The sequence below is a fragment of the Coenobita brevimanus genome, chromosome 29 (assembly GCF_032717465.1).
Source record: "Coenobita brevimanus isolate Jiangsu-jjx chromosome 29, ASM3271746v2, whole genome shotgun sequence".
In the NCBI taxonomy this organism is placed as follows: domain Eukaryota; kingdom Metazoa; phylum Arthropoda; class Malacostraca; order Decapoda; family Coenobitidae; genus Coenobita; species Coenobita brevimanus.
This window is the reverse complement of record NC_136982.1, coordinates 39,973,460-40,045,548: the sequence shown is the minus strand read 5'-3', so window position 1 is coordinate 40,045,548 and position 72,089 is coordinate 39,973,460. Positions and strand designations below refer to the sequence as shown.

At 42.9% G+C, this 72,089-nt stretch overlaps 1 protein-coding gene and 1 long non-coding RNA gene across 2 annotated transcripts in view; one reads left to right on the top strand and one right to left on the bottom strand.

Annotated features, from left to right (window-relative positions):
* LOC145394942 (uncharacterized) overlaps positions 1–6,368 on the bottom strand; it is a 41,057-nt gene extending 34,689 nt beyond the window's left edge. The window contains exons 1-3 of the long non-coding RNA XR_013896521.1: positions 6,270–6,368; positions 1,202–1,279; positions 249–333 (exon numbers count right to left, since the gene is read on the bottom strand). This is a non-coding gene — a long non-coding RNA (uncharacterized LOC145394942). The remainder of the gene's footprint in view (positions 1–248; positions 334–1,201; positions 1,280–6,269) is intronic.
* Positions 6,369–36,539: 30,171 nt separating this feature from the next.
* LOC145395018 (sialin-like) lies at positions 36,540–50,289 on the top strand. The gene is made up of 11 exons (XM_080268762.1): positions 36,540–36,576; positions 37,605–37,766; positions 39,299–39,420; positions 39,910–40,065; positions 40,703–40,790; positions 41,100–41,256; positions 43,448–43,664; positions 43,947–44,079; positions 45,837–45,992; positions 48,686–48,771; positions 49,453–50,289. Exons 1-11 carry the CDS (start codon positions 36,540–36,542, stop codon positions 49,735–49,737), a joined length of 1,599 nt encoding a protein of 532 aa, XP_080124888.1. The 3' UTR covers positions 49,738–50,289.
* The last annotated feature ends 21,800 nt before the right edge of the window (positions 50,290–72,089 follow it).

Here is a 72,089-nt window from a genome sequence, read left to right as displayed (position 1 = left end):
AAGGCAGGAAGGAACTCAAAAACTGAAGGAAAAAAGCAGTAACCGCCGTAGGAAGGAAGGCTAAAACAAAAAATAACTTGCAGAATGAAAAACAAAAAAAATCTAGAGTGTAAGAAGAAAGGCCAGTGCTTAAAAAAAAAAAAGATACGTAATATCTGAATGCGCCAGAACAAAAATTAATTCAGAAAAAATACGTGAAGGTGCAAGAAAATTAAAACATAATACTTGAGAGTGGGAGATTCACTGACCACATGAGGTAGACGGAGATGACGACGAAGACGAGGAAGGCTGACCCGATGGCTACGATGGCGTACATCCATATGTTGATTTCCTCTGACACGGACATAAAGCATAGCAAAGTTAGATTACGTGTAATCACAGGGATAAGTAAGGGATTTTAAAGATTTTGGGGTTTTACTGAGATAGAATATTATGTTCTACTGAAGACAGGACAGAAACTAAACATATTAAAGTTAGCTCACGTATAGTGACAGTGATAAGTATAGGAATTTTTAAATGCTACAGAATTATAATATTATGTATTTATAGAAGACAGACTTTTTAAAATACGTCATGACGTTAGGGATTCGCTTACTGATAGTCATAATTTAGTTTTGACTCAGTTCCTTTCATAACTTTTGTTTTTTGGCTTATAATTTATTTGTTACAGGTAGTTATTGTATATTTCTACTTTTTACATAATGATAACTGTATTTTGGAATTCCTAGTGAGAGCCATTGTAATTTTTTTTTTTCACTTAATGCATCTGTGTGAAATAGTTTTGATGTTTCCCTTTTTTTTTTTTTTTACACATTAGCCCCTCCAGTCATAGGTCTCGAAGGTGAATTAAGTCGCCGGGCAAGAATAAAACTGTAAAAAAAAAAAAAAGGCCTTAGACTGAAGGTGCAAAGCTCAGATAAATGAAATGCTGATGAGGTGTGTTGTCTTTAGTGCCTTATATGTTACGTTTTCAGTAAAGGCACCAGGATATTACAAGTGTGTGTGTGTGTGTGTGTGTGTGTGTGTGTGTGTGTGTGTGTGTGTGTGTGTGTGTGTGTGTGTGTGTGTGTGTGTGTGTGTGTGTGTGTGTGTGTGTGTGTGTGTGTGTGTGTGTGTGTGTGTGTGTGTGTGTGTGTGTGTGTGTGTGTGTGTGTGTTTAAAATTAGACAGCATAGGGTACCTGCCTAAAAAATCAACTCACCTGGCAGATACTTGACCTCCCTCAGGCTGATAGGTTCCGGCAGTGCCATGGTGGTGGTGGCTGTGAGGCGGTGTGGGGCTGTGAGGGGGGGGTACAGTGGGTTAGTTTACTGCACACACACACACACACACACACACACACACACACACACACACTTTGGCTGGGAGGCGGTGTGGGGCTGTGAGGGGGGGTACAGTGGGTTAGTTTACTGCACACACACACACACACACACACACACACACACACACACTAATTCGACAGCATTTCCATAATCCCAACCGGTAGACGGGGCGAGCAGAGTCCACAGTCGGGAAGAGAAAACCACACAAAAAACGAGAAGCCCCAACAGTGACCAGCAAAATAGGCCTCTGTATATTAATCCTCTGTCTCATCCCTTAACTTTTACAATCACCAGACGATTTGCTACCAGACGATTTTATTAATTCAGGGAGACACCTGGATAAGTTTTCGAAATCTCTTGCTTCTCTCACAGGCAAATGTATCCTAATAATGCAAGTCCTTTATGTAAAAGTTTGTCTCCGCTTTGAAATTCTGGCATGTAAAAGAAACAGAAGAGCAGGTAATAAAAGTGAATGAACTGAAACTTAAAGAACTGTAACAAATAGCTTCTGTATCGACCTGAAGACAAATGGTTGGGTGGTGACAAGAATGACACCCATAACTGTCTTGTAAGTCAGGAGAGTGTGTGTGTGTGTGTGTGTGTGTGTGTGTGTGTGTGTGTGTGTGTGTCATCCATGCATTCAGAGACGCCCTTAAAAAGTTCAGTAAAATCGTTCAAGGGTGTCCGGAATCAACAAAGAAGGCAGTCATCATAAGGAAGGGATTCAAGCTGATGGAGTAAGAAAATACAGAAAATCAGTATAAGAATGAGGACTAGCTTTGTGACTAGTAAGAATCCGTGTGTGAAAGGTTAAGGTGCGACCAACCAGAATCATCATTTGCGTTTCCTTGCTGGTGAATGTGTAAAAAATTCAGTCTGATATTACTCTGTTTGGTGTGGGGGTTCTGTAAGTCTTGTCCATTATTAGGTACATTCGCCTCCACTTCCAAGTAGTACAGGAGGTGGTGGGTTGGGTCTGATGTGGCACCAGTATTATTTGCGTATCTCACTTTCTTACTTTTTTTTTTTTTTGTAAGGAAGAAGAACCAAAGGCTAGAGACCTGCAAAATTGTCCCCTACAAGAAAACTAAAAAAATCAATCGGACTTGTTCCAACACAGTAAACGTGGGTCTTAAATACACAAGGCTCGCAAAAGACGTCCCAACACGCCATCCCTCCTGTCCTACGTGGAAGTGGAGGCGGTTGTACATGAGCTCCCTGTTAGCTTAAAGGGCAGATGGCCGGACAGTTCCCCTTGGTGTCCGAAAAGCAGCGATGGTGGAACGCTGGATCATATTTTTAAAGGCACTACAGAGATGATTATGCTTCCGGAATTCCTCGTTTAAATAATGTGAAGGACTAGAGCCTGTTTTATCAGCTCAATTTTCTCTCCATATTAGAATTCTTGGATCCGCGCAATATTCTCTCTCTCTCTCTCTCTCTCTCTCTCTCACTCTCTCTCATTTACTCTTCCTGCCGCCTGTCCATTTTATTAAACTTAGAAAAAGAACTTTTGTAATGAAGGTTATTTTTATTATTATTATTCTGCTTATACAACAACAACAACAATTACTACTACTACTACGGTACTACTGCTACTACTACGGTACTGCTACTACTACTACTACTAGTACTACTACTATTATTATTTTTATTATTATTATTATTATTATTATTATTATTAAGGCTGTATCAAACCCCAGCAGCTCGAAGTCAATCCTTAATGTGGATAAAACCGTCAGGAGATAATTAGAGTGAAAAAGATATCCCCGGGCTATATAAAGATATCCCCGGGCTATACAAAAGATATCCCCGGGCTATAAAAAGATATCCCCGGGCTATATAAAGATATCCCCGGGCTATATAAAGATATCCCCGGGCTATAAAAAGATATCCCCGGGCCGAAAAAGATATCCCCGGGCTATAAAAACATATCCCCAGGCTGTAAAAAGATATCCCCGGGCTGATAAAGATATCCCCGGGCCGAAAAAGATATCCCCGGGCCGAAAAAGATATCCCCGGGCTGAAAAAGTAATGAACAGAGGAACTAGATGCACTAACACGCCCCTCCACCCGATCTCTTATTTCCTTGTTGTGTTCTATCCATCTTCTACGCTGGTTAGGAAGGGCCTCTCGTACTGCAGGGGTTAGGAAGGCAGGTTCTAACCCCTCCAGTGTCTCTAATGCTGAACAAAATCGTCTGGTCATAGGAAGAACAAAACAACATCTCGTGGGCTTGAGGGAGTTTATTGCTGCCTGACACCTCTTCCAAAGCGATTTATTTTGCTTAATACGAGTACAACTTGCCTTCCTCTTCTGTGTCACCTAAATCATTCTAATATCATCATTCTCTATATAAATAACGTACAAAAAGATAATAACCAGCCTTATCCAAAAATAAATTGGTAAGAAAGAGGTGTTACTGACGAGAATACAGATATCCCATCTTACCGTAACTAATAATTCTTTTTGGCAGGTGAGGACTGAGAGACTACGGAAATTCCCCGCGCCTCTTAATTCTCCTGCAAAAACTAAAAATAAATCCTAGCTACGAAAAAACAATTGATGGCTGTACTCTTAACTCTGATGACCTTTATTTCAGTCTTTCTTTCTTTCTCTCTTTAAATATTTACACGCCTTTCCGCTCGATGTCAAAAGGCCAGAAATGAGTCATAACTCGGGAACAGGTGGCCCGAATGGACTGTAAATTGTTTTATTCTTCAGCTTTGAGCATTTTAACGGTACCTTCCTATGACAAAAATTGCCTTACGTTCTGTACTTTCGGCTGTGTTACGGTAACCACAGTGCCCATAAAGACAGTGATTCGCCTAAAAGCCGCCGAGTAAAAGGCCAGAATTGAGTCATAACTCAGGAACCGGTGGCCCGATTGGACAGGAAATTGTTTTATTTTTCAAGTTAGAACATTTTAGCGGTACCTTGCTCAAACAAAAATTGCGCTACAGTCCGCCGTTGTTGCTGTGTTACGGTCACATATGGACAAACCAACAAATCAACAAACATACAGAAATCGGATCATTATCATATTTACAAGTCCTGCGAAACAGAATAATACCACTTTCGGCAAAGCGCCCCATACCGTTGTGCTGGACTTAGTCACTCAGGTTGTATGTGTGTGTGTGTGTGTGTGTGTGTGTGTGTGTGTGTGTGTGTGTGTGTGTGTGTGTGTGTGTGTGTGTGTGTGTGTGTGTGCTTTTGCCCTCCTAGGCTACTTGATGGACATGAATGAAACTTCCCAGGTGAGTTGGGCTGCTTACTGGGAAAGCTTTCCATTATATACAATTTTGCAACCATGGTTTTTAGGGGGTCAGCCCCCCTCATCAATTGAAAAATGCTTAGAAACACTGAAAGGAGGACATATATGGCTTTGGAATCTTAGCACAAATTGTACAATGATCTCATCCTAATTCAGTATTTAGGAAGCATGACCCCTTTAATGATTCTTGGGGGGGTCAGCCCCCCTCCCCAAAATAAAATATAGGGGAAAGTGAGCCCATGGTCGTCAACGAAACTTCTTAGGTCAGCTTGTTTGTTTCCTTTATACCGTCTTCCATTATGTAAAGTTTTCCACCATTATATTTAGAGGGGGGGGGGTCAGCCCCCCTCATCAAATAAAAAATTATCAGTAGTGAAAGAAGGCAAGGTATGGCTTTGATATCTTAGTACAAGTTGTACTGTAGCTCAAAAAAGTATCCTTACTAAGATAACGCGAGTCATTTTGACATTACGGACGACGAAATATGGAATACCAACTCTGTTCAAATCGCTCTACTCAATGTGGAGTCCTGCGCTCACGTGAGTAAGGATACTTTTTTGAACGATAATACAATGGACTGTCATCCGTAGTGCGATATTTGGGGAGCGTGATCCTCCCCAGTGCTTCTTGGAGAGGGGTCAGCCCCCATACAAAAATAAAAACTATCCGAAATAGAAAGATTTGAATACAACTTCCCAGGTGAATTCGGTTACTCCGAAGGTCCTCCACTATATATAATTATCAAACCATGATTTAAGGGGGATCAGCCCCCATCCCCACTGTTTTTAACATTTTAAGAAATAGTGAAAGGAGGCCAGATATGGCTTTGATGTCTTAATACACGTTGTACAGTGGATTCTTATCCGTAATGCAGTATTTAGGGAGCGTGATCCCCAGTGATTCGCGGGGGATCAGCCCCCCAAAATAAAAATGATCAGAAATGGGGTATTGTGAGCACGTGGATTTACACGAAATCGGCATACATATCGTTGGACTGGTATGCAGTTTCCATGTTCTCTCCGAATGCACAGGAAGAAACTGCACATCTGCTTTATTTTACCTGCCCTCAGATAATTTTACCCAGCCTGGGAGACATTCCGAACTGGAGGTGTTAGTACAGCCTTCATTTCCCCTCCACGGCGAGAGCTTTGTCTTAACTTGTGTCAGATCATGTGAAAGTAACAAGAATAAAATATAAAATACTTCATCGTAGTAAAGGCAATCAACCAACTTACACCCTGAATATTGATTTACAGATTTACCTCCATTTTAAAGTCGTAACAGGAACATTTCTCTCTTTTTTTTTTTTTCAATAGGAACGCCAAGGAAAGTGCAAAATCTTCCAAGGTCTGGTTATTCGTGCAAGATACAAATAATTTACCGAAGATGAATAATGAGATAAAAATCCCAAGTTACGTCGTGTGTCTCAGACTTAGGAACTTGAATCACGCAAGTCGGTTTGTTTTCGCCTGATGGGACCGGGTCACTTCCAGGACCTGAATGTTAGGTCGTGGTTGTGTGAAAGTCGATGAGCCAGGTTTATAACTCCGTGGCTACTAGCTTTATATTTCCGTGGCTTCTAGTTAAATCAACCCTCCATCTGACTAACCATCAACCGAGCTGAAGGGGGTTAGGGATCATTGTGAGGGGAAAGTAAAAGTCTAAAGTGTTACCAGATAAGACTGAAGGCCACTGTAGCACCAGGCGAGTGTCCCAGACGAGGTCACCTTCCGTCTGACCAAGCAGTGACTCCTGTGGTGGCGGCGATGATACCACACCCTAGCGGCCACAACACCAACTGCTTCCTGCCCCGCCGCGCCGCCTCCCCCATAGAGGTGCCAGAGTTCAGATGTCGCTAAACTGGCACTCAAAAGGCATTAATCGCTAACCAGAAGAATCTTTAGAAAATTGCCAAAGATTGAGTTATAATTGCTAGAACATTGCTAAAATTTGGGAGATACGCGTGAATGCATTTTGGTTAATGGAAATAAACATCAGAGCAGGCTTTGAAAGAGATGAAAAAATCGCTAAGCCCAAAACATCTTTAAAAAACGCCAAGAAATGTGATGCAATTACTCGAAAACTGCTAAAATTTCGTAAATATAATTAAAAATTGTCGTTGATTGGAAATAAATATCTTCTGTGTGTTTCCCCCAGCGATTTAGGATGGCACCAAGTTACATCTCACTGGTGCCAAGTTTTGATGATTACAGGTACTAGTATGAAAGGTTTTGATATTCTGGAGATCGTATCAGTATTTCAGCGATAACCTAGAGATTTTAGCGTTTTTTCTAGCGATTTCTATACTGATTTGTATTTAGTGACATTTTATCGGCTTTTGATGTGGCAACTCTACGGCTGGTCTCCCCTCACTTCACACACACCGCCGCCAGGATTATATGCCAACACCACTTTGTCACCTCATTCCAGTTTCCAGATACCCTCAGTGCACCCAAAATTCCCCAATATAATGGTAATCCCTCTTTAAATCACCCCAGACACCGATTTTCCCCAAAGATAAATCGCTAAATGAGGGTTAGAGATGGACGTATGGCGAGAGGTGGCAGTGCGTGGGGTGGATCGTGTTGCTCCAGTTCCAGCCCCTACGTAGAAACCCACCTTTAAACCCACATATTCCTCCCTCGTGGCTTTGCGGGCTTGATTTTTGGCTTCCCAGAATAATCGTCTTGTCCCCTTACGAGAGGCTTCATGAGCTTAAGGAAATCGTCTGATGGATGCTGCGAGAAAATAAAGGATATACTAGAGGATTGGAGGCTTTTATACACCTCATCTTCACCTCTTTTCTAAGCTGAGGAAAATCGTCTGACTAGTGAGAATGAGATAGAGCTGGAAAATTATTGTAGGTGTTAGAGAGAGAGAGAGAGAGAGAGAGAGCGCCACGATGAGGGAGTAGGGTGGTGTTTACGGTACGAGGAGCAAGAGCGCTAGGGAGGGGGGGGGGAGCGTAGTCTTAAAGGTGATCTGGTCCTTCTGCCCGACTCCACTCCACCACCACTACCTGTACTGTGTGTGTGTGTGTGTGTGTGTGTGTGTGTGTGTGTGTGTGTGTGTGTGTGTGTGGCGATACAGCTAAACATACATTACACCACTACAAAATACTACTCCATATCTGCTGTATAATCTGTGTATCCATCTACCTGCGTGTGTGTGTGTGTGTGTGTGTGTGTGTGTGTGTGTGTGTGTGTGTGTGTGTGTGTGTGTGTGTGTGTGTGTACTACAGCTGAATAGCCCTAGAGGATAAATGATATCTCTTGGCACCGCGTTTTTTCAGTCCTCATTTCCTATTCATATATCCGAAGGGAGGTTTTTTGTCAGTATTTTTTCCCCAAAGAATAACACCAGCGAGAAAGACTGTTATAGTTAGGATTCTCTCTCTCTCATAATTTTTTGTTGTAAAATATGGTGCTCGGATCCCGTAGACCTTCATTTCCCGCCATGATTATTTGTCGAAGCTGGATTTTTTTATTTTACGATTCGAATTAGAAGGAATTTTGCGGAGGTAATTTTGCGGGTGATGCAGAGACCCTGGGTACACACGGCGTGGGAGGTTAGGTAGCATCTTGAGTACTCGTTTGGCAAAGTTCTCCATGGCGGGGTGGAGTGGGAGAGGGAATTCTGGATCTCCTATACTCGCCTCTTTAACCCCATCAGTTCCAGGACGCCATTTTTTCCCTTTTGCTCCCTGCATTTTTTTTTTTTTTTTTTTTTAAAGTAAGGAGAGATTATTCGAACGGGGGGGGGGGCTGTGTTCTGCGTGGCCCGTTAGTAGCAGTCCAACGAAAACTGGCCTGATGGATCTCGTGTGTTGCGGGGACGACTGAATATGCTTGTGTGTGCGTGTGTGTTGGGGTGGGAGTTGGATATGAAAAAATGATACACAGGGGCACTGATAACGCTGAACGAGCCGTCCCCACAACACACCAGAAATTACCCGGCGGTTTGGAAGAGGTGCGTTATGTGTCGACCACCACTTTAGCCTTCAATGTACTGTTTTTACGTTAAGTTGGCCTCAAATTGCCATCTCCATCTTGAAATCTAAACTGCAGCAATAGATTTAAATTTATGGTGCTATTAAAAAAAAAAAAGCGCTATGGCAAGGACGTAGGGCAGTAGCAGCGTCTTTACCACTGAGTTTCGCGAAATAAGTTGCAAAAGGGACCAAAATCTGGACCAAGTTTAAGTAAAAGCAATGTAATTCCTTCAAAACCTGGGTGAGTAATTAACCTTTCGTCCCCGGGTTGGAAGGGTTAATGACCTTTTACGACTCGAAGTGCATAGCCACCAGAGGAAGGAAGGGAGAGGCTGCTGAGGGAGTGCATGTAGATGCGTAATACCCTTTTTACTCTAACTTGTCCCAGTTTTTCATTTTTTCCTAGCTTATTTCACGTAGCTTATTGGCACAAAAGGATAAGGCTGTGGCGCTCTTTAAATAGCACTTCTTCGTGACTGGCACCCTATTTTAGGGCTAGTCTCTTGTAACAGAACTGAAGATGGGGAGACGGCAATTTTAGACCAGGTACGAGTGAAAGGGGTATAGTGTCCTCTTTAAGGTAACAGAGGCGTCTCATTCTTCGTCGCCAAGGTATGGGTGTGAGACGAGAATGGCAGGAGTGAGAAAAGTGTCAGTGTGGGAGAGGTGGAAATGGGAGCAGACTCGGATCTCTCTCTCTCTCTCTCATTTCCTATTCATATATCCGAAAGGAGGTTGTTTGTCAGTAATTTTTCCCCAGATAATAACACCGGCACAGAAGAATATTATGGTCAGGATTCTCTGTCTCTGTCTGTCTGTCTGTCTGTCTGTCTGTCTCTCTCTCTCTCTCTCTCAATTCTTGCTACCACCAGACGATTTCCTTCAAATTAGGAAATGACCTCTAATAAGCAAGGGATTAAGCACTATATCTAATCCCTCGAGTTCAAAACGTCTCTCCTAAGCTTAATAAAATCGTCTGAAAATAGCGACAAGTAAATAAATAAATAAATGAATAAACCCCCAAAAAATCCTAGTAAAAGGGATTAAGGAATGTGTGTGGATTATTTTGAGAGGATAGGATAAGAAACACAATGATCCTTGAAAGATGTTTAATAAGGAAGACTTGAGAGTTGTGTAGGCTAGAAGAGTATGTGTTTATTTGGTGGCTGTGGTCATATAGAGAGAATGGGTGGAGGATAGGGTGGCGAAAAGGGTGAACAGTATGTGAGCTTTACGGTGAGAGGATGCGTGGTAGGAAAAGAATAAGATAAGATTAAGATGGGTGAATATGGTGTGTGTGTGTGCAGGTGAACTCAGTATTATCTTTTGTCCTGCGATAGAAGACATCCAACCAGATCAACATTTGCTAGGTAAGTGTTTGTTCAGATGTGTACAGTAGCCTAAAGTCCATTGCTTCAGAGAGGCGGGTGTGTTGCTGCACCACCCAACACAATGTCACCCTGGATCAGAAGAATGCTAGTAACGAGTTCATAGACCAGTTATTATATTTTTTTGGGGTAAAACCATATCTTTAACTAACTTCGATATTTCCGTCAGATCAAGTGTGATGTGGAAGTCGGGATAGCAGAGACAAAGGTGGGGGTAGTGTGACGGACGTGATGCCTTGCGAAGTGTGTATGATTGTATATTTTATCCACATACTTGGATCTTGTGAATAACGTATACCGTATTAATTCAGTATTGGTGATGACTGAAATGCGGGAAAACACTTGCACTGTCAAGGACGCAAACCTACACGGAAAAGTCGGGTAAATGTAAGTTAATATCCAGTGTGTGGTTCTGCTTGCTGGGATTTATCAGGTTGTTGGTGGCTGATGAGGTGACAGGAGACAGTTGTACAGTGTGTCGGAGGAGCAAATCTCTCACTTTGCCAGGGATGACCAGAAATGTCGCTAGAACGCCAGAGCTCCGACTTCAAAAAGCAAAGGTGGCGTCTTATTCTGTATACGGTAGATGTTTGGCTATGTCTGCCACTGCCATACGGCACCAGATATTGTTAGGATAAAAGATGTTTCATGTGGAGTTTGTGGCTAGTTTAGTTCTTGAGCCGTTCTCACTCACAACTGGAACCGTGAGGCGTAAATATAATCAACATGTGCTGACGGCCATTTGCATATTGGTCACTGAAGATCGAGACGAGGTAAATGAGAATTAGCTGTTTAAACCAACATGCCACAGCAATACAAATGAGCACGGATGCACAGTTCAGCTAAGAATCCTTTGCACAGATTTATTGGAAAAAGAACCGCCCTCGTGTACACGGTACCGTATCTGCTGCGTCAGACCCTTTGGAGTCAGTTATGTCTGACTTCTAATAACCTGGATACGGACAGAAAACGTATTTACGATGAGTCTAAGAAAACGCCAGATATAAAAGCAACAACTGAACTGAACGGCATGACATGATAAGATGGCCACTTTTACTACTGTGCAATTTCCCTGGTATGTAGTATGCGGTTATTTCATGTTTATAGCACTATTGATATCTGTAGCTGTTGGCTTATGAACGTATATATTATCCAGTTTTTAGTCACTGTTGTTTGACTCTCCGCAGCATGTGTCCCCAGAGTAATGATGCTGGTACTCAGGGATTAAAATATATAGATGGTAAAAATAACTGGTAATTACGAGGATATATTTCACCCTCAGACGCCTCCTGCATAATGGTAGTCGTTCAGTCATCAGAAATTATCACCGGCTGTGAAATAAGTGTAAATTTTCTTCTTTTCCACATCGGAGAGAGAGAGAGAGAGAGAGAGAGAGAGAGAGAGAGAGAGAGAATACCGCAAAACTACCATTCATAGTTTTCCTCGTAACTAATATTATTTGATGCAGGAAAAACAAAAGGCATGTGAAGACTCTGGACTCTCCTTTCCTTGACCATCCTCCAAAAATCAATCCATAGTTACGTCAACAGAGCCGCTCCCCTTCCTCATAATTTTGGTCTTTATCGTATTATAGCTGTTTATGTTTGATACGTATTCTGACATTTTGAAAGGTCTATATTTCTTTTATAAGGTGGTGTACATGACGAATTGTTGATTTTACAATAACATTACTAGTGCGCAAAAAGAAAAAAAGTGCCTGGCGACATTTGAAATACTGCAAATTAATGATGCAAAGGATCGTATGTACCGTATATAATGAAAATACGACCAAAATAGATTTAATCATTGCCTAATCCTCACGTAACTATAACATGTCGAACTGTTTAAGTACCAAAGGCCTGTTTAAAACCGTAACTTAAAAATGACGGTTGATAAGAAACAGTAAAATATACCTTAAGTATCATGAATTACGTGGACACCTGGTAATTGAGTAGTATGTGGTTGATAACTTATATTTGTAACATCAGGAAATAGGATGGCTTCTTTATAACTATAGAAATAACATGAAGAAACATGAATATCCACGAAACAAGCACATTCTATGATAGCATGGTTATTGCTTTACGTATAATAACCTAGTTGTTTACAGTACTAACAATAATAATAATAATAATAATAACTGGTGAGTGGTAGCGTTTCAGTGATATTTATTATAGGCACACACATCATGGTTCAGGTATAGCATATGCATAAAGATGTACTGTATCCTATAAACCGTACAAGAGTAACCCGCCAACCACTAAAAAGTTGACCAAGACCATGAAAACACAACATTTATAAACATACTGTCGCCATCACTAATTCTTATATATCCTTTTGGAGCCCAGTGTCCACAGAACTGGGAATTTTCAAACCTTAATAAAGTAGGGAACCCCCGAGTAGGGACCTATGAGCTTCGCGACTATGAGCCGATAGGCGGAGGGCGGTATGCTAGAGGACCCTCCCGGAACAGTGCCTCGCCCAGCAACTCTGGGATCCAGTGGGATATATCGCCGTATACAGGGAGGTGAAGAATGCTCGTCTACTACTGGCAAGACCTAAGCAGTGACTAGAGCTCTCAGAAAATCCATAGCAAAACAATGGCATGAAAAAAATATAATGGTAAGATTTGTGTGAACCATTACGGTTCGGTTCTGGTACTTTCCTTGGCACGCATTCTCGTCGGTTAAGATGCTCCCTAACACCTTTTCCTAAACGATTTATTTTGTTTATTACACTTTACTATCCTCCTGTGTTACATAAGTCCTTCCAGTATCGCCATATTCTTCAAAAATAACGCACAAAGGGATGATAACCAGCCATATCCAAAAATACATCGCTACGGAAGAAGTATTCGGGAGCAAAGGGATATTAACCAGCCATATCCAAAAATAAATCGCTAAGGAAGAGGTATTAGGGAGCAAAAGGATATCAACGAGCCATATCCAAAAATAAATCACTGAGGAAGAGGTATTAGCGAGCAAAAGGATGTTAGCCAGCCATATCCAAAAATAAAGCGCTAAGGAAGAAGTATTAAGGAGCACAGGGATATTAACCAGCCATATCCAAAAACAAATCACTGACGAAGGTGTTTTGGGTATTAATCAACCATATCCGAAAATAAATCGCTAAGGAAGAGGTATTTGGGAGCCTGTTTAAGCGACGCGAATACAAGCCCTCTCTGTGCAAAAACAAAGTAAGTGTCAGAAGGCGTTGATTAGCAAGCCTTGGCCTGTTTTCTGAAGGTCGCCGTCTTACATAAGCCTTGTTGCATCCTTCCCACCCATACAAAGCTTCCTGAGAGAACAATGAACTACTTGCCACCACTTACTTCACCCCCACCCCTGCTGCACTTCCCCTCCCCACTCTCCCCTCACTATTTATCCCCTCCCCTAGCCCCCCCACCTTTCCCCTACCTTTTCCCTCCTACCTCTCTTTCTTTGAGCCATCCCTACATCCTCCCTCCTTACACCTTCCCCCCCCTCATACCCTCAGCCCCCCTCTTGTTACCCCCCCTCCCTCCCTTCCTCCCTCCCTGCACCCCTTCCCATACAGGGGTTTGAAGGAAGTTGAGGAGTAAGGGGAGGGGAGGGGGGATGTTGAAGGGCATGGGTGGGGATGGATTTGAGAGAGAGAGAGAGAGAGAGAGAGAGAGAGAGAGAGAGAGAGAGAGAGAGAGAGAGAGTGACATGCCTCCACATCTTATTCACAAACTCACTAATTCCTTCATTCAACACCTCACCACTTTTCCCTTAGTCATCTCGCATCGCCCGTGCTGCAAGAAACACACTACAGGGTGAGACAAGAGTAGGGGAAAACGGGGGAAAAAGGCACATCAACGGAAGCTCTCAGTGTACGCCCATCCTGTTTAGTTATTCTTTCTCTCTCTCTCTCTCTCTCTCTCTCTCTCTCTCTCTCTCTCTCTCTCGTTGATTCTCGAAGTCTACATGTTTAAAGGGACCAGAAGTGGCTTTATTTATTTATTTATTTATTTATTTATTTTTTTGCCAGTACAGGTCCTTTATTTATGCCTCGCGGGCAGTGACGGCACCTCTAGGCCAGGCTCTTTTCGCCACAATATCACGTTTTATTTAGGCACCATGGCCTGTGACGTCTCTTAGCCAGCCATGACGTCACTTTCTGGTGCTGACGTCATTAGCTGAAGGCGTGTGACCTTGAGTTTTTTCCTCTCTCTCTCTCTCTCTCTCTCTCTCTTAGGTAGTGCACGAATTCCGGACATAAATATTGAGTCTCTTCATTACCGAACGATACATAATGAGGCAGTGAACGATGAATTTTGAGACCAGTTATTTGCATCTTCGGATGTTCTCAGAATATTGCGTTGTGGTTTCATAATTTTTCGGCTTATTGTGGATCGATATTGCCCTTCGGGTTTTGGAGGGGGAGATCAAGGATGAGATGGAGAGATGGAGTGGTGAGATATACAAGAGAGATTTGTGAATTGGAGGGAGGGCAGTCAAATGACAGAGGACGAAGCGACGTGGAGGCGATTTGTTTGTGGCCACCCCTAACGGGATTAAGGCGCCTGGGAATAGATAGATAGATGGATGAATAGATGGATGCAGACGGGCAGACAGACAGAAATTATCCTCTTCCCAGCCCAACACCTGGACATGGGTTTATATTAGTGGATGATGAAAGCGTTTTAATTATAGAGCTGTCTTGTTTATACACACACACACACACACACACACACACACACACACACACACACACACACACACACACACACACTGGCTTCACCTTTCACATGCTTGCTCCTCCTGCAGACGCCCCTTCCCCATTCTCACTTAGCCAGCATGGGAAAGGATTCATTCTAGCCATCACTACCCCTCCGAGGAAGAGGTCCAGTCCTAAAGTGCCAGATTTCTTTTTCTTCCTTCATTCCTTTCTTTCATTCTTTCTTTTTTTTTATATATATATATTTCTTTCGTTCTTTTTCTTTCTTTCTTTCTCTTTGCTGCCTCCAGACGATTTTGCCTCGCTTGGGAGAAGATAAAGTCTGCATCATCCAACCATCAGCTCGAAAATCGTCTCTTGAGATGAATAAAAATCGTCTGTATGAAGCAGGAATAAACAGACGTAATCGAGGTGAAGGCATAAAAAAAATAATAAAATAAAAAACGTCCAAAAGGAATGACATGAAGACACTGAATGGGATTAGAATTTTGCCTATCAACACCACGTGAACCATTAACCCCTTCAGCATAGACGATTTGGTTCAGCTTGGCAATATCACTCGTATGGAACCCGTATGGAACAGGTTGACGAGGGCTGTGTGACCCCGTGGAGTATGAAAAGGTCTGTCCTGGTGTGAATATAATCGTCTCGAGGTATCAGAGAGAGAGAGAGAGAGAGAGAGAGAGAGAGAGAGAGAGAGAGAGAGAGAGAGAGAGAGAGAGAGAGAGAGAGAGAGAGAGAGGAGAAGGAAAAGAAAAAGAAGAAAATGGGGAAGTGGAGGAGGAGGAGGAGGAGGAGGAGAAGGGGAAGGGGAGAAGAAGAAGGAGGAGGAGGAGGGGGAAGAGGAGAAAAAGAAGATGAAGATGAAGAAATAGGAGAATCAGAAAAAGAAGAAGAATGCAATCAGTATTATTTTCTAAGTCTCAGTCTTCCCCTGGCATAGCAGTGAGGAGAGGGAGGGAAGATGAGGGGGAGGGAGTGGAAGGCGTGAAACTATTGGTACTGTAGTGGGTTGGTTTTTATCTGACGGAACTGGCCATCAACTGGGCTGAAAGGGGGCCAGGAATCTTTGTCAGGTGGGAAAAAACAAACTGTAGAGAGAGGTTGTTGGAACGTGTGTGGAGCGAGATTTTAATATTAATAGAGTTGAAAGGAGGGTTGAGGGGAAGAGGAGGATGTAGGAAGTTACCTGTACTAGGGCGAAGTTACCTGCATGGGTCAGGAGGGATCCAATACATGAAAGATACAGTAATTACTAGTACAGGTACCGGGGAAAGGAGTGAGGGGGAAGGTGCAGAGTTACTAGTGAGGGGAAAACCTGGAGGTATGGGAAGATATGAAATGATGAGGATGATGCTGTAAAAAAAAATGTTAGTGTGAGAAAGGAAATGGGGTATGAGTGGCAGGGTGAGATGGTGGTGTATGTTACCTAATGAAATTACTAGTGCTGTGGCGAAATTGCTTGCGTGTATGAAGACCTGGATTGAACTGGGTAATTGAGAGAAAATGACTTGTCTAATGGACGCGAGAGAGAGAGAGAGAGAGAGAGAGAGAGAGAGAGAGAGAGAGAGAGAGAGAGAGAGAGAGAGAGAGAGAGAGAGAGAGAGAGAGTATCTTAATATTATCTGTTTTCATTTGAGGGAACTGGGCCACTCCCAAACTTGAGTAAGGAGTCGTGATCGCGTGAAATTCAGTGAGCCCTAGTTATGAGGCAGGCTTGAATCTCCTTGGTTACTAGTCACATCAGCCTTCCAATCTGACTAGTGTGGGCCATCAACCAAGCTGAAAGGGGTTCAGGATCTTCGTTAGGTCACAGCAAACGCGCCATGCCCTTTTTAAACTTGACCCACATTATCGTCCTTTTGCAGCTTATTTTACACAGCCCAGTGACAGAAAACAGAGAGTACTGAGAGAAAATAGATAGTACTGAGGCTGGACATACTCTTTATTACACTTCTTCATGACTATCACCATATTGTTATTCCGTTATCATAACTCAGCATTGAAGACGAAGATGTGGAAAATGTAGGCCAAGTGAGAGTAAAAGCGGTATAACTGGTGCTAGAGCAATGCTTCTTAAACTATTTCAGTGTCATGCATCCTACAGTCTCTGTCACCTACAACTAAATTTCTTTATTTTTGGTAATTTCCGTCTTACCCTGTCTGGTATATAGATTTATGTAGCATTCATTTTGTCACGGGAAAAAAAATACATTTCTTGTGTTTGTTTAAGTTTTGATCGCCTTAGATATACGTAAAGAAAACTAAGTGCCAGAATTTTAAACACAAAACTATTTTTTCTAGTTTACATATACAATAGTCCAAGGATTTACATTCTTTGAAACAATGTTTTCTTTTTGTGAATGTATAGCTGCTACAAACGAAAATGACGAGCAGAATACTTTTACATTTTCATGCATGTTTTTGATGATCAGTGACAAGAATGTTCCTGTACTCCTGTGACAAGCTTATCAAATCGAGGTTCACTTCCCTTCCCCAAAGCACAACCCGCATTACAGAATCAACACACTGAAATTTCTGGTTCCACTGCCATTAAGTACAGAAAAGAAAGTCCAAATATCTGACAAATTAAGTCATTCACCCTTCATGCTTCATTCACCCTTCATTCATCCCTCTAATTTTATTCACCCCCAAAATAATTTCATTCAACACTTGGATGACCCATTCGTCAGTTTAGGAAGCACTGTACTAGAGGGCAGTTACTTGCACGTGTGAGGAGATGTAGTTAATAAGAAATGAAAGAAAATAACTAGCAAGGGACCCACAGGAAGCAGCTAGTTGAGTGTGGAGGTTGGGAGGGAGAGGAGAGAGACTGGGTGTTGTCGTGGAGGGGGAGGGAGTGGAGAGAATTTGAGTGTTGTCGTGGAAGGGGAGTGAGTGAGTGAGCGAGAGTGGAGCAGTGCTGGACTCCGCACTTACACACACACTCCCACGCCTCATCAACTCCTCTCACATCCCGGATTCTGCCCCAAGGTACACAGTGGCGGAGTTTAATTTTGCATTTCATTCATTATTTATTTAGTTACTTTTTTATTTATAAGGCGTGTTGATAGGTGCTAGGTAAAGTCACCCACCATCCACTCGCTTCATGTAGTGCTCCCTTCAGGTGACTCTACACTGAATGACGAAGGATTTGGTTTCATGTAGTCCAGGAAACTCTTTAGCACGTTGATGTGTAGTTACAGAGCGAGAGGGAGTTAAGACGCTTGTACCGGATGTAGCCCATAAGGATTAAAAGCAGAGACGTGATTCGGGTTTATTGCTCACGAATGCCGCTCAGGGATTAACGACCGGTCACCCTCGTCTTACATTTTGGGAATAGCCTAGCCCCGGCCCCCTACTCTTCTTATGAGGCAGTAAGAGATTAGAATATTAGTTGATGAAGTTGATGGTGGGTTAGGTGACAGATACAGTGGGTTAGATGATGGATAGATACAGTGGGTTAGATGATAGATACAGTGGGTTTGATGATAGATACAGTGGGTTAGGTGATAGATACAGTGGGTTAGGTGATAGATACAGTGGGTTAGATGATAGATACAGTGGGTTAGATGATAGATACAGTGGGTTAGGTGACAGATACAGTGGGTTGGATGATAGATACAGTGGGTTAGATGATAGATACAGTGGGTTAGGTGATAGATACAGTGGGTTGGATGATAGATACAGTGGGTTAGGTGATAGATACAGTGGGTTTGATGATAGATACAGTGGGTTAGGTGATAGATACAGTGGGTTAGGTGATAGATACAGTGGGTTGGATGATAGATACAGTGGGTTAGATGATAGATACAGTGGGTTGGATGATAGATACAGTGGGTTAGATGATAGATACAGTGGGTTAGGTGACAGATACAGTGGGTTAGGTGATAGCTTTTTTTGTGCAAGGAAGAAGGAACCAAAAGCCGGAAGCCCGAAAACCGTTCCTTCCAAGAAAAAAAAAAAAAAAAGAGAGAACCAAATTCAAGATCCGTTCATTTCGAGATGCCTGGACACACTGCGTTTGAAAGACTGGAGATCATAGGAAGTAGGAAATACAGACAGAGGGAAACTGTTCCAGAGATGACCTGTTGCATAAATGAAAGACTGGGAGTAACGGTTAACTCTTGCATTAGAGTTGGACAGAAAAAGGATGAGAGTTTGCTGCTAGACGGGTGCTACGCACCCGTCGTAGAGGTGGAGGGATGCAAGCAGACAGTTCAGAGGAAATGACCACTGAAGTAGCGATAGAAAAGTGATAAAGATGCAACAATGCGGCGAAGAGACAGAGGTTGAAGGAAGCCAGTAAGAGGAGGAGAGTTAATGAGACGAAAAGCCTTTGATTCCACCCTATTGAGAAGAGCTGTAGGTGGGGAGCCTCCCCACACATGAGAGTTGTACTGTACACAGGGGCGAATAAAACCCGTGTGACTGCTGGGCTTTGATAGCAGGCTGTGAAGCCTATGCCCAGAGTCGGATACATTAAAAAAAAAAAAAAAAAAAAAAAAAAAAAAAAAAAAAAATGGTGCAGAGGTAAAGAAGATACGGAGTCGGCTTAGCACACCGAATCTCTTGGAAGCAGGTTTTACAAGAGATGTAATATGATCCTTCCAAGATAAGTCCCCAGTGAACGAAACCCCAAGCATGTTCAAGGATGATGCAGGATTGAGCTGGATATTATTAAACATTAGTGGGTACTCCTGTGGAAGATTTTGTCGGGTTGATAGGTATAAGAACTGAGTCTTTCATGCATTAAAAACAATAAGATTATTTTTATCCTAGTCAGGGATACGAGCTAAGTCAGCCATTAGGTATGCCATAGCCTCATCCCTTGTTTGTTGAAGTAACTGCTAAGATGGACGTTGTGGGAACCGAATGGAAGGGTGAAGGATGGAATCATCACATCAACATACGAGTGGATAGGGTTAGATGTACAGCTTAGGTCACTGATGAATAAAAGGAAGAGTTGGTGATAGGACAGAGCCCTGAGGGACACCACTGTTGATAGATCTAGGAGAAGAACGATGGCCGTCTACAACAACGGCTATAGAACGACCAGAAAAGAAGCTAGAGATGAAGACACAGATGGAAGGATAGAAACCGTAAGAGGGCAGTTTGGAAATTAAAGATTTATGCCAGACTCGATCGAAAGCCTTTGAGATGTTAGGTGCAATGGCAAAGCTTTCGCCAAAGTCCCGAAAGGAGGATGACCAGGAGTCTGAAAGGTAGGTGAGAAGATCGCCAGTGGAGCGTCCCTGACGGAAACCATACTGACGACCAGAAAGAAGGTTGTGACAGGATAGATGTTTTAAAGTTTTTAGTTAAGAATAGACTCGAAAACTTTTCCGACACATGATGTTAAAGTAATTGGACGTTAGTTAGAGGGTTGGGAATGGTCACCCTTCTTTGGGACTGGCTGAATGTGAGCAAACTTCCAGCAAGAAGGAAAGGTACAAGTTGATAGACAGAGGCGAAAGAGTTTACCTAGGAAGGGTGTAAGCACAGTTCTTGGGGACAACCTGAGGGACTCCATCAGGCCCATATGCCTTGTTGGTACTGAGGCCTGTGATGGCAGAAAATACATCAGTGGGTTGGATGGTAGATACAGTGGGTTAGATGATAGATACAGTGGGTTAGATGATAGATACAGTGGGTTCGATGATAGATACAGTGGGTTCGATGATACAGTGGGTTAGATGATACATACAGTGGGTTAGATGATAGATGAAGAGACGTTATTGGACCTCAGTAATTTTGTATCATATATGCCCAAGTGTTCTGTGTCTTTCCTGACTACACGCTTATTATTTATATACGTATTTATTTATTAATTCATTTATTTATTTTTTTATGGGCTGTACGGATCCCACCAACCAGTGACGAGTGTTCCATAAATGATAGTCGAAAAAAAGAGGGATGTGCTTGGACATCCGCTCGCTCTGTTCCTCACGGCCGTTACTTTCCCTCCCACACTCAACCACATCCCTTGGCGGAGTCTGCCCTAAGGTACACACTAGTCACACTGCTTTATTTCATTCAGTGTTGAACCTCTCTCTGCCACACTTACACACTATTTTACCATGACAAACATGCCTCCCGGAGTCTGAATCACTTTAACACACTACTGCTTCACCTTGACACACTTATACATCATCTAACATATTATGCTTCTACCTCATCACCTTCACACACTACTGCTGAACACACTACTCTTCACCTTAACATCCTGCTTTCTGGAGTCTGCCTTAACTAGCCCCTTGGATATGAGGACCTCTTTTAATATCTTCAATTCTGCGAAGCATGGGGGTATCATTTTCGACACCTCGCCTTATACCACTGCGCAAGATTCAGCCTGCGTGTGTGTGTGTGTGTGTGTGTGTGTGTGTGTGTGTGTGTGTGTGTGTGTGTGTGTGTGTGTGTGTGTGTGTGTGCGGGCGGGCTGGCGGGCGGGCGGGCTTTATTTCCTCCTAGGCTACTTCTATCTATCTATCTATCTATTACCAGACGCCATAATCCCGTAAGGGGTGGCCATTTGACTTTGAGTTATTTGTTTTACGGGGAGGGACACTAACCCTCCACCACCCCACTTGTCGACACGTTGGAAGCACGTATGGTTTGGTTATATGGTTACCACCCAGCGATGTAAATGGTTTCTCGGCTCACAGGAAACCATTTGGCTTGTCACTCAATGTAAAGCCATCTGTAAAGGAAGGAAAAGCAATAAGAAGTGTTGCTGGATTTAAATGAAACGTCCCAAGTGAGTTCTGGTTGCTGGGAAGGTCTTCCACTACATACAGTTTTCCAAGCAGGAATTTTTATAAGGGTCAGCCCCCTCACACAAATTAAGAATTTCCGGAAGTAATGCAAGGAGGACTGATATGGCTTTGATATCTTAGTAAAGGTTGCATAATGGGCTCTCATCCGTAATGCGATATTTGGGGAGCGTGACCCCCCCCCCAGTGATTATTGGAATGGTTAAGCCAGACACATGGGAACGTGAACACATGGATTTCAACGTAATTGGCATATACCGGTACGAGTATATCGCAGGATAGGGTCTGCAGTTTTTGTTTCCTCTTAATTCACAGCCAGAAACTCCACATCTACATTATTGTCACCCCGAAACGAGTAGCCTTCAAAAGACCTTCATTAACCAGGGAGTTAATGATGGCTCTATCTAACCCCCCAGTTTGAAAAGCAATCCCTAATATCCTTAAAATCGTCTGGGGATAGCGAGGATAAGATGAAAAAATACGCCATCTGATTGTGGGAGTCAGGAGGTGCTGAACACAAGTCACGGAGCATTTCTTCTTTCTCGCACTGCCTCACGTTAGCTCAGCACATCACCTCAGCATATTCCCTTTGTTTCTGGTGTCTGCCTTAAGTTTCACAGTAGTCTGGGTGATTTTCTTTGTAGGAGGAAGATTGGACTTCACTTGTAGATTATTCTGACATCCCCATCACCTTTTACGACGTCTTGGGTCTTTGGTTCCTGGAATGGCTTCCTTGAGAGAGACCGTTTTTTATCAAGGTACTCTGACTTCTTAATTACGTCCAGTGGCGTCACCAGGGGTCAGATTTTTGGGGGGCTGTGGCCCTGGTGTAGGTAGAAGGGGGAGGGGCAAGCGAAGCGAGCCTATGCAGCTGGGGGGTACGGGGGGACGATGTAAGCCGCCCCGGAAAATTTTTCGGAAATTGAGCAGTTTTAGGGGAATTTTTGAGGCCTATAGATGAAGAAAAAGTAAAATAAGGTCTCACAGGCTATTAATAAGAAACTTATAGGACACATGGATATTGATGGACCTAATACTAGGTATCAGTAAACCTTATGATATAATGTGTACAAGGTACCGGTAATTGTATAAAGCTTTTTGCAGATAAGTTTTTCTTAAACTGCTAGTATTATGTGGTATCATAACGGTTTCTTAGACTTACCATATTAAATTTGATAATTCAAAGAAGTTCAATGTATATAGATATAATTGCCAAGATTTATCTTCCATTACCGGTACTGTGATAGGAAAACAAAGCCATTCACTTTCCCACTCTGTACGTTTAGGACAATATATTTGCAACACTGAGAAATAGCCTAGGCCTAGCCAATTTGAAAATAAATCAATTAAAAAAATCCTGGCCTTAGCTTCATAAATGACTACTGAAAAAGTTTGATATAGGGCTACTTACATGTCTGAATGGGTTCAGCTTTGGGGTTATCTGGGGTTGCTTCTGGCACTCATTCCCAATAACAGCCACTTCTTGGCACTCATCTGAGTCATCTTTGGAGGTGCAGGTGCGAAAGAATTTCCTTATGTCACCCTGTCCCTGAGGATTTTTAGATGACCTTTTCATCACATGAGTGGCTATTGGCTGATATCCGCAAATGTATTATTGTAGAATAGCCTATAAAAGGGAAATGACATTCAGTTCTGACAGTCGAGTGTCGACTGAACCAACTAAGTACTGCCGACTCTTTGTATAAAGTATAGGCTAGATCTCATATCCGTAAAAACAAAAATGAACAGGTAAAGTGAGGTGGCTAGCAATATGGCGGAACGTAGTAACGTCTATACAGCCACTGAAACCAATACATTCAAATAAAGCCGAAAACAACACAGGATTTAGCCACAGTTCACCGACACTTCTCAATGTAAACAAACATTCAAGTGTTGCCAGGTGCTGGCCCTAAAATATCTGTAGAATCATCTATAAAATTTCTTGAATTTGAAAAAAAATTCTGTAGATCACAATTTCACGCATATATTGACAAAAGGTATGCAAATATAAGACTTAGAAGTTATATGTGCCTTTATTTAAAAGAAAAAAAAATATGATTAATTCCATATAATCTAAAATTAATAGTTTTATTAAATTAAGAATATGGTATGAATTTTCATATTTCAAATTCATAAAATGCGGGTTAACACACAGTTACTATGGGTCAAGTTAGACACGAACCTAACTGAAAACTTAATACTGAAAACAAGGGCTAAAAGAGCGAGCCCCTTTTTCACTTTTCATTTTGCTCATAACTTTCTAGGCCAAATAACTATAACCTTGTTATATTAGATAACCGTAGGAACAGTTGCTAACACCACTAATATATTCCAAATATGTCCAAACTTCCGAAACTAACTCTGACATACCTGCTTCTGACTCCCTCAGAATGTAAACAAAAATGGCAGTACACCTGCGCATTCGATAGTAGAAAAATGTATATATTTAATATTGAAATTTTCGTATTAGTTCACAGATTAAGCAGTTTATAAGTATATTAATTGTTATACTGCAAGTACTAGTCTAATATAGCTTAAGCGACATAATTTAAAATTAAAGAAAATACATTATTTTATAGAAAACTTTACGTTTCAAGGGTTAACTACTGTATACAATACGCTTTCTTTCGGGACTGTCCTCTTGCCCACTGCTAAATTTCTCTATGGTATTTGTAAATTGAATTCCTTTCCATATTGCTTGTAAAATTTCTTGAGAATTTCTGTAATATATCAAAATATCTGTAGATTAAGCACAAAATTCTGTATTTCTGTAGATCCTTCCAAAAATCTGTAGAAATACAGAAATTTCTGTAGACCTGGCAACCCTGCAAGTTGATGATTCCGAGTTTCGATACTCTGAACATTCGAATTTGTGAAAAATTGCATAGATCAGATATTTCAGACTGCATAATCCAATTTTAAAGCTCCGTGATTAATATATACCATATTATATATTGTAAATATACAATAAGTTTGATAAATTTAATACAATCTTGCATTCTTTGTGCAATAAATATATTTCAAAGAAAACCAAGCTTGGAAAAAGTATATGGGAAACTAATATATTATAACTATTATGATTTGAGTCATAGGTTTACGTAAATTGTGAATAACTTATCACATTATATAGCTATAAATAATATTGTATTAAACTAATATGGATGCACGAATAAAAGTGGATTGACGGTAGGGGGTTGGGGGAAAGCTAGCTGGGCCAATGCCGAGCTGCAAGCATACTATGTAAGCTGGTGATTTTTTATTATTATTATTTTGGGAGGCTGCAATTTTTGGGGGGCTGAGTCCTTGATTTCGGGGGGCTAAGCCCCCCCTAGCCCCCCCTGGTGACGCCACTGATTACGTCTGGTTTTGGATTTTAGCGTATATAGTTATGTATGCTTTTTATTACGGTACTTAATTAGGGTAGACAGGTGGTGCATATAATAGTTTCTCCACAGTATTATTTAGTTTTGGGGGGTCATAGATTGATGTCCCGTATCGGTATATTAAATCACGTGCCTCACTGGATAGTCTGCAGGTGTTTTATATAGTGAAGTATTGGGCTTTGGGGGTCAGTGCTGTGCTTTTGGGAGTGGTATTCCACCCCCCCCCTTTTTTTTTTAATATGTATCTTTTGGCGTACATTTCTGTATGTTTTCTTAATTAGGGTAGACATTTGAGGCATATGGATTAGTTCCTGTCTACAGTTGTTCTCTTTCAAGTAGCGTCGTCACCAATAATCCATGAGTCTCGCCGACCTATCGGGCCGCCCAGCACAACAAATTAGAGCCTTCTCTGTCGCTGTGGAGCAAGTGTTAGCAATTGCCCAAGTGAAAGTAGTTTCTGAACAGTCAAAGGCTTTTCGTCTCATTAACTCTCCTCCTCTTACTGACTCCCTTCAACCTCTGTCTCTTCGCCGTACTGTTGCATCTTTATCTCTTTTCTATCGCTACTTCAATGGTCACTGCTCCTCTGAACTGTCTGCATGCATTCCTCCACCTCAACGACGGGCGCGTTGCACAGCAGCAAACTCTCATCCCTTTTCTGTCCAACTCTCTAATGCAAGAGTTAACCGTTACTCCCAGTCCTTCATTTATGCAACAGGTCAACTCTGGAACTGTCTCCCTCTGTCTGTATTTCGTGCTTCCTATGATCTCCAGTCTTTCAAACGCTGTGTGTCCAGGCGTCTCAAAATGATCGGATCTTGAATTTGGCTCTCTCTTGTATTTTGTTTTTCTCTTGGAAGGAACAATTTTGCAGGCTCGCAGCCTTTGGTTCTTTCTTCCTCACATAAAAAAAAAAAAGCTGTCTCCACCACCACCACCATTGCCCCTACTGCCGCCGCCAACACCGCCACCACCACCACCACCACCACCTTCATCATCATCATCATCATCATCATCATCATTACCTTTCCCACCATCATCAGCATCAGCATCACAGTTACCACCACCACCATTATTACCACAACCACCACCACCACCACTATCATCATCATGATCATGATCGTCAACATCATCATTGCAGCTGCCACCATCACTACCACCACTACTATCACTGCTTCCACCACCACAACCATCACACCTTCCATCACCACCGCCATAGCCACCATCATTTCCTGCTGAATAATATCAGACTGTAGATATACAACCCCCTCCACCTCTCTCTCTCTCTCTCTCTCATATACATGCAACTCCACCAAAATGCCCCGCCGCCTCTTGCACGTGCGCGTTTCGTAACACTGATGGGGACACTTATTAGGGTCCAAAACACCCCGTCAGAAAGTATCAGACGACACTGAATTGAAACTGGCCCATCAGGAGCCCAAGTCCAACCATCCTGCCAAGTGTCATCAAAATTCTTTTCCAATTTTGGCTGTGCTACACACACACACACACACACACACACAGGACTGTAGTACAATAGATGTGCCTTGCGTAACGGCCAAGCAGTTAATGCGTGCAGGTGAGAGGAAAATGATAAAAGTTGATGTTTTTCTCTTGGTTGAAGTAGGTCTGTTGAAGCCTCACTTTTTAATGATATCCAGCGCCTTCTCATTACCGCGGATTGTTCGATTTACCTGTTGTACTGTTTAGGATGAATAAAAAAGGCGGTTTGTTTTGTAGCTGTGTATTTGTGTACACACAGCAAAAAAACTATCGTTACAGGGGGGTCCGATGTGTTTCATACTGAACAACCTGGCTGTCTCGCTAGGGTTGGTAAGCCTGACAGTGGGTGAGTTGCCAAATAGGACGAGGTAGAAATATGCATGGGAGAAGCAATGGATATATATCTTATAATAAATATGCAACAAACACACGCAGGGATACCAATGGAGGAGGCTGTTATCAAAAACCTTCATTCGTGTGTCATTTTATATCGCGCAGAAGGTGTAACGATAGTTTTTTTTGTTGTGTGTACGTCAAGCACGTTTATGTAAAAGTGGAGAAAACAAGAAACAGTATAATTCAAGAGCTTAGTATTGTTTGTGTATGTTATCGCTGTAGTTATTATTATTATTATTATCATTATTATTATTATTTGTAGCTCTGATCTTACGCCCGGTTGATCATTGTTTTTCGTGCTTGCCCTTGGTAGAACAAACAAAATTGCTGCACAGTTTATTGACTTTGGCTTCAGTGCAGGTGGTAGATGGCCAGGTATCCATAAACAGCAACAACAATAATAAAAGCAGCAACAACAACGAGGAAATGGCAACGACAACAACAACGTATTGGACTTCTTACACACTCACTTTGACGCCTTTCTCTCTCTCTCTCTCTCTCTCTCACACACACACACACACACACACACACACACACACACACACACACACACACACACAAATTATCACCCCATGAAACATTATTAAACATTTCCGCGTCTCTTCAGTAGGGATCAAAAATTCCTTTACACCGTTTCACAGTTTAAAAAAAAATATTGTAGCTTTCTCAGGGCACAAGAGGTCCATCAGAAGCCCGGATCCATTCCCCGAAGGGATGATGGCAGCCAGATTTTTAACCCTTTCCCATGCTGGCGAAGAACAAATGGTGTAAAATTGCCACCTCTCCATCTTCATTGCCGGGTTGTAGCAATAGGTTGATAACAAAATACGGTGCTAGTCACGGAAAAGTGCTGTGGAAAGGACGTAGAGATTAACACTAACATATGGCGCTAGTCACGAAGAAGTTCCATGGAAAGGACTTACTCTAGACTTGCAGTGCTATCTTATTCCGCCACTGAGCTACGGGAAATAGGCTGAAAAAAAAAAAAAAAAACTGTCCGCCATGTTAAGGTGAATGAATTACAGAAATCTCTGTTCTCTCTCTCTCTACTATATATATATATATATATATATATATATATATATATATATATATATATATATATATATATATTAGTACTTGATTGTTGATAGTTGCCACCTCCAGCTCCCTGCCACAAATGTCTGTGTATAACTTGAGACTTTAAACGTTTGTGTGAGTGTGTGTGTGTGTGTGTGTGTGTGAGAGAGAGAGAGAGAGAGAGAGAGAGAGAGAGAGAGAGTTCCTTGGTTTCTGTGCAGTCTCAAGTATAATTGATCTAACCTTTGACCGTTCGAATTATCTCCCAGCTGTGTAAAATCGTGTGACCTTAGATATAAAATACCTGATACATAAGAGCAGTGCATGGTTCTGTGTTGTAAGTAGCAGTGCACTTTGAGAACTTTTATCGATGAGAGTGACCTTCATCAGAACACTGACACCACAGTGTAGAGACTCACACAGTGTGCTCTTCTCTGGACCAAAATAAAGTAGATTTGCTCACCTTGACTCGTGACGTCACGGGCACCACCCACCAGGACGTGTGTTTTGAGCAGTCAGTGCGACGCATAGCCTGTTCTATTTTATACATTTTATGAGGCTATAGTACTTTTCAGTATGTGCATTGTGTATGAGTGTTTTGCGGAGACGTCGCATGGTCATTATCTCAGACGCTCTCACATGCCAAATGATGAAAGTAACCAGGCTAAAGTGGATACATTTGTGTGGACAGAGGGACAAGTTTCCTTCCCACGACGGTGTCTATGAATGGCATTTCAGCTCGAAACAATATGCAAGAGATCTGCAAAGCGACCTGCTAAAGACACCGCCACCATTAAAAAAAAAAAAAAATTCTAAAGCCTGACGCAGTCCCTGATCAAAATCTGCCTGCAAACCAACAAGGGAGTACGTAGTGAGTGAATAGTTCTAAAGCGAAATGTACTCGACTAATGAAGTTAAATATTAGGGAATTACGGTTCAATTAATTATGAACGTCAAATGGTCACGCAACATATCAGTAGGATTGTCTTGTCTCTAGACAAAATATCACCAAGAAGCCGTAGGGTGTTTGTGATAGGCTAAATGAATGTCTGCGAACCCAGCCATTTCAGACGTGATTGTAAAACATTATCATTGCACTATGACTACATTTCCCTTTAGTATAACACTCATTATAGAATTTCATGGTGACAGATTTATTGTAATATGCATGAAGCGGTTAGATATTACGAAAAAATTTGTTATTGGAACAAAATATTGCAACCGACTACATGTCACCATCAGGCTTTGGAATGAGTGGACATACATACATATGTACATCCTGGCACATATATACATTCGTGTACATGTATACATAATTGCATGCATACATCCTGGTACATTTATTTTGTACCTAGCGTTAATTATCCATAACTACCCAAATGTGCGTCAATAGCTGTTGATATGCCCGGCATTTACGATATAATTACCCTGATTGCATCACAATTATAGTGCATCAACTTTTTCTTCACAGCTGCCTGTCTAAATGGGCCTCGTTTATCTTTGTGTTGTTGCCAATGTGCCATCACACCGATGCTTTGCTCTGGCATGGGTGTGAAATACAGTAGGTTAAATATGGTGTGAAATACAGTAGATTAAATATGGTGTGAAATACAGTAGATTAAATATGGTGTGAAATACAGTAGGTTAAATATGGTGTGAAATACAGTAGGTTAAATATGGTGTGAAATACAGTAGGTTAAATATGGTGTGAAATACAGTAGGTTAAATATGGTGTGAAATACAGTAGGTTAAATATGGTGTGAAATACAGTAGGTTAAATATGGTGTGAAATACAGTAGGTTAAATATGGTGTGAAATACAGTAGGTTAAATATGGTGTGAAATACAGTAGGTTAAATACGGTGTGAAATACAGTAGGTTAAATATGGTGTGAAATACAGTAGGTTAAATACGGTGTGAAATACAGTAGGTTAAATATGGTGTTAAATACAGTAAGTTAAATATGGTGTGAAATTCAGTAGGTTAGATATGGTGTGAAATACAGTAGGTTAATTATGGTGTGAAATACAGTAGGTAATAAAAGAAAAACATTCGGGAGCCGAATGCTAATAGCCCGCCAGAATATGCTGTTGGCCAAGTCAGAGATTTTGGCTATATCTTGATACCGTGAAGTTTTCATGTTGATAGCGCAAGCCGTTCATGAGATATAATGGGAAAACACACACACACACACACACACACACACACACACACACACACACACACACACACACATTTCTGCACCAGACTCTACAACTTCCACTACATCATTTCCAGACAGAAATGCTGACACTTCCACACATGACCTCTCTTCGGGCGCTGACGAGGGGCCTACACGTGGTGGCGCTGTGAACCCCTAGGCGGAGCAGTTGCGGTGTCCACCCGGGAGTCAAACTTTCTCATATTCCCTGCACCTCACCATTGGAAAGACCGTTGTACAGTATTCTTCAAAACCACTTGTGTCTTCGCTCTCACCTCTCCCATTACTCCGTGTTTCCATGTCGTATTCTGAGTGGCTTTGGAGATTCCGTAATACCTCCTCCAAGGTGATTTATCCTGCACAGTGCTTCTCAGTATCGTCTTGCAATGTGTTACTGAAGCAAGAAATTCCGGCATCAAGACATAACTTAGGAAAGATTGTTAACAAATAATATATGACACTGGGTGAGGATAACGCGCTACGAAGTGTCCTGTGTAGCGTAAAAACAGGCATCAGTGAATCTATAGTTCTTTTGCCTTAAGTTGGCCCAGATTTATGTCCTTTTGTAGCTTATTTCATGTAGCTCAGTGGCAGAATAAGACAGTACTATAGCGGTACACCCATTCCATAGCACTACTTCGTGACTGGCATCATATTCTAGTGCTAAGGTATGGCTGCGACTCAGTGTTGAAGATTGAGGGGTGGCAGCTTTAGGCCAGGTTAGGGTAAAAAGGGTATAGTTTCTCCTCTTGGCTACTCATCGCACTACCTACGCTCACAGTCGGTATGTTTCATCACTCATAACTCACCATTTAGCAATCTCCCTCCCAACTCATGTACTTCTCATATCTGTCACGTTGCTGGCTGATCTACTCTGTCACATGCCTTCTCTATTACCTAAATGATCAAGGCCCTCGTATGCAAGCTTGTCGGAGCCTTTATAAACGAACGAAAGAGCCATAAATTATCCTGCCTTCAGTCCACCTGCAAAAATAAATACTCGTAAGTTGATAAATAAAAACATCATCCTGCCAGATATCTTTATGCTTTTTCGATCCTGAGGGGGAGCAGGCAGGAGAATGAAGGTTTGATTATCGCTTTAAAAAAAATAAAGAAAAACGTTAACCGATCTGCCACTTGGACCAATTTACATGAAAAAAAAAAAAGCTTTATTATCACACCATTTCTGAATAAGATAGTCCTAGCATGTTTCAGTATGGACGGTCGGTGTTAGCGCTCAAGTGGTGACGTGAAAAGGTATGTGGCTTACTTAACAGACGATGCAAAGGGGGACTACTGGGCCTCGAAATGAACTGCTGATACTCTCTTTTCTTATACATGGCCATCTTGAATGCTGGAATACGTTGCTAGTCACGAAGAAGTGCACTGGAAGGTATCATATCTCAGCCAGACTCTGAGCATCGGTAACCTCATGCCCCTGTACATTACTAGTCGCGAAGAAGTGCTGTGGAAAGTATCACATCTTCAACCTCCTACTCCTTTCCAGTGCCAGTTGCGAAGAAGTGCCATGAAGAGTATCGCATCTCCAGTAAAGCACTAAGCACCTGCCACCTCACGCCCTTTACTATGCTAGTAGCGAAGAAGTGCCATGAAGAGTATCGCATCTCCATCAAAAACACTAAATGCCACCTCACGCCATTTACAGTACTAGTTACGATGAGGTGCCGTGGACAGTATCACCTCTTCATCTAAGCACTGAGTGCTTGCAACGTCACGTCCTGTGTCCGTCCTTGCATGATATATGTATGGTCAGGTCGCAGTCTTAAATGTGACCGCCCAATCCCTGTGACTTACGGTATATATATATATATATATATATATATATATATATATATATATATATATATATATATATATAGATAGATAGATAGATAGATAGATAGATAGATATAGATAGATAGATAGATAGATAGATATAATCCACCCCAGCCTTTACCACATCAATAATTATTCCTTCTTACTACGTATTTTCTTTAGTTTTCCCCTTATTTTTTGTGGTTCGTACAGTACAGGGCGTTGCGGGAAATCAAAATATTATTCCAGGGTTAAATATGAGTAAAAAGTGTAATATCAATCCTTGCCGACCTACAGTTACTGATGACCTTATGGGTGAAATTGGTCTCCCTTATAATTCTCCCCTAAGGTCATCTGTAATTGTAGCTCCATGGCAGTTGAGAATTGTACTCATGGTGATAGTTTTTTATGTATCTATTTATTTATTTATTTTTTAGCGCTGGAATGACCCCGTAAAATTTGGCAGACATTTCCTGGGACTCCCTGTTTATCTATCTTTTCAGTTTTCCTTTGTCTTCTGATTCTGTCGTTCTTACAATATAGCCATCTTTTTCTGTCTTGTCTTATGATTCTGTCTATCTTTTCTGTCTATCTTTGTATTATGATTCTGTCGTTCTTACAATATATATCTTTTCTGTTGTCCCTTGACCTATGCTTTTTATCATTCATACCACATAATTATTGTCTTGTTTCACCATATCTTTTCCTCTATCGTCTCCCCTGTCTGTCTCCTCTCTTCTTATGTCCCTGTCATTCTTGCATCATATTTGCCTCGTTTATCTTCCTCATTTATTCTTTATACATGCTTCTCTTCGTGTCTAATACCTCCATCATTTACCTTGTCTCTCTCTCCCTCTCTCATGCTTCCGTCATTCTAACAATTTATTCACTATATTTTCACTATCATTATTTACTATCTCTACGTCCTCAATCATTCTCACCTACCTTATCTATCGTTCAGCTTATTATATTTACAACATACATGCTTTCCCTGACCTTTGCCTATCATTCTGCCAACATAAGTTTCCATCGCTATCTTATGCCTTTATAATTCTTACAGCATACTTAGTTCCTCTGTATCTTCCCTGTCATTCTTCTATCTTAGGCTATTTTCCTCTTGCGTTTCCTCTGTCATTCTTACATATTGCTTTCTCTTTCCTCATGTCTTGTTAGTTATTCTCTCTCTCTCTCTCTCAACGGAGAAGAAATTGGCATAATATACTGGGTAGTCCTTATATAGCCCTCCTCTTGCATCCCACTGGGCGATTTTTAGTGTGTTGCGGGTACTGTTTGGTCAGCATTGTCAATATCTACACCGCTTTATTCACTTTACCACACACACACACACACACACACACACACACACACACACACACACACACACACACACACACACACACACACACACACACACACCAGCCTTCCCCGCAACGCACAAGATATCGCCGTGTTAGTGTCAAGTGGAGCCCTGTTTACATACGAGATTTCAAACCGCTTATCATCCTTATACCATAAAGTACCTTCACTTATAATATTCTTTTCTTATGAATTATTAGATTTTTTATTATATACAAGGAAAAAGGAACCAAAGGCCTCTCTGCCAATTGTCTAGTTTTATTAATAGGCTTGTTCTTGTCGTTGGTGTAGTTGTTCTTCGTGTTCTTGTCGTCGTTGTTGGTCTTGTTCTTTTTCTCGCAACCCCGGACTCATCCCGCCGTGAACCCAGTGGACTGCGGGAAATCGGCGACTTTGATTGGTTGTTCCCGGAGGTCTTTTATTGAGGTTATGTTGAAGGATTGTGTGTGTTGTGGTAGTGTGGTGTGGTGTGGTGTGGTATGGTGTGGTGTGGGGGATGCACTGCGGTCTGAGCTAAGTGGAGTGTTTGGGGGTTGTATTTTGTGGTGGATGGTGGTGATACATTGTGGTTTTGTGGATGGTTATTTATTTATTTATCTGTCTATCTTTCATATATCTATTTATTATACCATCACAGATAGACTGCAATCATCCTAAACACCACAAAGTCTCTTCTCTCATATTATCTTTGTTTAAACTTAATAGTCTCTCTCATTGTATTTCTTATCAGTATTGACATGGTTTATATAAGTAACCCAGAAGAAACTAGGAAGTATCCAGAGAGTGCATACCTCCGGTAATGCCATTGCCATTAAGAAGGATTCGGATCCGTATCCGTGGAGATAGGAACTGGATCCGGATCCGCCCCAAACTTTAATCACTTCTTCTTTGGCCCATGGCCCACCCTTCCACAAAATTTCATTGAAATTCATGGAGAACTTTTGGAGATAGCATGTGGACAAACAGACAGACAGACAAACATAGGTGACCGTGTGGACAAACAGACAGAAGGACAGACAGACAGACAGACAAACATAGATGAATACATAATCTCTTCCAGCTTCACTGACTGAGGTAAATATTAAGGTATATAGTTTACATTAATGACATACAAGAGGATTTCAAGGTGTAATGTGCAAAATAAATCGCTAAGGAAAAGGTGCTGCGGTGACCAAAGCCTGAATGCCACCCAGAAATAGTTGTATGCATTAATTTTGAATCTTAACGTGGAGGGAGAGCATCCAATTTTTGACGATCATTTTTGAAACACATGATGAATATGGAAAGTGTCTGGCCCATACCGTATATTGCTAACTGCCTCTGTAATGTGGGATGCAGGCTGATGAACGATAATAATAATAATAATAATAATAATAATAATAATAATAATAATAATAATAATAATCGAAGTTCCATAAATGTTCGTCAAAAATTATAGGACTTAAGTACTTGGGTAATGTGATGAGTAAGGATGGAAGTTTGGAGGGTGATTTGCTTGAAAGGGTACAACAAGGAAGAAAGGTTGCTGGTTCCTTGAAAGCAGTGATTAGAAACAGGGAAGTGAGCATGGAAGTTAAAAAGTTATTACATGACGGTATTGTGATACCAACTCTAACGTATGGAAGTGAAGCTTGGACGTTGTTGGAAGGACACAAGTCAAGAGTGAGAGCAGTGGAAATGAGTTATTTAAGAGGAGCCTGTGGAGTCACATGGAGAGACAGACTGATAAATGAGGATATAAAGGAGCGTTGTGGTGTGGATGTGGATGTGATAGGAAGCGTTATGAGGAACACACTGAGGTGGTTTAGCCATGTGGAGAGGATGGAGGGTGAGAGACTGACGAGGATAGTGTATGTGAGTGAGCTGGAGGGTGGGAGAGGGAGGGGGAGGCCGAGGATGAGATGGAGGGATGGAGTGGAGAGGTATATGAGAGAGGGGTGTGTGAGTTGGGAGCAGGGCAGTGAAATGACGGGAGACAGGGCTACGTGGAGGCGATTTGTTTATGGTCACCTCGTACGGGAATGAGGCGTCTGACAATAGATAGAAAGATAGATAATTTCCCTCTAGTGATTTGACTTTAATCTCTCTGATGACTTTCTTCTTTCCCGTCCGATCAGCGAAGTTAAGCAACGTTGGGTCTGGTTAGTACTTGGATGGGTGACCGCCTGGGAACACCAGATGCTGTTGGCATCCCTACGTGTCAAGTGGGGTTGGTGGAGGATTAGTGCCCCTCCCTGTAAAAACAATTAACTCTAAGCCCTTGGCCACCCCGTCTGGGATACATGGCGTCTGGCAATGAATGAATGAATGTTTCATTCTTTTCCTCTCCTTTATTTATTTATTTTGTTTTTTTTTCTTTTTTGCTCCTGCCTCCTTCAGACGATTTTCCCCAGCATAGAGGGGAGGAGAGGGCTTTCCGAACTGGAGGAGTTAGATACAGCCTCCTTCAACCCCTTCACTACAAGAAATCTTCCTTAAGCCCAATGAAATCATCTTAGTGGCAAGTATAGAAGGTAAAATACGTTATTATTGGGGCGAGAGTTAAGAATGCTCCCCAAGCGTCTCGTATATCAACAAAAATAGGGGGGGGGTTGTATTCTGTGTAGCACTGGAGGGATCGCAACACCTTCTCCTTAGCGATTTATAATGCTTTTGACACCTGGTGGTAGGTGGTGTCGACCATCACCCACCCACGTGATGTAGTGCTGCCTCTGTCTTCCTTCACCTTTGTTAATCATTTTCTGTGTCTGTCCTCGTCTATTCCTACTTCTTCCATCCTTCCTGTCACTTTTTGTTATTATTTTTTCCACTTCAGGTGACTTAAACTGACTGACAAGCTTAGTGGTTTCCTGTAACCCAGGGAATCATTTACAACGCTGGGTGGTGACCATATAAATAAATAACGGGGCGATGTAGAGCCTTGTTAACACGGTAGAGAGACGCAAAGTCTGCGTCCTTCCGGGAGCCAAACCTCCACCCTGTCCACTGTGTCTGGCTGTGGTGAGGGGCTGTCTACCGCAAGGAAGCATCGGTTCAGTGCACGGAACGTCTCTGTAAGGGCGTTTGTTTGCCTGCTGTTGCTGGGTCTGCACGGCCAGACGGATCTGGGTTACTCAACAACATCAACATAAACACCTTAATATTCGCTTCTTTGCATCAGTAATATGCAAGAGAATACTGAGTTGCACTGTGCAGGACAAAAACAGCGTATTGACTTGTACTATCCAAAACAAATCACCAAACAAGGGATGTTACGTATTCCCCAGTTATAGGGTACGACTCTGACTCTTCTGCTCCCCCAGGCTGAGGTGAGGGTTGGACTGTTGATTGCTGGTGTTGGAGGAGGTGCGGCCCCGTCACCCCTCCCCCCACCCCCGTGATGGATGCCCTTAACAGATTCCTGGTTAGAACAATGGGTAAGTTTAACTTCGCCCTTACCCCCCCCCTCACCTCCACTCTCACACACACACCTCCACCCTCACTTCATCCATACCTCCACCTTCATCGCTACCCACACCCCCACCCTTATACCCCACCACCACTCTCCCTCACTCACAAGAACAGGTGATAATGGTGTTTAATGTCTCTATTTACGATATATTTTGAAAATTATTAATATGTAATTAATTTAAGCCTCCATGTTATTTAATAATGTAGTTTGTATGTTGTTATCCTCTGCATCTGTTACCTTATCCATTAGCAGGTTGTGTGTCGGGGGGTGGGGGGTTGTGGTGTGGGTGTGTGTGGTGGATTGTGTTATTTGGGCGGGTGGGTGTTGATGTGGGTGGTTGTGTATGGTGGATGATGTGGTGCGGGTGTGGGTGTGGATGTGGTTGTAGTTGTGGTTGTGATGCATAGTTTGGTGCGGTTGTGGATTGGGTTTGGGGGTGAATATAATAACTATACCGTACCCACACAGGCTGGGTGCCAGATTGGGTGGCACTGGGTGCTGTGGCCTGGTGTGGGTGTGGGTATAGATGTGCTTTAGTTGTATGTGTGGGTACACTACTATGATAACACCAACAGAGGCTGGGCACCGGCTCGGGTGGCACTGGACGCAGTGGCTTGGTTGGGCTTCATAATGTGGTGAGGATTTGGTTGTGGCTGTTGTAATACTATAGTATAAAAATAAGGTATACTATCACCCGGCTAGGTACCGGCTTGGATAACCCTGGGTGCCATGGAGTGACTGGGGTTTATGGTGTGGTGTGGTGTGGATGTAAGAGCCGGTGTACTAGGGACCGCTGCTAATTATATATACTCTCAACAGGCTGGATGCCGGCTCGGGTAGCCCTGGGTGTCATGGAGTGACTGGGGTTTATGGTGTGTGTGTGTGTGTGTGTGTGTGTGTGTGTGTGTGAATATTCTCGTATTGGTTCATGTGCAGTGTGGGTATTGAGTGTGGTGTGGATGATAATAATCCTAACGTAATATGACCTTACAGGCTGGATGCCAGCCCGGGTGGCTCTGGGCGCCATGGCGTGGCTGGGGTTCATCAACCTGTTCATGGTGCGACTCAATTTGTCCGTCATCATCGTTGCCATGGTTGGACGCAACACATCCGCCTCCTCCCGAGCCTATTGCTACAATACTACAGGTAGTCTAGGCTAGGTCTACACCACCCAGGCAGCCTAGGCTAAACCTACACCTCCCAGGTCTACTCTCACAACATTACAGGAGGCACAAGTTAGGCTTACACCTCGCAGGCCTACAATACTGTCACAACATTACAGGCAGCCTAGACTTGGATTACATCCACAACGTAACTTACAGGTAGCTTAGCTTATTCCTGTATCATCTAGGCCTGGTGCCACTGTTACTTTCACAGGTAGGGTAACCTAGGTCTGCACGAGCATCTAGGCCTTCTGCAACAATACCAGTTATTCCAGAACAAAAGAGTATACACTAGGATATAAAGATTGGTACTTCCCATTCCACACGAATGTAATGGCTGGGACACACAGAATCTGGTATGCTTGTAAAGTAGATCAAGTGCACCTGCTAGATCTATCTAGAATTCTTGCTAATCTTAACAGTCATCGTCTGTTAAGTTAGAGACACACCTGCTATGCCACCAGGATACACCAACTCTGCCACCAGGATACACCTGCCAAGGTACAAATACACAGCCAATTATGTAGCGCCGTTAAGCCAAGCAGGTCCATCTACTAAGACATGTGTATACCGGCCAAGACACGTACGCATCTGCTGAGACACGCATGATTGCCTGTTAAGCCACATGTACTCCCGTTAAGACAAACTAGACGCCTGTTAGGTCACATGGGTTCGGATATTGCAGTAAAACTGACTTTCCTATTGGTATTTCCTGTTGATTCAGCTGTCTTTGTGCAGGCTTTCTCTTTGCCAAAATCATAAAATATTTCCCACCAGCAATATTACTTTCCGAAATACATGTTAATCAGTGCCCGTGAATTGCAATGTTAGGATCTAGTGGCACTGAGTTTAGAATCGGACAGGCCCAGACGTAAATGGTCCCATCGTGTAGGTTGGGGTAATAGCTGGAATAGAAGTACGCTGTTCCTTTGGGCTACATTCTGGGCATTCCGTTTGTGACTACTGCTTATGGCACTGAGAAACGCAATGCCCTGAACGTGGTCTAGTGTAGCTGGGGATTCTTTTTCCTCTCTTGTTCACCCCTCACTCCTACTCACCTCTTTCCTCAGCTTGTCCCTCTCCCCTGCTCGCTTTCTGCTACCCTCTCACTCTTGCACTCCCCGCTCCCTATTCTCCCTTCTCCCCCGCTCACTTGTCTCTCTTCTCGCCACTCAGGCTCGAACCAGGACGAGGATAGTATGCAATCTGGTATCACCCCATCATTTTACCAGGTAAGGTCAACCCGGCGGTACAGGTGCACTGGATGATATCAATATACAAGGTGTCTCGGTAGGACTGGGTATAACTTTGTAAAATGATAGATGAAGGAATTCTGATTAAAAAAAAAAAAAAGGAAAGAAAAAACTACATCAGCATGACTACCCAGTCTGTGATTATGAGGCCCCAGGTGCTGATGAATGTGTGGGCGAATATGATTTCCCTCGTAATTCAGCTATAAGATCATCAGTAACTGTAGATTTGTAAGGACATTGCCAACACTACCTGTCCCCATCCAGTGACACTATCAACCCTCTGTCCCTGTGCTGGGTGTGGCGGTGGTGGTGCAGCAGGGAGAGTTCGATTGGAGTGAGACCATCCAGGGCCTGGTGTTGGGCAGCTTCAGCTACGGATACCTTCTCACGCAGGTCAGGTCTGGTCCATCTCAGGTCCTCTTGTTTCTCACTTACCAAACTGTGATAATTTAGAAATAGTGTACGTATAGTATTTTTCATGGATATACACCCGGTCATGTGGATCAGTGACTGTAAATGGATAATCAGCCATACATTCTCTTCATTATAATAATATCATAATAATATCATAGACAGCCAGGAACAAAAGTTCGCCGACAGTCATCTGCCAGTATTGTGCCCTGTCTTCCATATTTCTCATTCCTCCCAAAACGACAGAAAGTGTTCATCATTATCACACTCTTTTCATGTTTACTTCTCATTATTATCACACGTAAATGATTCATGCAACACAGCCAACAAAGAAGTGTCGGCTAACTTCTGTGTGTAATATATACTGTAATCTTCATCGTGTAACCCCCTGTGTATGTGTGTGTGTGTGTGTGTGTGTGTGTGTGTGTGTGTGTGTGTGTGTGTGTGTGTGTGTGTGTGTGTGTGTTGCAGGTGGTGGGTGGTCGGCTGGCGGAGGTGTATGGTGTGAAGTGGGTGTTTGGTGGGTGCATCCTGGCGGGGGGCGTGAGCAACCTGCTGTCTCCGGCGGCCGCCAGACTCCATTATGGGGCCCTTATCACACTCAGGGTGCTGCAGGGCCTCTGTCAGGTTAGTAGCTGATCTTTCCCTCCTTATTCCACATACAGTTTGTAATTAAGATTTTGTAATACCCAATAAGCCGATCTGTACCCCACCATTTCCACTTACAAATTATAATAATAAATCCTATAATAACCAGTAAGGAGTAACGTATATTTGGTTTACGTGTTATGTGTTTTCCTAGTTGTTGAGGCACATACACTGTCGGACCACTGTTGAGTCAGTTACTCGGGTTTACTATGTGGCAGAAGCACTGATGAGAAACCTATACGCTGTGACGCTTTGCACCCTGGGTGAAGCAGCTGTGGTGTCCACTCAGCAACCAGATCTCCCCATATTTTCCCTACACCTCACAGTTGAAAGGACCCTGGTGAGGCGCTGCCTGTCACAAGGGGGCGCCAGATTCCAACACGTATGTGCTGTACTGTACCCGTAGGACGGCCCTGCATAAGCAATTGCTTGCCTGTGGTCGGCGGGTTTGGTCGCCCAGACAGACCGGGATTAAACAACAACAAAAAACAACCATGTGGCATCGCTTCTACACAGTTCCGTACTCCATTTTTATTACTGTAGTGTCCTTTATGTAATACTGAATGTAAACTGTGAAGTAAAAATGATGGTATTCACGAGTGTCCTGGGTGTGCAGGGTGTGGCGTGGCCCAGCATGCATGCCTGTCTTGCCCAGTGGATCCCGCCCCTCGAGCGCTCTCGCTTTGTTTCCATCGTGTACTTTGGTAAGCCGGAAGTGTTGCATTCATCCTACCTTGCTTCTAATTTTGTTACATATGAGTGTCACATACATTAGGATATCCTCGGCTGTAAGAGCACGCTGTTAGAGATGACTTTTTGTTTTATTACTTATACTGTTATGTATTTATGTATATATTTTATCCTTGTTCTGGTTTTACTCTTACTGTTGGAGATGACAGTGGCCTGTGTTGTTAGGTACAGTGTTCTTTTTCATGTAATTAGTCAATCAAATCGTGTATGGTAGAATTTATTAACACACTGGTAACGCTCCCCTCTTTGTCCTGTCCCTTGAGCCTCCACCCTGGGCACGGCCATGACCATGCCGTTGTGTGGCCTCATCATTGACAACCTGGGCTGGCCTGCTGCCTTCTACATCATTGGCAGCCTCTCCCTGGCCTGGTGCATCGTATGGGCACTCATTATACACAGCACACCAGCCCAACACCCAAGGTAATCTGCAGTTTACATTATCATTCGTCCATCCATCCATCCATCCTCCACCTCCTCCTCTTCCTCCTCCTCCTCCTCTTCCTCCTCCTCTTCCTCCTCCTCCTCCTCCTCCTCCTCATCATCATCATCATCATCATCATCATCATCTTCATAATTATCATCAAGAACAACAGTAACAACAACGACCCGATCTCCCTTCCCTCCCTTAGCTGGAGTGAGGCAGGATCCAGAGAACCAGAAAGAACTTGACAGAATGAGATACTTACCAAAGTTTGGCCACTTGAATGGGCCACGCTGCCATTCACTCGCCATTTACAAATAAATAAATAAATAAATAAAAGCAAAACAATTTTCGCCATTGCAGTGTGTAGCAGCAAAAGGAACTACACATATATCAGTAAACGGAATTAAGAGTCTCGGTAATGGTTGATTTTCTTTGAAGACAAGTTTAATTAACTTTATTCCCTTATTTCGCCTCAGTTTCTCCAGTGTTACAGTTTCAATTTTATTATCTGTTAACCTTTAATGTGATGGCGTCTCTTAGTCTATGTTGGACTATCGTTAGTAGATTTTATTCAGCTAAGGATAGACACCTCAGACTGAAAGTTTCATCATTGTTTTATTTATCAGTTGTCGATATGTAACGGTAATCAGTAAACACCAGGAAGTAGTGGAAGTAATGGTGGTTATAGCCTCAGGTTCATCTGAAACGTGAACCCGGTGGACTGCAGTGTGAAGTTCCCGTTCGTCTGCTTCCCACTAGCCTCCTTTGGGTGGAAAGGGATGGGATTGGCGGATGTTTGTATAATCAGACAATTCCTCCGCCCAGTCATATATCGGTGCCATCCCGTGAAGGCGTCCCCTACCGGCATTAAACACCAGGTAGAAATGTTTTCTTCGATTCGCGGCCTGCAGCTGTGTTGTTAGATTACTGTGTCCGAGTGATGGCATTGGTGCATGTGCCTTTCCACCCCAGAGGAGATATGATGAACGCTTGTTATTAAATACTCTTAGTACATTCATTATAACTAGGCAGAGATTTCCGTCCTTTGGCAACTTATTTCCTGTACCTCTGTGGCAGAATAAGACAATGCCACAGCTCAGCATCCTCTCCGTAGCACTTCCTCGTGACTTGTAGCATATTTAGTGCTAATCTCTTGCTGCAGCTCAACATTCGAACTGGGGAGATGGCAATTTTACGCTTAGTTAATGTGGAAAGATTAAATTATTCTACCTCTCCTTGGCCTCTGCATTTATGGGCGATGTAAGAGCTTCATGTCAACAGTCATTTATCATCATTTATCACATATCCACCCTTTCAGTCCTCATTTATCATCATTTATCTCATTACTAACCCCGGCAATCCCTTGACGCCTTTCTTTCAGTTTACTCTTGCTATCTCCAGACGAATTTATGCAGATTAGGGAAGAACTTTCGAATTGCAGGATTATATACAGCCTTTATTGTTTCCTTCATTATTATAGACCCTTCCTAACTTAGATTGTCAGCGGATTGTATTAGTGATAGCCCCAGGTCCATCTGAAATGTGAACCCGGTGAACTGCAGGCTGTAGTTGCCCTCCTCCGGCAGTCCACCTTCCTCGTCTCGGGGGATAGGGAGAGGGTTAAGGGATGTTTGTATAACCAGGTAGTTCCACCCACAAGTTATATCAGTGCCACCACATGAAGGCGTCCCTCTTCAGCACTAGACAGGAAGGATAAAACAAGTTATTATGCCATCGGATTAAAAGGGTTATATTGGCCACTTACGAGTTTGGACAACAAAGAAGTTGCATATCTTGACCTTGATCATTTTCGTACTACTAGAAAAAAAAAAAAAAAACAACGCTTCTGAAATAGATAAATATCGTGTGAAAATAACTTTGTCCTAAAATTGCGTACTTGCTTGACAGTGTTATGCTTCGAGTTTTCTGCATATACGAAAAAATAGTAAGCAATTACTAGAACACTGCGAATTAATGGACGGTTTTCGATATTGTACTTTCCTTACTTACAGCAAAGTCGAAGCATAACATTGTTCAACAAATACTTGATGTTATGTCAAAGACATTTTCACGCGTTATTTGTTTGGTTAAAGCGTAGTATATCTGTTATTACTAAAACTATGAATGTCGATATTTAGAATTTCCATGTAGACCAAAACTCCAAGTGGTCAATTGACTGTGTCACAGGATCAGCCCTGAGGAGCTTCAGTACATAGAGTCCGCTATCAGGACCTCCGGCACCAGCAGGAAGGGCCCTACAAAGGTGCCCTGGCGACACATAGCCACCAGTCTGCCGGTGTGGGCCATCATCATCTGCGACGTGGGCAACTCCTGGGGCATCTCACTCCTGAACTTTCTGCTCCCGACTTTCATGAAGAACATCTTGGGATTCTCCATCAAAGCGGTTGGAAATAAACACCCATTTCCGTACTTACTTTTTGGAACTGTTATATATTCCCACTGTCATGTAAACTTGGGCGGAAGTCTGTGTTATCTTTAATACCTGGAGAGAGGAGATTATTTTTCTGCTACCTTTCATACCTGGGAATAGGCAAGATACAGTGCTACCCATAAATTATAATCCTCCATATATAGGGTGTGTGGGGGGGCTAGGTTGGAATGATGATAATATTTTTTCCATCGTCATTCTTTATCGTAATCCCTCTCCACACTTTGTATTGGCCAGAACGGCGCCTTGTCCGCCCTGCCGTTCATCTGTCGGTATGTTGGGGCACTGGTGACGTCATCCGTGGCCACTTGGGTCAGCGCGCGGGGCCTCCTGTCCGTCGCCAACACACGCAGGGCCTTCAGTGTCATTGGTGAGCAGTATGCATTGTGTGTGTGTGTGTGTGTGTGTGTGTGTGTGTGTGTGTGTGTGTAGAAGCTCCACGGAAATGCCCCGCCACGTTTATCGCGTAAGATATGGAAGTGTGTTAATTAACAACATTTTTGGTAACCGGAGGCCGACTGCACCCGTTTTTTTATGCGTTCTTTAAATTAGCGCATTTTTGATACGTTGATTAAAAAATTGTTGAGCTGTAATGCACCGTTTCGTCTAATTACAGAGTACAAACAAACAGATAAACAGAATGGGAATTTTAGTATATATATATATATATATATATATATATATATATATATATATATATATATATATATATATAAACGGGATATAAAATGAGGAAGTATTAACAAGTTCCCGAAATGACTGGCTGGTAGATAAACTGTATGAGATATTGTGGCCCCTCTATTGGCATTCCAGAAGTGTTGGCAGAAGTGCACAGTGACAGTAACACAATAAAATCTGTGTCCATCAGGCGGCTACATGGCAGCACTGATGTGGCAGCTTAAAAGTCAAGGGCATTTGAAGTGTTGCATTCAGGTACAGTAAGGCAAGATCAAAACATTTGATAGGAGTAATTGATTGATTGAAATTTTTATTGTTGTAAAAGTGTACGAGGCACATAAACAACAAAAGTTAATAGTGTTGTGTGTGGTTTTTCGTCCATTTCAGAATGCATATGAGTGATCTGGAGAATTTAAGTGTATGAGTTTGCTGACCATAAGCATCCAGATTAAAATTCACTACAGATCAGCAGTATTAAAGATTAGTTACAGAAGTTATATGGTTATTTATCTTTATCGTGACAGGTAAGAATCAGCAACTTTTTCCTCAGCCATCCACCATAAATGAAAATAAGTATACCACTGAGCAACGTGCATGCAAAAACCTGTTACCTGTGTGACGTCACGGGAACCAGTGAGATGACAAGTTCAAGTGATGCATCAACTCTTGCTGCAACAGTTTTATGAATAATGGTAAGTGATAATGGGGCACACAGAGATAACATTTTCCACCTTTTGCAACACAGTTTATTCAGAATGCTGGCTGGCTACATGGCTGTGGATGTGATAGTGGTTGCAGATACAGGTGTTGTGTTTGTCACTCAGCGGCAGCATCCTACTATCATAAAGCCCTTTCCAGGCAGAACATTATTGAGGTTAGATTTCACATGGACAGCATTTGGTGGGAGAGGAGCTTTAACAGTCAGGTAAACTGGATTCATCGTAGATGATGCTGCTGGCATGACACATCCAAGACATCTTTAGGAATGGGATGCTGCTGTGGCAACAATTTATATTAGTGACGAGTACAGTGATCAGTGATGGCTGTGATTGAGAAAATGTTTTATAGTGAGAAGAATGGGCGTCAGTGCGTGGTGGTCTGTCTGGTAATGGTGCCAGAACCACTAACAGCTTTTTCTCTAACTCACAAAGTACTGGTTTCCAGGGCCAGGTAAATGATGGTCATGGGTCTGATCCTGGAACAATAGCCGAGAAAACTGTATTGAGCGCCTGTGATCCTGGTGAAGGCCATCATTGATTGTGGTTTTTTATTTATTTATTTTAGATGAACCATTCTCTTTACTACTGGTCACTTAATTGTTAGGCCTACTGTTACATTATGATATCAATCCGTGAGACTTGCAAGACATGTAAATATATTGTATACCTGTAATAATCCTGGTGTTTACACGTGTAGCACATGACGTAATCTGTGGTGTTGGTGTTGCAGCCATGTTGGTGCCGGCCGCGTTGGTGGTGGCGTTGGTGCAGGTTGGGTGTGACTGGCAGGCCACCATCGCCATCCTCTGCCTCGCCCTCTTCTTCAACGGGGCCGTCACCAGCAGCATCATCGTCAACCACACAGACGTTTCACCAAACTTCAGTGGTGAGTCTTGTGTAGATGTCGTCCCTTACGTACCCTTGTATCCATAAAGTGGTGTCCTGTAACAAACCACGATGTTGGAGTGAAGTGTGTTGTTTATAATGGTCTTCGCAGTACCAGTCAGGTAATGCCTTGCTTATTTACATATAGTCCTGGTGCTGGAGAGGGATGCCTTCACGTGGTGGCACTGATATAACTTAGCTACTGCACTACCCGGTTATACAAAGGCTTCTTAACTCTCCCTGTCCCTCGAAAGGAGAATGGTAGACTACAGAAGGGCAACTTCAACCTGTTATCTACTGGATTCATGTTTCATAAGAGCCTGAGGTTGCAACTGCTGCTGCTGATAGTAATAGTAGTAGTCGTAGTAGTTGTAGTTGTAGTAGTAGTCGTAGTAGTAGTTACAGAGGTCCACATCAGCCAACTTGACAGTAGACTATGGCCTCTCAGCCACCAGACGAGACTCAAGGAAGCTCTGCTTGGAATTTATCAATAGATATGAACATATATGTTCTGGGAATAGGAAGATCCTGATGTTAACAAAATAGTTACATGAACAGGACGGAAATGACTGTAGCCAATTAAGCTATTGGGTCAGTCCATATCAAATCACCCAGATTGAGAAAAATTTCCCAGGTCACCCCTTCAGATTCTGCCGAAAAAATTCTCAGGTGCTCCTATAGCAAACTTATGGTGAAATCCCAAATATTAGGTCTGTATCTCTAATAGTTTTGAAACTACCGCCCTTTGAAATTTTAATTAATTTTATGCATTGTGCTATACGAGCCATTTGGTCCTACTCCCGACATTCATAGCTCCTTTGATATGGCATGTACGGCATTGAAACACTGTGGCTAGAGCTAACTTTTTCAGTAGAATTAAAAAATGGAACCAGATCAGGTGTATCTTATGTACTTTTCCTTCTGTAAGGCTCTGAAAGTGACCAAAAATTCAAAATGACACCCTCTTTGAGAGCTTCTCACTCAAACAGTATGCTAGATAAAGCACTCAGAGATTTTTTCCTGTCAGTTATGACATATTAGTCAAGTGTATACAGTAACCATATTCATTACTGTTATAGGAGTGTCAGAATATTGTCTTGAAATATGCAGTGTTTTCATATTTCCTCAAAATTGCCCATTTTCATATCCTCATTTGACCATGTGGGCAGTTAACTATCATTTTCACATTTTTATCTTGTATTCTTATATATCTGAAGATGATCTGACAAAAATTTGGTGTTGTTGCCGAGTTTCCTACTGGAGTTATGATTTTTTAAAGAATGAGCTGTCATGCTCTTGTACAAATTCAACCAAAACAAATATTACATAGTTCACAGCTTCAGAATTGCTGCATAGTCTTATTTCAGTAAAAGGAACATACTACCCCTTCATAAATTAATTCAAAATAGTGAAAATAAACATTTTTTTTTAAGTTAGGCAATTATTTTGACTGTCAAAAACATATCAAAGCATTGTCACCAGTAATGGACAAATTATCACAGCAAGAACTTTTTCTTTTCAGGACATAAACAATCACTGTAAATAGCATTCAGATTCACAGTGACAGTCGTCAATACTTTAACAGTGACAGGTCAGCATTTCACCAAATAGGTTTCAATATTACAATGTTACAAATTTTTGGTAATACCTTAATTCTATAGTTTATCATTTTGAAGAACATCGTGACATCATTTATCATAAATAAGACAATGACTTGCATGGCATATGTTGCAAAAACACACTTAACTGGACATGGCAATACTCAAAAGTTATTGATTTTGCACAGATTTCGGGAAGAGAGTGTGAATTTTGTTCAGGTCAATGGAAACTAACTTGCAGAAGAAAAGTTCATAAGATACACCTGATCTGGTTTCATTTTTTAATTTTACTGAAAAAGTTAGCTCTAGCCACAAAGTTTCAATGGCGTACATGCCATATCAAAGGAGCTATGAATGTCGGGAGTTGGACCAAATGGCTCGTGTAGCACAATGCATAAAATTAATTAAAATTTCAAAGGGCTGTAGTTTCAAAACTATTAGAGATACAGACCTAATATTTGGGATTTCACCATAAGTTTGCTATAGGAGCACCTGAGAATTTTTTCAGCAGAATCTGAGAGGGTGACCTGGGACCCTCTGGGTGATTTGATTTGGAATGACCCTATTAGCCGTGGCACCCATGGGGACGTTGTGGGTCGCTCACATTTTCATTGACAGCGACGCGACGTCGAGATGTATGGCGGCTTTCTTGTTATTGTCAGTCTTGGATGTGCCAGGGAACACTTACGGTCGCCTGCTCTGCCTGTCTGCTTCTCTTGGGTCTCAGACACCCTCTGGTCTCCGATATTGCTATTTTTTGCTGCAAAACAATCTACGCTTATTATACTTCAACTCGTTGTCACGTTAAGGTGACGAAGTCCACAGGGTTGATCCTTGGTATGTGGTTGCCGACCAAATTTTAATTTCACTACTTCCGTTAAAAATGAAAACTTTGAGGTGAGCGAAATATGTGGATTTACCCTAGGTTCAAAGGTTGGAGATGACTATTGGGAGGGAAAATTTAGCTCCGGCCGTGTTGACTATCATGGTACCTACATGTGGCAGTGACTCTGATGGTCGAGATGCTGCAGGTGTGCCTAAATCTCCACCGAGATAGTACACCGGAGTAGAGAGTAACTGTCAGTGCCTCCCACAGGAACACTCTTCGGTGTGGGCAACATGTGCGCCAGCGTTGTCTCCTTCATTGTGCCGGTGGTGACGGGCATCATGACGGATGGCCAGGTAGGTCTCCGCACAACATGGGTGATGACAGACAGGTACAGTCGATCAAAAAAGTATATATCCAAAATGATCGATATAGTCTGCACGTCCCAAGAAGACCAATCTAGTATCATTTCAGTATTCATGTAATAATAATACCAGTTGGAAGATGCTTGAGACAAGCAATGTATCACAAATTTTTGAAGGCAGATTTACCAGCGTGGACAAAAACCATCAACCATTTTCCGATAAGCCATCATCCGTGGTGTCAGATTGTTTTGGACCAAGTATGCACCGATATTTTACTTATTTTTTTAATCGACTGTACACCTTTTGTTCATCTCTAACAGTGAAGTATTAAAGACATGAGGGATGGTTTAAATCATTCCCAGCGCCCATCCTTTCTTCGTCAAAACCTTCAGCATGGGCATGTGACAAGTCTTATGTTACACAGGTACTACAAAGACCATGGTGATTGAAATGAGTAATAAGGACGCAGCAGTGTAATCATGTAATTAATTCTTTTTTTATTCTGTGTGTGTGTGTGTGTGTGTGTGTGTGTGTGTGTGTGTGTGTGTGTGTGTGTGTGTGTGTGTGTGTGTGTGTGTGTGTGTGTGTGTGTGTGTGTGTGTGTGTGTGTGTGTGTGTGTGTGTGTGTGTGTGTGTGTGTGTGTGTGTGTGTGTGTGTGTGTGTGTGTGCAGCAAACCCTGGGCCAGTGGAGGAAGGTGTTTTGGGTGTGCGTTCCCATGTACGTCTTGCCGGAGCTCTTCTACCTCGCCTTCCTCTCGGGCTCTGTCCAGCCGTGGAACTACGACACCCAGGAACCCACGAACCTCTCCACCGCGACAGGCACCACAGGCACCCCCAAACACAATACAGTCACCACCACCACCGACAAGCACAACACCACCACCAACACCACCATCATCGTCCCAAGTCAGCCAGAAAAGAACGGCAGCACACAGGATGGGCGGTGTGGTATGTGAGGCCCTGGTAGCCACCTGAAGAGACATGACCAATACTTATTTCTAAAAAGTGTATAATTTCTGTCGTATTACAAATAACCGTAATAATAAACCATTACTTCTGTATCAGTCCATAATCACTGCAGGACCGAACCTTCTCAGAGGGAGGGTGATAGCCAGAAGTAACCTTTCCCCATGCTGACCAAGGACGACTGGGGAAGGGGTGTCTGTAGGAAGAGTATGAAAACTGATGTGTTGTATTGGCCGTGTTTGTGTCAAGAGTCTGTATATGTCATCGATAAAACCAAAAGGGTGTGAACGTATGCAAGAAAGTGGAAAGGCATACCAGCAGCACCTACTTAAATGCCCACTACATGCTGGGCTTGAACCATGGACCCCGGGCACATGGATCGCAAGATGAGCACGCCACCGAACGCCGCACCGTGGCCCTAAAGCACTACTTACCTGTGGCAAATAAATTGCATAGTAACGGAAGCTAGTGTAAGGGGTTTGTATTTAAGGAGGAGAAGTACATTTAAAGTGGACAGACTATACTTAAACCACCAAATTTTAAACTGTTGTAATTATATATTTAGTGAGTTTTAGTATAATTTCTCATGTTTTAGATACATAATAGTGATAACAGTTTCTATTTATAAATCTTTATATATGCATGACGTAGCATTATATATTTTAGGATGGATGAAGTGTTATTCACTTAAAGATGTGTGTGTGTACGGAGGAATGAAATTTCAAAAACATCTTCCTCTGTCCCATGTATTTGGCCCAATATGGAGATAAAGTCGTGGTCATCGAGATGAACGTTGTTTTCTGTACTTTTATTTATTAATTTTTTATATACTTGAAGGGTTTGGCCATGCTTGCATGTGGAAGCTTATTATTATTTTTTTTTCACGCATTGATGGTAACTAACAGTAATACTGGGACCCATGTGGCAGTGGCACTGGTGGTGTGCAGCCAGAAAGTAACATGGGCAAGTGTTTAAGCCAAGATGCTGGAGTAAGTACATATTATTGCCTTGGCAATGGAGCAGTAGCATGAACCGGGCTCAATACATAGCACTGACTAATTTTTCACAGCACGTTTTAATACAATTTTCAGGTGCATGGCGCCCCTAATGGGGCCCCATGGTATCCGAAACAGAGTGAATCTGCCAGGCTTGCCTCAGTAACGTGAAACCGCTTGTCACAGTGTTATGCTGCATCCACTGCACAGCGATAATTCTCCTAAACATTCTTAACTCATTTCAAATACGGCAGGAAGACTAGGAATTGAATTGTCTTATTTTATGCGATGTTTCTGACCATGTTACTGGGATAGAAGTGGTTTCTGAACGTGTATTTTTACCGGGAGAATCCCCGGCTGGAAGGGACCACCAGGTTTTAAACTCCTCGACTTCAGAGTGTTAATGACTGTATGCCACTATTGCTGCCAACCCATACTTAATTTAGGCACTAAATTCCGAGTTTCCTTCTCCAGGCCAGCTGCCGTCCGAAGGTAATTAATCCAGCGTATCATAGGGAATGGATTTTAGTTGTGAAGAAGATATTCATGTCAGTTAGTCAGTCTGTCTGTCTGTCTGTATTCATTTTCCTATCTATCTATCAGCAGTACTGGAAAATTATTGTGGATTTCTTGTGTGTTAGAAACTCTCCTCTTGCCGTAAACAAGAGAATGGTATGACGAAAGACCCTGGATATTCCACCAAGACTGCCACACGCCATACAGTAAAGAAGATCAAGACATGGTGCAAAGAAAATGGTGTTGAACTGCTCCCATGGGCGGGGAATTTGTCCGACATGAACCCAATTGAGTGTTTGTGGGATGAACTGAACCCACTCACACCCACATCACCCAGCCACACCCACACCCACCCACTCACACCCACATCATCCAGCCACACCCACCCACTCACATCCACCTCCACCCAACCACAGCCACACCCACCCACCCACACCCACATCCACCCAACCACACCCTCATACAGTAAGTGCTAGTTACAAACAGAACTCAGCTGATAGATAGTCTAATACATGTTTGGTTCCATTAAGTGAAAATCAGAGAAATACATCAATCATGTATTTGTGGATTGTCAGCCTGTGTTCAGAGAGGAAAGTTGAGTCAAAGAAATAAAAATAGAGCAATTTGTTAATAGAATAGAGCAGTTTGTTAATAAAATAGAGCAGTTTGTGAATACAGGACTGTACAAATAAAAATTCACTTTCATTTTTGAGTTTCAGGAGCCCTCAAAGATATAATATGCATGGTTACAGAAAAATCCATAATAATTTTTCCAGTACTGCATCTATCTATATCTATCTGTCTGTATCTACCTGGCTATCTGTCTGTCAGTATATCTGTCTTTCTCTCTGTCTGTCCATTGTAAATGTGGTCAAGTCCTCTGTCCAGGGTTTTGGAGGGCTGTCTACCAGTCGTTTGGCTGCACACCACTCCCACGGTCGTGCCTTCCAAGGACGAAAATAGCCTAATTGTCCATCTCCTGTTTTTATATTCGCAAAAATTTCACTCTAAATTTGTTACTGAGGGATTCGTTGGGATGAAGCTAACTTTTTTCTTTTACACCCCGAGTTTGTTACTGCAGGTTAAATTTCTCCTTTTCTTTCCTAACACTGAAGTTATCCTTTGCCTGATACGTACTGTACCATTTTGTATCTACATCAAAACTCGCGTTGTAAGTTTGATTCCAGCCACATTTTACATTGTACCAAGAAACTGAAAGTGCCGTATGCTTTGTCAGTGCATGTGCCATCTGCTGAATGCTTAGTCTTGCTGTTTTTTTGGCGTTAGGGTCAATAGACGAATGGGAACTTGTTAGATTTCTTATATACTTTTGAGGTAATTTATTCTTACCAACTCAAATCTTTGAAATGTGGTGGGACATGGCCATAGATTTCTGTCCATGTTCCTGTATAATATTGTACTATGGGTCACAAGAGTATCGGTGCACAATATGCGTGAAATATCTGGGAGCACAGAACTAATGTCACTGTCCGACCTACCACACGTTGTTAGCCGTGATGTCGGGAAGTGTCATATAAATCACCAACTAACAACATCCTCGTGCAACCATATAGCAAATGTTATGTTTTTGTAAGTAGACATTGTTCATACACAGTGAGACGTTGGTACTGAATGAATGTTTTCGGTAGGCCTCGGACCCCTGTGCACCGGTACTATTGTGACCCATAGTTCAGTACGTAGAACAGGCTGTGAAGGGTGAAAAACATGTACGGCGGCCTGAACACTTATATTCTGAATTGATCACTTGTTATAAAGATTGTGAAATCGTGTATAATCATTAAAAGTATGAATGAATTGTAATATACCGTCTTGCATTTTTAATAATTATATAAACCGTGTGAACTGAAGCTGATTAATTTTACCTAAATCTGACAGTAACAGTTTGTCTGTAAAGATAATAGGATTTGCCGACTATATTAACCAGTGAAAAATATAGCAGAGTTAATAACTGCGTCTCAGGTCTTGATGTAATATTCCATACAGACGCTGACATGCATGTATCTATAGCCAGACACCCACACCCACTGCACACACCCACAGTAACCCACATCCCCACCCACTGCCAACACCCTCACCCACTGCACACACCCTCAGTAACCCACATCTCCACCCACTGCCAACACCCACAGTAAGCCATAACCTCACCCACTGCCAACATCCTCACCCACTGTACACACCCACAGTACTCCACATCCTCACCCACTGCACACACCCTCAGTAACCCACATCCCCACCCACTGCCAACACCCACAGTAACTCACATCCTCACCCACAGCAAACACCCACAGTAAGTCACATCCTCACCCACTGCACACACCCACAGTAACTCACATCCTCACCCACTGCACACACCCACAGTAACTCACATCCTCACCCACTGCACACACCCACAGTAACTCACATCCTCACCCAGTGCACACACCCACAGTAACTCACATCCTCACGCACTGCCAACACCCTTACCCAGCGGCGTAGTGAGACTGTATCGCACGGGGCTAGACAGCAGTGCCACTCTGCATGAAGGGAAGTAACTTATAATCTTACCTGATAAAAAGAATGAGGCAGATTTTGTGTTTCCCCCATTCTTCGTTTGTCGGTGTTTTATTCATCTCTAGCAAGTAATGACGATCATTTGTATAGCCTTATATGTAGCTGCCAGTCACAAAAGAAAGAAAATCCTGCTTCAAGCATTAGTTTCTTGGCATCTGTATCAACACTCTCAGTACTAATTACTCTTGGATATAAAAGAATACTTATCTCTTATTAAACTGCATGAAATGTCAAAAAGAATCCGGAGCACAGAGTATGAAACTAAGTAAGGTGGATTTTTGTTACTCTCTTCGAGCTTCCGATTTGGATACATACTTAAAAATGTGAGTGCAGGACAAGGGTTTGGCACTTTTCTGACTTCGGATTAACTCTGATCAGTAATTGAGAATCTATGTATGGAAAGGTGGCCCATTTCACTGGACATACCGTTAATTAGTTCCCCGCCGCAGTATCTCATCCTTTCATATCTTCTGGCTTTCTGTGCCCTATATCATACCACCTGAAGTTGGGAAATGAGGCGGGATGATGATGATTGATGGAAATAAGAGCTAACGTGGGTATGTACAGTTTCGTATCGTAGAAGTTAGACTCTATAAAAAGATGCAATAGAAAGACAGTTTTATGCCTTAGCGTGAGGTGGTCAAAGTGTTTTATAATAATTAAAGCTGTAGGGAAGCAGGCATCACAGTAATAGTTCAGGGATAGCAAGATAACCATAACCAAAATGTGGTGTAATCGAAAGGCTTATGTCATAGGAACACGAGATTAGATAAGGTACGTACAAGAGCCCCTCTTTGGATTGCAAGATGAGGAGAAGGATATGAAAGAGGTTGCAATGTCTGGTTTCACGCAGCAGAGCCTTGGTCAGAAAAAAGGCAAAACTTAGAGGAGGAAAGGTTGCGTTACCCAGGGTGGAGAGAGAGAGAGAGAGAGAGAGAGAGAGAGAGAGAGAGAGAGAGAGAGAGAGAGAGAGAGAGAGAGAGAGAGAGAGAGAGAGCAGAACTATTATAATGGATCAGGACATTTTGACAGGTCCTCGACAAGAAATGTAGCGTATCATAATTGACAAGGAAAGCACCCAAATTTTTGTAAGGCTTACCACCATGGAGGAGGGGAGGGAGACGGGGGAAGGATGAGGTGATGGGGTAGCTAAGTTCAGGAGACGGAACAGGTGTCGACGCTATAAAAAATAAACAAATAAATAAATAATCAGAATGTTTGGGCCGTATTTTGCGGGTTGGGGACATTAACAATTACAGACAACTGCAGCAAACTAGGAAGGCGCCCCCCCCCACACACACACACAATCGTAATTGATTAGGAAAGTACACAACAAATATCACAAACCTATACATCAGCCACTGACAAGGAAAACAGACAACAACATCCCCAAGCTTACGACATGGGTGTACAGATTCATGTCCTTGCGTCTGTTAAAGGTGCGGGAAAAAAAAAAAATGCCGAAAGGTCTTGTGGTTGGCATGGGAATCGAACCCAGGACTTTTCGGTTGCAGACCATTTGTACTCCGGTTACTATAGCCAGTCTATAGTTTTCTACTATCCTGTGAGGCACCAAATAAAATTGATCAACCACTATTTTCCTATTACATGTATAATTTGCAAGTATAGTAAGAAACATTACCTCTTCCATACACACAACTTACTATAATAAACCGAAAACACTCGTATCTTGAGTGGTGTTCTGTGCTGATGCTTGGACAAGGACCAGACCGAGAATGGAAGCTTCTGCGAAGACAAAAGTCAAGAAAACCGGTTGTTGTTGTTGTGTCTTAACCCCGGTCCGTCAACCGGAGGTACGTTAACTGTCCCTATGGGGTCGTCCCATAGGTTTCCTACACCGCTGATGTGTCTGCGTCATAGCATGGCATGTGCTGTGCAGTGCTCCATTATGTGTTATGATGTGTGGGCCTATTCTAAATGCGGGGGACGTATCATTCATGACTTTGCTCTGCCCAACCCAAATCTAAGCTGGTAATTGAAGAGGGCTGGGTGATGTGATGTAATCTAGCCTGGCAAGGTGAACTCGATCAGCTCTGTTTAAGGCTATTTCTTGGTGGGTGAATGTCGGGAGGGGGTCTTGTAGTACGGAGTTCTCATCGAGTTGTACTGCCCTGCATGTGAAGTGAGTATGTTGGTGTTTATTACCAGTGAAGGAATATCTGGATGTGGGATGTTGCCGAAGAGGGTCTGATAATGTTTGTGTGGTGATTAGTTTATGTGGTATGTTGTGTTGTGTGGCTCTGTGATGCAGTGACAAAGGTGTTGTGAGCTGGCACTGGATACCGAGTAGAATTGTACCTCATGAACCTTGAAAATCGCTAGCACACGAAACTTTATGAAGCGGAAAACAGAAACGAGTCTTTATTTCCAACCATAAAATACAGCATAGTGGTTGTATGGCTTTCAGTATGGTTCTTTACGTATATACAAGTTGCCCCGTAAACAGGGCTACACTGAAAACTCACGTGGTAGTATATTATGTGTCGTGGGGACGGCTCAGTCGGCTAGTGTGGGCGTGGTTGTGGCAGTGGGAGTAGGAAATGAATAATGCAGGCTAGATACTAATAACACTGACTAGCCGTTCCTACAACACACGAGCTATCGTCCGGCGAAGTGAAAGTGGAGTGTTATTTAAGGGTCACCCGGTAGATTAATAGTGGACGAAGGAGGGTATCTGTATTTGTACCCATTGTCCCCCACCTACCCGCCTGACAACAAACACCCCACCGTTGGAATTTGCGCCCCTGTTTATCGTGTGGACGGGGGATATCTCGCCTAGGAATTCCTGATTAGCTATGTTGTTAGGTTTGCGTCTGTTACAGGTATTTTCAGTAGGGGGAGGCGGTGGCTTAATCGATAGAGAGGTGGCCTGTAGTTCTACCCGACCCATGCTCAATTCCCCGATGGGACAGGGAACAGTTTGAGGATTTGAATTTCATGAAATCAGACTTTACTGATCTAACAGTAGACCCGCTGATATGTAAAAATACCCCCGCTAATACCAGTACACCAGTCCTGTATGAGACAGTCCTAGCATATACTCAATATGGACGGTGGGTGTTAGCGCCGAAGTGGTGACATGTAGAGGTGTATGGTATATAGGAGGACTACTGGGCCTCGGGAGCAGGGTGTGAAGCCTATGCCCAAAGTCGGATACATTAAAAAAAAAAAAGTCTACATCTTCCCGTCAAAGGTAAAAATGGGACGGTTGGTTATATGTCCTTTGTAAGCAATTTTTGCCGCCCCTCAAAGTGCCGATCAGTGAGTTAATGGTAATTACTGTGCTGTATTCTTTGTCATGTCCGGTTGTTGTTGTTGTTGTTGTTGTTGTTGTTGGCGCCTACTTCCATCCGGGAGTTCTTGTCTTTAAACAAGATGGCTTATTTATTTATTTATTTATTTATTTTTTCTTTTTTCTCAGTCTCTATTGTTCATTTCTATGTTGCTCCTTATATTCATAATTACTTCTCTTCGTTTCATTATTCTGCCCACTGTATTTGCTACAACCTGTAATTCATTTTGTTTTAGTATTTCTGTTATTGATTCTTTTCCTTTAATTTCGCTTGTTAAATCTTCGTATGCTTCACATATGAATAAATGATGCTGATTTTCATTCTCTTCTTGGCACATGTCACATATAAGGTTAGGCTCATACTTTTTCTTATAATTGACTCAGGGTTATCCAGCAAGGACATACGTACCGGTACTCGACAATGGTGATGCAGAAGATAGACACTGATCATGATACAGAATTCAGTATACAGTATATTATATATATATATATATATATATATATATATATATATATATATATATATATATATATATATATATATATATATATATATATATATATATATATATATATATATATATATATATATATATATATATATATATATACTAGATAGACAGATAGACAGATATCGATATAGAAATATAGATAGATAGAAATCTGACCGATCAGTGACAAACCCACTTAAAGATATTTTTCTCCCCGAAGGCGAAATTGAGGTCTTTGAGACGATTGAGCACGTGTCAGAAATTCACGTCTGCCCGTCCTGTTTGCGCACAACATCCCGCAGTTATGTCCGATAAGACTGAGGTGTCAAGTAATTCCTCTTAAGCTGTGGATGTGCCCTCGTTTTCATTATCGACACCCTTAGGCCATCATCTAGGTCACAGTGACTGAAAAATGATCCTAAACTGGATTTACGAAACTTCCATAGAAAAGATATGAACAGAATTCTTCTTTCTCTCACCCAGATATGGAAACTTTCGCTGCAGTGGGATTTACTAAACACCCGCCAGCCAGCTACGATGATCGTGGCACAAGGAGACTCACTTAAACTCATTAGTAACCCAAAAGATGGTAATATTTCGTAGTATTAATTACAATTGTGCTTTGTAAAATAATCTACTTGGCATTACTTGCATAAAGATGAGTTATATTTAATCACCTTTACGTTCGAGGTTTAAAAAAGGAATGTGGATCTCGTGAAATCTGCAGACGACAAGCTGGAGTTGGTCGCTTTCCTTCATGATCGCTTTTTTGTTGTGAATTTGCGTTTAAAGATACCCTACATTTGTTTAAAACCTGGTATTAACACTTTCTGAGATATTAATCTATTTCGACACAACATAGTGGGAGATCCTTTTCTATTTAATCTTTGACCATCAAATATATGCCGAAAATTGAGATCACACCTGAAGTACCCTTACATTCTGATTAACCCTTTGATTCCTGCATAAATTTATTGCTGAAATTCAGGCTTTATGTATATTTCCATTTCCAAGAGGTGCTTGGGGTTTATTGCCCAAGTAATGCCACTAAGGAATGAATGAGGCCGATCATTCTCATATTAAATGTCAAAAACCAGCTTGCCTAGCCCCGGGCTCCTACGCTCCTCATGGGGCAATGCAGGATTAGATGATAATGATGACATATATTTCTGTGACAGGTGTGATAAGCCATGGTATGAGACAAGTAAATAGAAGTATGGCTGGGGAGACGCATTTTTTTCTTTTTAAATGCAAAGAAGAAGAAACCAAAGGCCAGGGGTCTGCAAGATTGTTCTCTCCAAGAAAAAGTAAAAACAATATAACAGAGCCAAATTCATGATCCGTTCATTTCGAGATGCCTGGACACACTGCGTTTGAAAGGCTGGAGATCATAGATGGTAGGAAATACAGACAGAGGGAGACAGTTCCAGAGTTGATCTGTTGCATAGATGAAGGACTGGGAGTAACAGTTAACTCTTGCATATGGGAGTTGGACAGAAAAGGGATGAGAGTTTGTTGCTAAACGGGCGTTACGCTCCCTCCGTAGTGGGGGAGGGATGCAAGTAGAAACGCTGAAGAGAAATGACCATTGAAGTAGCAATAGAAAAGAGATAAAGATGCAACAATGTGGCGAGGAGACAAAGGTTGAAGGGTGCCAGTAAGAGGAGGAGAGTTAATGAGACGAAAAGCCTTTGACTCCACCTAGTTGAGAAGAGCTGTATGTGGGGAGCCTCCCCACACATAAGAGTTCTACTCTACACAGGGGCGAATAAAACCTGTGTATCTAGTCAAAAACCATGCAGGGGTAAAGAAGGTATGGAGTCGACTAAGCACACTTAATATCTTGGAAGCAGATTTTATAAGAGAGGTAAGATGATCTTTCCCAGATAAAACCTGAGAGAATGAAACCCCAAGTATGTTTTAAAGATGAAGGAGGACTGAGTTGGATGTTGTTAACCCCTTAACCGTGGGGCGTCACTTTCGTGATGCTCGGGCGCAATGGATCATACCACGGGGCGTCACTTTTGTGATTCTGTGTTATTTTAAATTCTCCCGGGCTTTCAATTGGTGGCTTGTATCATCTATCAGTACTGCCAATGTCCAACAATAGTCAGCACTCCTAATCTCATCTGTACTCCCATCCATTGTTGACAATTTAGCCATTTTTCCCCGTTCTTGACTCCCCTCCCTACTTCCTCTCCATTATCCTTGCCTCTCGCCTGCCCAGCTGCGCTGCGCTAAACAAATCATCCCTGGAATTTTCCACTGATTTCATCCATGGAAATAAGCCCTATGCCCTATTCTTATACAAAATAATATACAGTATACAATAAAGAAATAAGGTAAGAGATAGTGCCATACACCTGGAATTGGCTAATTATCACCTGACAACACCTCACGTGCAGTCGTTCGCTAATTTCTCCCTGTAATTTCCCCTTGAAATATGCCGTATAATCTATTCTCATAATAAAAATATATATAAGAAAGGAAGGGAGAAGCCTAAGTGATATTTACATTCACCTGGAACTGCCTATTTTTTTATGTATTGTTGAGATTTCCTACCAATCATTTCATAGCATGTAAATTAGCAGCTGTCACCCTGTTAACATTGTCAACCCTTGCCTGCCCATATACGCCACGTCATTCAGTTTCTTGTCATCCTCTGAGGTGAAACCATGTTGCACTCACGCCCCGCCATTTCCGCTGCTTCTGCGCCCATTGCAAAGGACCCTGTGACCTCTACCCCTAGAAAAATGTGTGTGGGAAGCAGTAAAGGACTAAATGACTCAACAATGGAACGTGAACTGGCAGAATTATCAGTGATAATGATGGATAGTGACTTTGATCTTTCTGGTGAATTGTGTGATGAGCCTGGGAAGGAAATCGTGACAGAAACTCCTAGTACGAGTGCTTCAGTGTCCGAAGTTATCCCTAGCTCCAAGGGAAAGGATCCATTAGTGCAGCAAGGGAAGGAATTTGGGAAGGGAGTGAAAAGGCGGTGGGTTAGCCCTGGAACAATGGCCCCGCGTGACCCAGCCCGCCATGAGTCCCGAGGTGAATCACCTCCCCCCTCCCCCAGCCCCACTTCACTAATTTCTTGCTCATCTTCAGCGGAATTTTCTCCTGAGTCTTCATCGTCAGAGTCTTCACCAGCACCTACAGTGAAGGCAGGCCGTAGGGGAAGAGGTAAATCCCTGACACGTAAAAGTAGAGTAGCAAGAAGAGTAAGGGCTGCTAGTGCTACACCGCAACCTAGGGTCAGTGAGAGTGACCTTGAAACAGCCCAGTCTGCCTCACAGCCACCCTCCACCCTCACCCACTCTACACCGCCACGACAGGGAATCCTGGACGCCTTCACGTGGATGGAAGGTTCCGATTTCGTCCCTGAACATCTTCATTTCAACAAGAGCTCCTCAGGGATACAGCCTGCTTTCACTCTTGATGAGGATGCTGAGTGTGTGGACTTCCTTTTGGCCTTCCTCGATGATGAAGGCATACAGCACATATGTGATGATACAAACATGTACGAATCACAACGTGCTGCAAGTGGTGCAGGTGCAGCGAAGATGCAACAGTGGACCGTGCTGGGAGTGCAGGAGCTGTATGTGTTCTTTGCCCTCATGCTTCTCATGCCACACTCAAAGAAGCATGAGTTGGAAGAATACTGGGCCATGGACCCCTTACTACCCTCACCCACCCACAATAAGTACATGGCCAGAGATCGCTTCCGGAAACCTACACTTCACCAACAATGATGTACCTTCCCAGACCAACCCACTCTGGAAGATCCGGGAGATTCTGAGCAGAATGAAGGATAAGTTTATGATATTCTTCCACCCCCTTCAGAAGGTTGTCAACGAATCCTTGGTTTTGTTCAGAGGACGTCTTAGGTTTGTACAGTACATTCCAAGCAAATGCCATCACTTTGGAATCAAGTTCTTTGTACTGTGTGACTGTAAGACGGGGTACATCCTTGACTTCGTCATTTATTCAGCCAGCACTGTCGATCTGGACAAAACACACCCCCTTGGCTTCTCAGGCTGTGTAGTGAAAGTGCTCCTTGAAAGGTATTTTGATGGGAATCATGTGCTGTATACTGACAACTATTATACAGCACCGAAACTTGCTAAATACCTTTCAGAGCACGGCATCGGCTCCCGCGGCACTGTGAAGAGCAATCGAGCCCACTTCCCCAAATTCCCAGAGGCAGGAAACTCGCAGCGAGGAGACGTGCACTTACGCAAGTCTGAGAAGATGCTGGCAATACGGTGGCATGACAAGAGGGTCGTGCACATGCTCACCACCATACACAAGGGGGAACTGAAAGACAGTGGGAAGGTCGACTGTAGGACAGGCGAACCTGTGAGGAAACCTGATGCTGTCATCTATCTTTCTATATATATACCTAGGCTGCTTCCCACAAGAAAAGGGAGGTAGCCGAGACAGGACGACACACTCCCAATTTACTCATCCATTCAAACACATTCATTCACATCTTAGCCCCGAAGGGGAGAAGGGACAGATCCTCACCGCATCACACTGCACAAGGGTCAATTACGCAGTGCAATCAGTGATATCTGCAGCAGGGCCCAACAGCAAAGCTGGTTTACCCCTGCCACATCATAATAGACCCATCCCCTTACCCGCACCTGACCTGACTAGCTGATCAGATCAAATGAGGGAGAATATCCCCTCAGGGCCGCGTCATCATTTATTCATTCACAATTTCTCTCCATTTATTTCTGTCACACACAGCCACTCTTCCTTGCTCAACAGACATCCTTCTCGCATTCAGTGCTCTCTTCACACTGTCCATCCATCCTATTCGTGGTCTCCCTCTCAGCCTTACACCTCTCACACCAGATCTAGTTATCTTTTTCACCATTTTCTCCATATGCCCAAACCATCACAACAACCTCTGTTCAACTCTACCAGCCATCTCCCAAACAACTCCAGTTCTCCTTCACACTTAATCATTTCGCACTCGATCCATACGCGTCACTCCACACATACTCCTCAGACACCTCATCTCCATTACATTCAAACTTTTCCTCTCTGCTACACCCACATTCCATGTTTCAGCCCCATATAATGCAGTCGGTACCACAACACCCTCATACAGCCTTCTCCTTACATCCATTCTAAGCGAACAACATTTAAACACTTTTTTCATCCCTCCCAGCACCTTACCTACTTCATTAATTCTAAATTTCACTTTTGCATCTATTCTTCCATCCACAGCAACATGTGACCCTAAATATTTAAAACACTCTACCTCCTCAAGCAACTCACCATTCAAAACTATATTCATCCCCCTACCATCTACCAACCTCGTACACTTCATCACTTTACTCTTATTCTCATTTACTTTCAATTTCCTCCTTTCACACACCCTTCCAAACTTCTCTACCAACTGTCTCAGTCTCTCCTCTGAATCAGCCACCAGTGCAGTATCATCTGAAAACAGCAACTGCTTCAGATTCCACTCTCCACCATCAACATTCACCAGACTCAGACCTCCACCTAACACTCTTGCATTCACCTCCCTTACAACACCATCCATATAAATATTAAACAACCAAGGTGACATCACACATCCCTGTCACAGCCCCACTTTCACGGGAAACCAATCACCCACAACATTTCCCACTCTTACACACGCTCTACTATTTACATAAAAGCTTTTCACCCCTTTTAGTAACTACCATCAAGTCCATACACTCTTAAAACAGTCCACAAAGCCTCTCTATCAATTCTATCATATGCTTTCTCTAAATCTATGAATGCCCAAAACACATCCCTGCCTTTCGCTAAATACTTTTCACACACTTGTCACACAGCGAACACCTGATCCACGCATCCCCTCCCTCTCCTAAAGCCACACTGCTCATCACCAATCACTCCCTCTGTACCCTCTCTAACTCTCATAATTAACACTCTACCATACACCTTACCTACAACACTCAACAAACTTATACCCCTAAAGCTAGTACATTCATACTTATCACCCTTGCCTTTATACAACGGGACCACACAAGCACTTGCCCAGTCAACTGGCACCATACCTTTCACAAAGCACACATTCAACAATCTTACTAACCAGTCAACAATAATCACTCCACCACCCTTCAGGCATTCCACATCACACCCATCCATACCTGCAGCTTTCCCTTTTTTCATCTCCTTTACTCCCTTCTCCACTTCCTCCTTCGTAATCAAAGAATCATTCAACTCTCCCAACACATTTATTCCTTGCATCCTTCCATCCGCCACAATCTAAGCCACCTTTTCCTCCTCTACATTTAACAATCTTTCAAAATACTCTGCCCATCTCTTCCTTACTACATCCATCTCATTTAACATCCTTCCATCCTCTGCTTTTACTCGCTCTTCCTTCCCAGACTCTCCCTTTTCACCTCCTTCCAGAACATTTTCTTATTCTGTTGAAAATTCTCAGTCAGTTGCCCACCCCACCTTTCATCTGCTGTCACTTTAGCATCACGCACAGCCCTTTCGCTCTATTCCTCTTTTCCTTATACCTCTCATATGACACCTCATCCTTCCTCTGCAGCCACACTTCATATGCACATCTCTTCTCAGCGACAGCCATACTTACTTTCTCGCACCACCATTCACTTCCTTTTCTTACACAACCACCCACACGTCTCACACCACACAACTCTTCTGCATGCCCCACCTCAGCACTCTTAAACAACTGCCATTCCTCCTCCACATTGCCTTTTTCCTGATCTTTCACTGCGTTCCACTCATCTTTCAATTTCTCCTGGTACTCTATCATTTTCTCTCTTTCATCCAACTCACTCACTTTCAAAACCTCCCTGCCACACCTAACCCTCCTAGCTCTCACCCATCTCTTACCTACTCTTAACCTTCCCTCCACCAGGTAGTGGTCAGACATACCTCCACCCTCCCCTCTCAGAACTCTCATATCCAACAATCTTCTTATTACATTCCTAGACACAACCACATAGTCCATCAATGCTTTATCCACAACCATTCCACCCTCCTGTCTGACTCATGTGCACTTGTAAATATCTGTCTTCTCGAACAGCGTATTTCCAATCACCATCTCTCGTTCAACACACATCCCTATCATTCGTTCCCCATTTACATTTCTTCCAGGCACACCATGCATACCAACTACACCTTCAACTGCTACATTTCCCACTCTAGCATTCATATCTCCCATCATTACCACGTTTCCATTCGCTCCAAAACTCTGCAGACACTGATCAACATCATTCCAGAAGAACTCCCTCTTTTCTTCATCCCTTTCACTACCAGGCCCATATGCACTCACAAACACCCACAACTCAAGTTCAAATTTCGCTTTCACCCACATTAGTCTCGATGACACTTCCTTCCATTCAATCACACACTGCTGTACTTCCGGACTCACTAACAAGCCCACACCTTCTCTTGCCCTTCCTCCATCAACACCTGACAATCTTCCATTCACACTTCCAAACATAGACTCTCCCTTCCCTTTCATCTTCGTTTCACTCAAAGCTAACACATCCAACTTTCTTCTCACAAACATTCTCCCAATCTCCTCCTTAGCCTCAATCGTACTACATCCACGCACATTCATAGACCCAATCTTCAGGGTACGGGGATAACTCAATCCCCCATCCCTTTCTCTGGCCTGTCTCTTTTTAGGAACTAAAAAACAGGGGAGGGGGTCCCTAGTCCCCTCACCCCGCCCCTTTTAGTCGCCTAAAAGGGAATAAAAGGGAATACAGTGGCAGTATTCTTCCTAACACAACCTAGCCGCAAAGTAGTAGTACCACCCCACAGTGCGACCAGATTGTGTCCCCCCCGCCACAGACTATAATATCAACATGCGACTGGTGGACAAGTCCGACATGTTGATTGGAGAGATCGAGTGCCTCAGGAAGAATACTAGGTGGTACAGTCAGCCAAAAAAGTTGTGTCTTCGTTCCGAATCCCGTAAATATTCGAACAGATAAGTCGGAGCAGCAGGGATAGCTTCACAAGTCTGGCAACTGTGTCAGACCAGACGGTGATGGGGGTGAGTGGTTTGGGGTGCCATTGTTGGGAGTAACATACCGGGTAATAGGGTTTAGTCAACTTTTATCACTATTATGTCACTAAATATCTACATACGTATGCATCATCATGAGTTTACATATAATCAAAATATATTGAAGTTTCATATACATGGGTTGTCATGTCTAATTCATCTTTGATATTTGGAATACTTCAGAGGACGGAATAACGGTGGAATAGTTTCATAACAAGTGTTTGGAATTTAATGAAACGTCACGATTATGATATAAAACAGCTTTTATTAGAGATAACTAGAATCTTCCCTCTATTTCCAGTCGTCCAGTATAGATAACTAAATGTCTGTGAAGATATGAATAGAAGCTGGTGGGTGTATATCTTGGTTTCATCATCTTGCGTAACACCTGTGGTTGGGTTTCCTCGTGGATATAAATAAGACTAGATGCCACATCGCTCATTCTTCAGTACAGCAGCGGTGCGTCTGTGCGGCCGCCATCTTGGACCGGTCAAGTATGTAATAGTGGGGCTTGTTTTAGAGTGAATTCAGACTAAGAGAATGAATGTTGTTGTGGAGGAGGTGATGGTGGTTATTGCCGAGGTGGTGGTGGTGGTGGTTATTGTTGTGGTGGTGATGATGGTGGATTTTGTCATGGTGATGGTGATGGTGGTTATTGTATTGGTAGTGGTGGTTGTTGCTGTTATGGTGGTGGTGGTGGTGATGGTGATGGTGGTTTTTGTTGCTGTGGTAGGGGTGGTGATGATGGTGATTTTTGTTGTGGTGGTGATGGTGATGGTGGTTTTTGTTGTTGTTATGGTGGTGATGGTAACTGTTTTGTTGGTGGTCATTGTTCTATTGCTGGTCATTGTTGTGGTGGTGTTGGTTATTGTGGTGGTGGTGGTTGTTGTGGTGGTGTTGGTTATTGTGGTGGTGGTGGTGGTTGTTGTGGTGGTGGTGGTTGTTGTGGTGGTGGTGGTTGTGGTGGTGGTTGTTGTGGTGGTGGTTGTTGTGGTGGTGGTTGTTGTGGTGGTGGTTGTTGTGGTGGTGGTTGTTGTGGTGGTGGTTGTTGTGGTGGTGGTTGTTGTGGTGATGGTTGTTGTGGTGGTGGTTGTTGTGGTGATGGTTGTTGTGGTTGTGGTTGTTGTGGTGATGGTTGTTGTGGTGGTGGTTGTTGTGGTGGCGGTTGTTGTGGTTGAGGTTGTTGTGGTTGAGGTTGTTGTGGTTGTGGTTGTTGTGGTTGTGGTTGTTGTGGTTGTTGTGGTTGTTGTGGTTGTGGTTGTTGTGGTTGTGGTTGTTGTGGTTGTGGTTGTTGTGGTGGTGGTTGTTGTGGTGGTGGTTGTTGTGGTGGTGGTTGTTGTGGTGATGGTTGTTGTGGTGGTGGTTGTTGTGGTGATGGTTGTTCTGGTGGCGGTTGTTGTGGTTGTGGTTGTTGTGGTTGTGGTTGTTGTGGTTGTGGTTGTTGTGGTGGTGGTTGTTGTGGTGATGGTAGTTGTTGTGATGGTGGTGGTTGCTTTTGTGGTGATTGTTGTGGTGGTTATTGTGACGGTAGTGGTTGATGTGGTGGTGGTTGTGGTGATGGTGGTGGTTGTTGTTGTGGTGGTGGTGGTGGTTGTTGTCGTGGTGATTGTTGTTGTGATGGTTGTGGTTGTTGTTGCTGTTGTGGTGGTTGTGGTGGTTGTGGCGGTAGATGTGGTGGTGGTGGTTGTGGTTGTTGTTGTTGTGGTGGTGGTGGTGTTGTTGTTGTGGTGGTGGTGGTGTTGTTGTTGTGGTGGTGGTTGTTGTTTTGGTGGTGGTGGTGGTGGTTGTTGTTGTGGTGGTGACTGTTGTGGTGGAGGTTGTTGTGGTGGTGGAGGTTGTTGTTGTGGTGGTGACTTGTGGTGAAGGTTGTTGTGGTGGTGGAGGTTGTTGTTGTGTTGGTGACTGTTGTGGTGGTGGTGGTGGTTGTTGTGGTGTTGGTGATGGTGATGGTTGTTGTTGTTGTTGTGGTGGTGGTGGTGATGGTTGTTGTTGTTGTTGTTGTGGTGGTGGTGGTGGTGGTGATAGTTGTTGTTGTTGTTGTGGTGGTGGTGGTGATGGTTGTTGTTGTTGTTGTTGTTGTGGTGGTGGTGGTGGTGATGGTTGTTGTTGTTGTTGTTGTTGTTGTGATGGTGGTGGTGGTGGTTTTTGTTGTTGTTGTGGTGGTTGTTTTTGTTGTTGTTGTTGTGGCGGTGGTGGTGGTTGTTGTGGTGTTGGTGGTGGTGGTTGTTGTGGTGTTGGTGATGGTGATGGTTGTTGTTGTTGTGGTGGTGGTGGTGATGGTTGTTGTTGTTGTTGTGGTGGTGGTGATGGTTGTTGTTGTTGTTGTGGTGGTGGTGGTTGTTGTTGTGGTGGTGGTCGTGGTGATGGTTGTTGTTGTGGTGTTGGTGATGGTGATGGTTGTTGTTGTTGTGGTGGTGGTGGTTGTTGTTGTGGTGGTGGTGGTGGTGATGGTGGTTGTTGTGGTGTTGGTGATGGTGATGGTTGTTGTTGTTGTTGTTGTGGTGGTGGTGGTGGTGGTGGTTGTTGTGGTGTTGATGATGGTGATGGTTGTTGTTGTTGTTGTGGTGGTGGTGGTGGTGATGGTTGTTGTTGTTGTTGTTGTTGTTGTTGTTGTGGTGGTGGTGGTGGTGGTGGTGGTGGTGGTTGTTATGGTGGTGGTGGTGATCTTTGTTGTTATGGTGGTGGTGGTGATGATCTTTGTTGTTATGGTGGTGGTGGTTGTTATGGTAGTGGTGTTGGTGATCTTTGTTGTTATGGTGGTTGTTGTTGTTGTTGTGGTGGTGGTGGTGGTTGTGGTGGTGGTGGTGGTGGTGGTTGTGGTGTGGTGGTGGTGGTGGTGGTTGTGGTGTGGTGGTGGTGGTGGTGGTTGTTGTGGTGGTGGTGGCTGTTGTCGTGGTGGTAATGGTTGTGGTTCCTTGTTCATCCGAAAAGTGAAGTCGGTGGACTGCAGGTTTAAAATTCCCTTCTGCAACCACCATCCTCCTTTCGGGGGATATGGATGCAGCTCAGGGACGTTTGCATAACCAGACAGATGAACCGCTCATGCTATCGGTGTCACTCTTGATCTATTCCGATGCTTTCTACACCCAAAAGCAGCAGTGTTGGGGCATTTCTAGGTAAATGGTGGTCGACTTTGCCCATTGTCAGGAACACGACATCGTCCGCCTCGACCGTTCCAAGATTGCGGCCGGGCAGACGCATCTCAAGTAGTGTCATGCGGCATATAGACTTATTTATATCTATGGGTTTCCCTCACCCCTTTGCCAAAACACTAACCACTTGTGGAATGCTTTTCTCGTTAATACTGTGAAGGCACCTCATGCGTCTGCCACACCACACATGGTATATATACAATATATCCTGCCATGTTCAGAAGGTAAACATACTGTAAAAACACAGCTTTCTGTCCTTTATTCCGATGTCATGTGGGTTGTTGATCCCCGACGGAGGGGGTGTGACAAGAAAGTGGAGTGGGGGCGAGGTTGCACTTCGACATTTCATTTAACGTTTGGTTGGCTACACGACCTAAGCATTGTTTCTGGTTAACAATACATTTAATTATTTACAGATATTAAATCACGTGTAATATATATATTGCATAGTTGAAACAGAAGAACGAATAAGACATGACTACCGCGTCAGCAAAACAATTAACAGAAAAAAAAAAAACTAACTTGTCGACACGCCAGAACAACAAAATTCACCTAACGATCAAATTCTTATCGGCACACGCACGCACTGGCTACAACATTATGTTTTACTCTGTGCTGGTGTTGCAACACTAAATTGGAGGGAGGCGACGGAATTTCGACATTTCGACGATTCTTCCTATTACGTGTGTGTGGACGAGCGAATGAGAAGACAAGTGTTGGATGCAAGAGTGTTGGTAGGGTGGGGGAATGGAATCTCAGACCATCACTTAGTGATGGCCAAGGTAAGGCTGCAAAGAAAATGGGTAAAGAGAGGACAGGGAAGACAGGAGGAAACAGCTCCTGTGGGAAGAGTGGAGAAGTTGCAAGATAATGAGAAAATGGCAGAGCCAGAGTATAAGAGCATAGTGGAAGAAATACTGGGAAGGTATGAGTTAGAGCAGATGGAAGGGGTCGAAGATGTATGTAAGATATTCAAGGAAGAGATAGGCGCAGCGTGCGAGGTGGTTTGTGGAGTAAGGAGGAGATGCAGGGGTGTGCAAGGGACAACATGGTGGAATGATGAGGTGAAACGAGCTGTGGAACAAAAGAAGAAGGCATATTGTGAATTGCTAGTGAGTAGAGGTAGGGGAGAAGATGAAAGAGAGAAAAGAGAGGTATATGTGATCAGGAGAAGAAAGGTGAAGAGATTGGTGAAGGAGAGTAAGAAGAAAGTGGATGAAGAGTTTGGGAGGAATCTGAGTGTAAAATGGAGGGAGAGTAAGAAGTTGTTTTGGAAGGAGGTAAAGAAAGTAAGACAGTGTGAAAGGGGAAATAGGAGAGTGAAACATGGGAATAATAGATTGTTGGTGGAGAAGAGAGAGAAACTGAGGAGATGCAAGGAGCACTTTGAGGATTTGTTGAATGTAAAGAGTGAGAGCAGTGCGAGTATAAATGGTTGGGGAACGGCTGCAAGAAGAAGAGATGAGAGGAGGGAGGAAGAGATCAGTAGAGCGGAAGTAGTGGAAACAATGATAAAGATCACGATGGGAAAGGCCCCAGGAATTGATGGAGTGTGTGGTGAAATGCTGAAGTATGGGGGTGAGATTGCTGGGGAGTGGATATGGAAGTTGTGTTGATTGGCTTGGGAAGAGGGAAGGGTTCCAGAGGACTGGAAATCGGGTATAATTGTTCCATTATACAAAGGAAAAGGGGAGAGAGAAGTATGTTGTAACCATACGAGTATTTACCTTCTTAGTGTGACTGGAAAAATGTATGGTAGAATACTCACTGATAGGGTTAGGCATATAACAGAGGAGCTAGTTGGAGAAGAACAAGGGGGATTTAGGAAGGGAAAAGGGTGTGCAGATCAGATATTTATTCTGAGATGTTTAGTGGAGAAGTATCTAGAGTGGGAAAAGAAAGTGTATGCTGCCTTCATGGACTTGGAGAAGGCATATGACAGAATAGATAGGCAAGGTATGTACTGTAGATGGAATTATGAACATAATGAGTGGAGGGAAAATTGTTGAGTGCTATGAGGAGTATGTATGAAGGAGCTAGGGCGACGGTGCGAATGGATGGTGACCTGAGTGAGTTCTTTGATCTAAATGTGAGATTAAAACAGGGATGTGTGATGTCTACATGGCTGTTTAATATATACTTGGATGGGGTTGTAAAGGAGGTGCAAGGTAGGGCAGTGGATATAGGGGTGGCTCTAATGAATGAGGATGAGATTTGGAAGATTCCGGTGTTGCTGTTTGCTGATGATACAGTAATGTTGAGTGAACATGAATGGAAGTTGCAAGGTTTGGTGAATGAATTTGGGACAGTGTGTAGGAAGAGGAAGCTGAAAGTTAATGTAAACAAGAGTAAAGTTATGGTGTTTGAGAGAAATGCAGTCACAGAATGCACAGTGAGGTAGGATGGTGAGGGTGTGGAGAATGTGAGTGCATTCAAATACTTGGGTAGTGTGATGAGTAAGGATGGAAGTTTGGGGGATGAAGTGCGTGAAATGGTACAGCAGGGAAGAAAGGTTGTTGTTTCACGTGAAAGCAGTGGTGAGAAATAGGGAGGTGAGTATGGAAGGTAAGAAGTCACTGCATGATAGTATTGTGATCCCTACCTTGACGTATGGAAGCGAGGCATGGACCTTGCTAGAGGGGAACAAGTCAAGAGTGAGAGCAGTGGAAATGAGTTACTTGAGAGGAGCATGTGGTTGACAAATGATGAAGCGAAGGAACGTTGTGGGGTGGATGTGGATGTGGTTGAGAAGATTAGAAGAAATACACTGAGGTGGTTTGGACATGCGGAGAGAATGGAGAATGAAAGACTGACTTAGAGGGTGTAAGTAGGTGAAGTGGAGGGAGGGGAAGACCGAGGATGAGGTGGAGGGATGGAATTGAGAGGTAAATGAGGGAGCGGAGAGTGAGCTGGGGGGAGGGTAGTCAAGTAGTGGGTGACAGAGCGACTTGGAGGCGTTTTGTCTGCGGCCACCCTTTGCGGGATTAGGGCGTCGGGTTATAGATAGACAGATAAATGGATTAATTTAAGCTATCGGTTTGTCGCCACATGGACAAATAATGGAGGCCACAGCATGTTTCATAAATACAATTTGTAACACTAGTTTCTGCAAATATTTGTAGAGGTGAAAGAATGTCATTCTGAGTAGAAAATCTTCTATACACATATGCATTTTAAGGATTACTTTAGGCGTGAGGTGGATTTAAAAAATTACGCAACGTATCAGTGTCACACACCAC

Coding starts and splice junctions, on each gene's coding strand:
- LOC145395018 (XM_080268762.1), top strand. CDS start 36,540: ATGGATGCCCTTAACAGATTCCTGGTTAGAACAATGG. Junction 36,577..37,604: donor ATTCCTGGTTAGAACAATGG/GTAAGTTTAACT, acceptor ATGACCTTACAG/GCTGGATGCCAGCCCGGGTG. Junction 45,993..48,685: donor CGTTTCACCAAACTTCAGTG/GTGAGTCTTGTG, acceptor TGCCTCCCACAG/GAACACTCTTCGGTGTGGGC.